The sequence below is a fragment of the Papaver somniferum genome, unplaced genomic scaffold (assembly GCF_003573695.1).
Source record: "Papaver somniferum cultivar HN1 unplaced genomic scaffold, ASM357369v1 unplaced-scaffold_21, whole genome shotgun sequence".
In the NCBI taxonomy this organism is placed as follows: Eukaryota; Viridiplantae; Streptophyta; class Magnoliopsida; order Ranunculales; family Papaveraceae; genus Papaver; species Papaver somniferum.
The window spans coordinates 11,502,804-11,574,892 of NW_020631041.1; the positions used below are offsets into that span (position 1 = coordinate 11,502,804).

The window sequence follows — 72,089 nt, forward strand, 5'->3', positions numbered from 1 at the left end:
GCAGGTATTTTACAATGCACATTATGATTTATATTAAGTCTTTTGCCTTATTTTTATTTTTATCATCAGTAAGTTGCTCCTTCACTTCTATCCCTTTTTTCTAACTGGGCTTAACAACAATTCCATGGAAGGAATTGTTCAAGTTACTAAACCCTTAGGTCGCCATACGTGCTTTGGTAATGTTGATTGTTTATGAGATATTCATTGTGGTTGTTTTGCAGGTTTATAGCTTTTGGATGCATTTTTGTGCTTGAACCCATTTGCCGAAAGTACTCTAAAATATGAACTTCGGAATTCATGGACTCATTCACGATCTACACTAGCTGGTCATTGTAGGCAGCAACACCATCAAGGAAAATACGGAAGAAAGTACGACCTGTCCTTGAAATTTTGTGCGACAGCCGAAACAGGTGTTGTACAGGTGTCTTCCTGCAGAGTTTAACCCATTTTCTAAAAATCTTTCGAAATATATATCCTATAGATTATGCACTTGAAACTAAATACTATCTCGGAGAAATAAAAAAGGTAAAAACACTTTGTTTTAGCAAGGTCACTCAAAAAATCCTTTATATAAATTGGCCAAAATAAACTACATGTTTTATGCAGCTCTGCACAAAAAACCAGGAACTCCAAAAACAAACAATTCTGGATGAAGATAAAAAAAATCCAAGACTTGAACACTTTGATTGTGGTTGATGGAGTAGCTAAAGGAGGGGAATCAGAAAAGGAGTGGTATCATAATAAATTTTCATTTATCAATATTCATTTTAAGTAGTGTTTGATGTTTCGTAAACATCTTAATTTAACATTTAACATTTACTTTAAATGTGTTACTTTAGCATTCAACATTGGGTATTCTGAAATATTTAGTATTTTTTTTCAATACTCATGTTCATTTAGTAGTTGATACCCATGCTGCCGGATAATTGTTCAGTATCCTCCGAAATTCATCTTACACTGTATGAGTCAGTCTGTATTGTGAGTGAGACGGGCACGATTATTCTGTTGATGGAAACTGTTTTTTGAGTTTGGATTACCAAATCAAAAATCCTAAGCAAAGGGGCGAGGCGAAGCCAAGCCACACCAAATCAAAATAATGTATCGGGGAGAGGCAAAGCCGAACCACACCAAATCAGAAATCCTAAACGACGAAGCGAGCGAAGCCTTGCGACACCAAATAAGAATACAAGACGGGGCGAGACGAAGCCACATCACATCAAACCAAAAATATGGTTAGAGTAAAAAAATTATGGTAAATGGTTTTCGGGTCCGACCGGTGCGTAGCACGAACAAAAAATCTACTTGCTTTTGGTTTTAATAACTTTCGTCAAAAGGACTACTCATATATGATCAGTCATGGATAGGTGCACGAGAAAGTAGATTCATATTTTATTTTATATTTTAATTTTGTGGCATATACTCTTGTAGGTACACAAAATAGACTCACCACGTGTCAACACGAGAAGGCCTCTCGGTCAAAGATCCCAGTTAGTGACTTGTCAAATCAAGTCAGAGAAAGTCAGAATTAATGAACCAGCGAAGATACGTGCACGAGATAATAGTGCAAACCGCGAGAAAGCTGTGGGAGTATTCGGAAAGGTATCACACGAGACAAGTATACAGGCGAAGGAAGATTGCTTGGACCAAAGGTCATTCGGCGAAGATAATACTTATTGAGCAAGAAATATGACAACTGTCCCGACAGGATCACATGGGTATCAGCGAAAGAAGGGGAAAAACTTTATGAAAATGGGTCGGGCGAAGGATAAAGCAATACCACGAAGATCCCACGAAGAAGAATGAGCTGTCCAACACTAAGGTTGATATGCCTATAAATAGAGGTCCTTGAGAAACGAATGAAGGATGGAATTTTTGGCAGGGTATGAACCTTAGCTTAGAGAGTTAGATTAGGGTTTTCCTTTGTGTGTAATCTTGAAATTGAGAGTTCTCATTCTATAAATCAATAAAAGTTCTTTAATCAATTGGTATCTGATGTCTTAGATCTCGTTTACTTACTATTTGGGTGTACTACTGATTTTCGGTAGTTACATTTTGGCGCTAGAAACATGGAACTTAGATTGGGGATTTATCCTCATCTAAGAGTTAGAAAAGGAAAGAAGTTGTCTTAGAGATTGTAGAGATTATAGATCTAGCGAGTTTTTTGTAGTTAGGGTTGTAGATCTAGAGTTTTTACATTCGTAGACAAGGTTAGGAACATAGAATAGGAAGAGATATTGGAATTTCGCGTGGAGAGCAGAGAAAGATCGTGAAAGTTGAAGATTGTTAGATGGCCATGGCACCAGATCGAGAAAGGAATGTGATATCAACAAGAACAAGCAAACGTATATAGGCAAGGAGAGGAAGAATGGAAAAGGAAGGAACGTCAGCTGTAGGGGAAAGGCAAGGTGCAAACCGGCGACAGAATGATCCGGACGGAGAGGAAAATTACAGAGAAGGTTCGGTACATACCTCCGACACGGAGACTGCTGCAGAGGAGGAGATGACTCATGAAGGGTTAGAGGATAACATTGAAGAAGAATATATGATATTGGAGCAGTTAAGAGAGACGCTTCGTCTTGAGAAAGAACGAGACATGAACTTAGATGACCAACATGCTAGGCTGACGAGACAAAACGCTAGGCTAATGATGCAAAACGACAGGCTCAACGAAGAGTTAGCGGAAAACGATGTGGACTCGGGAGAAAACGAAATAATATCAGAAGATGAAGAGCCACGACGGGGAAGATTTACTCGCGAAGATGATGGAGGAGAACGACGAAGAAGACGACAACGGGAAGATAGCGAAGAAAGAGATTTGAGAAGAACGCTAGAGGAAACAAGATGTGAAGATCAAAGACAGAGATATGAGGAAGAAAGGAGAAGGGCGGATGAATTGAGGCGATAGGAAGAGGCCCGACTTGAAGAAATGGAGAGACATCATGGGGCAATCAGGCAAGGTGAGGGAAGACTTAGTTTGCTGAGGAGTGGTCATAACGAAGGAAATGGGGGGAACCCAAATCAGGAGATCATGAACGAGCTGCGAGAGATGAGATACTTGATCATCAACTCGAAGAAAGGACGAAGAGCTCAATTGACAGAAGCAATAGAAGAGGCGGGAAAGTCTCCGTTCACCTATGATATAATGTATGCGGATATTCTATAAAAGTGTGTGTTACCCACGTTTACAAGCATATTCAGCGGAACGGAAAGTGTTATACAGCACTTGAGACAATATACTATGTCATTAATGCAATGGGGAAGAAATGAGGCTGTACTATGCAAGTACTTCCCGGCAAGCCTGACCGGCGAAGCATTGGCATGGTTTGACGGATTACCAGAAAGGTCGATTTCCTTTCAAGGAACTGCAAAGGATATTCTTAACAACGTATATCAGCAACAACATGCTGAGGCCAGGAATTGAAACCTTGTTCAACTTAAGGAGAAGACCAGGAGAGAGCTTGCGAGCATTAGTGACGAGATGAAGAACGATGTGCAGCGAGCTAGCAGGAAGGGTGGACGAGAGGAATTTTATCTTAGCCTTCGTCAACGCCTTGTTCCTGACCGATTTACTCTGCACTCAAATATTCATAATCCGGAACTCTATGACGATGAATGAATTAAGGGAGTATCAGGAGGAATATATACCGTTGGAAGAAAAGCGAAGGCAAGATGGAGAAGTAACGCTCGTTAATATGAAGGAGGGAAATTCGAGGTTGTTGCCAATGACGATACATGCGGTAGAAGACGATAAAAGCTGTGAGAAGAGGGAGCCATCAGCCCCTATCCCAGCGAAGCTCGTAGCTGTGTCAAGTGGAGATCAGGAGTGGATTGATCAACAAAGACACGAGGAGTCGAGGCGAAGGATCTATGAACCACGAATTTATAATCCATGATATCAGCAGAGGAATAACCAGGCGCCTAGATTCGGAGAATGGAGAGCGAATGCACCACCCTTTGAGGATGTAAAGCTCCCACGGCTCAATACCACTGTTGAGAAGATATGGGAAGCGATAATGCTGACGGAAGAAATACCACCTCCACCAAACGTGGGAAAAGAGCCTCCTCCGGGCGTGAGGAGAAACGAATTTTGCAGATACCACAGGTTCCATGGGCACCATACAAATGACTGCAGAAACATTAGAAAGATCATACTTCGTTTGCTGGATCAAGGAAAGCTCGCTCATTTTCTGGAAGGATATGTTCAACCATTACAGCCACCACCACGAGAAAACCAGCCTGTGTACCGAATTGAAATAGATCGAGGAGCCAACAAACTAAATTGCAATTCGATAATACACTCAGCGAAAAGCATTCAAAACTTCCATGACAAAGTTCTCAAAAGAGTATAGAAGAGGGACTTCGGAGGAAATGAAATATTCAGCGTAGCGAAAAAGGAGCTGTTAGAAGAATGACAAAAAAGAGAAATAACATTCTCGGCGAAGGATGCACCTGAAGGAGGAGCTTCACACGCCGAACCACTGGTCATAACTTTGAACTTCGGGAAATATTCAAGATGGGAAAGTGATGAAGGGCAGAAGGAAAAAATCTGGGCGATAGATAGAATCTTGGTTGATATTGGAAGTTCAGTCGACATATTATTTTATCATGCATTCAGAACTATGGGTTACAAAGATCCGACCTTGTGCCCTCTACATATAATATATATGGGTTCAACGGCTTTGCATCAAGACCACAAGGAGAGTTAACCGTGTATATCTTCGCAGGAGAGTTGGAAACAAAAGTTACCGTTTGTGTAATAGACATAGATTCTCCCTATAATTCTCTTATTGGCAGACCCTGGATACACGGGATAAAAGGAATTGCGTCGACGTATCATCAAGTAATACGGTTCTCAATGCCCAGCGGAATAGGCGAAATTAAAGGGGATATAAAGGATGTGCGAGATTGTATTGAAAAAGACGTCAACAAATATGAAAAAAAGCTGAGAAAAAGGATAAAGCAAGACCACGAAGCTCCCACGATGAAAAATAAGTTGTGCAGCACTAAGGGTGATATGCCTATAAATAGAGGTCATTGGGAAACGAATGAAGGATGGAATTTTTGGTAGGGTAGGAACCTTAGCTTAGATAGTAAGATTAGGGTTTTCTTTTGTGTGTAATCTTGAAATCGAGAGTTCTCATTTTATAAATCAATAAAAATTCTGTAATCAAATTGGTATATGATGTCTTAGATCTCGATTACTTACTATTTGGGTGTACTACTGATTTACATTTTACATTTTATAAATCAATAAGAGTTCTTTAATCAAATTGGTATCCTTCTTAAAAAAGGATAAAGCGAAAGAAGGAGGCATGTGAATCCAAAAGAGCTGAACGGATGATGGTGTTTGCAATTGTAATAAGTGAAGTGCAGGCCAAAATACAGACAAGTACAGAAGATACAGACAAGGCAAGAGGCGACAATGAGGTCCGTTACGAAATGACTCCAGAATCCGAAATCCAAATGGAGGTAAAGCAAAGCGAAAAGATAAAGAAAACAAAGGGAAGCATAGGGAGCGAAAAGGAAGCTCCCATAGTCAAGGAGAAACTAACTCCACGCGGAGGAGCCAAAAAGAGCACTTCTAAACAGAAGAAGGCATTCACACAAGAAATAGATGAAAGTCAAGAACCAAGTGAGCCTATTCAGAAGGGAAACGAAGTATGTGATGAAGAAAAAGAAATGGAGCAATTAAAAGAGCAATTATATCGAGAACGGCGAAAGAAAGTGGAATTGGTAAGAGAAAGGATCAGGCTTGAAAGACAAAACGAGAATCTATTAATCAAGAACAACCACCTAAAACGAAAGCAAGCAGAATATGGGGTACAAAAAGGAGAAATGACACCTGGGAAAAGGGTAATGGAGGAAGATAATCAGGACCCACTGCGAGGTACAAAGGGGCAAGGAGAGCAAAGCGAGCGGGAAAATTTGGGGAAAGCCATAGAAGCAAGCAGAAGAGAATCAAAGGAAAAATAGTATCTGTCGCAACAACCAAGAATAGCGGAAAGAAGAAGAACAACTAGCAATAGCCGGTCGGCGAGAAGGGAACCCGATGCACGAGGAAGGCAAGAAATGACAAACAAGTGCACGAGAAGTGAGCTATGCAAGCCCAAAATATCAACTTTATTTTCATTGAAGCAAGGAGAAAACGAGAGCTTGCGAAGCATTGTGGAAAGGTGGGACACGATTTGTAAATGACTACAAGGGAAACTATCGGAGGAAGACATGGTGCGGTCCTTTATCGACGTCCTGTCAACAAAGCTCCCATTGTTCTCGGCTATTTAAGGTCAGGATCGAAGTAAAGATGAATGACTTGAAGCGGTATCAATCTGAGCACATTCATCTAGAAGAAGGGCATTGATTTTGAGAGGGAATCACAAGGAAAAATGTACTGATTTGGCGTTGTACCAAAATTTAAGAAATAATAACAATGATATTTTGAAATAAGAAAAAGATCTTCATAAGAAAGTATAAAGAAATTTCAATAAGGCCTCAAGAATAGGAGGAAGATAAAACCCACGAAATAAACGGTTTCTAGGGAAACTTAAAACCTTCGCCTAGGAAGGCTAGGAATCCATGACATGCACCTTAGTTCGGACGAAAGTGTAAGAGGAAAATCCTAACACATGTAGTGAACAACTTCCCGACAGAAAGTTAGGGGCAATGATAAGACCTATCCGCTGAGGGTCCCTTTTATGATGGCCTTCGGTAAGGGATGTGGAGTAAGACCAAGGCGCCGACGTATTCGGTTGAGTTGCGGCTTCCTAGGGCGTCTGGAGCGTTCCCGGACATGACCGTATGTCAAGTATTGGATGCAAAACATTCGGTCCCAAAGAAACCTCACTTAGGGTGTGACTTCGTAACTAATAGCCACATCGGCCAAAGGGATGAGAAGTCATGAAAACAACTGGTGTCGTAATAACCGGATGGGAAGAGCTCAACATGCATGTTAGGGATAACTTCCTTGAAGGGGCATTCATGAGGAATATAAAGGGATGACACCCTCCAGAATTAGGGAGCTGAGTGACCAAAAAAGACGAGGATGTAACGGGGCTAACATTCACGGGAATGGATAGGCCTATTACATCTTCGCGAGAAAGGAATCCAATAAAATGATAAGGCGAGGTAGATGGATTGCTACTTGAAAGAGTAGTAAGCGCCTGATACTTCGTCGAATTAAGATCCTTCATAAAGGATGAGGCAAAATAAGACCTTAATTAGGAGGCATACTAAGACCTTGTAAAGAAACCAGGCACACAATCAAACAAATTACAAATAGTATCATGTAAGCACACGGATAAATGACACCTAGACGACGAAACAAAGGCAACATAAAACGACGAAAATAAGCCAAAGGCGAAGCAAGAGACAAAGAAAAGGATACTATGAAAATAAGCGAGATGACAGCCGATGTTGCAACCTTGGAAACACTCAAAAGAACAAGAGGCAAGTATATACTTTTAAAGGTTATTATTCTTTTGAGTATTCCCGCGGTAAGTATATACTTGATAGAGATGCATCAAAGAAGGAGTAGCACTTCGCAAAGGGAACTATATAGTAAATAAAAGAATCACCAAAAATATTGAGTAAATATTTTTCCCCCCAAGCTTGGGAGCTCCCAGATGAAAAGAAAATGTACAAAACATCCAAAGTTAGAAATTGGAGCACAACCAGAATTTAACGACTAGGATTCAAGATGAAATCCATTATTTAAGGGGAGCACCATCAGTACCAGTACTAGCATCGCCAGAGGCACCGCCATGAGGTTTACCCTCCTCATCTAGATAATCTTCTTCCTATCGAGACTGCTCTTCGTCGTCAGAAAGCACATCTAAATGAAGAGAAGGTTAAGGAATACCGCGCTCATCACAGTAGCCGTTGAAGAGAGGGACTAAATAATCCTGGGTATTCTTACGAGCTAGCTTCGCCACCTTTTTGGAAGATTTGATCATATCCTGAATATCATCGTTGAGCCCCTTGACTTCTCCTTGAAGGTCGGAAACCTCTTTGCGAGACTCATCTCTCTCGCGGGAGAGATGGATGACATGATTCTTGTAACGGCACTCGGACTCTGCAAAACAAAATAGAGCATTGTCAAGATCATGAAATATGGCTTAGTTAATGATGTTTCTCGCTTAAAGCTACCTTCCGCCTGATGAAGGGTAATATCTAAAGTTTTTTGGACGTCATTGTACAAATGGTCCAGCTTGGAAATCTTAAGATCTGACACCTCCAATCGAACGCATAGCTCGTGATAGGCATTGTCCCAACATTCACCATGAGGAGATTTTGAGATAACTTGGTTGGATTGGACAACGAGAGCGCCTTTGTCTTCGTGAAGAGTAACGGACTTAACTCGTGAGGAAGATCTGGTGGAACAGGGAGGCTTATTTGGTTGAGCTTCTAGGAATTCCACTTTCCTCTTCAGACAATCCTATTCTTCGTTCAGTCCAGCCGCTTTATTGCGAGACTTGCGAAGATCGACCATAAGTTGGTCTTTCTTCTTTACCACCCATTTATAATCCTCCTCCAGCCGGTTGTAAGCTGACATCGCCGAAGCATGAAGGCCCCTTGATGTGGTAAGGGAGTTACTGAGACACTTCAAGTGAAGCTTGAGGCTTTCATTATCTTCGTGAAGATGAAGGTTTAGCTCCTCATTACGAGCAAAATTAGCATATGAATTTTCCAGTTGGAGATGAAGAGTTTCGATCTTCTCGTTCAGGATCAGATTTTCAGAAATATAACTATCATTTTGAGTCAAGAGGTTCAAGTTCTCGGCACGGATATCCTCAAGATATGAAGACGCTTCAGAGGCATCCATGTGACGTTTCATGCACCGCACTTGATGAAGCACATAAAAAGAAAATAAAGGACTGCAGAAGAAAGTCAGAAAAGGAATTTATCAGAAAAACAACTTACGCGAAAGTTTCTCCACCTTCTTCTCTTATTTATTAGAGTGTTCCTTCTCTTCTTTGATCTCCTTTGCCAACGATGCGACCTTCTCTCGCAACAATTTAGTTTCAATCAAACTGGCCATATGGCGGTTGACTTCCTGAGAATCGACGAAGACGAAGTAAGAAGCCAACCACGAAGAAAATACGAAATAGTACATGAAGGGATGGCGTGAGAATCTCACCAACATCATTAAGGAAGAATACTGTTGAAGAGATAGGACCATGGATGCATCCAAAAGGACGGAGGTATCCAGATAAAGAAAATCATCATCACTAAAAGTATCCAAAGACTAAAGTGCGACAGACTGTAAAGCTGAGCCATCGTTGGCTTTTTGATAAATATCGTGAAGAAACTTCATGTCAGGGTTGGGGTTTCTCTTGGTGTATCGTCTAGGAAGATGTTCGCTTTCCTTTATCACCAACAGAAGTCTTGGCTTGGGGTTTCTCGACACGAGGAGAAGGAACATGATGATCATTGGTTTTCACAGGAGTGGTTGCAGGAATCTGAGAGGATGGGGTATGAGAAGAAGAAGGAGGAACGGAAGTAACCGTAGTAACCTTAACAACAGCTAAGATTTCCAGATCTAAAACCCTGCGGCGCCTTTTGGGCTCGCCAAAAGAAGGAGCAGCAAGAAAATCAGCCTGCAAAGTAAGTAGATTCCAAACGGTCAATGTAAGATAAATATACATGATATAATAAGGAAACTCGAAGAAATACCTTAGGAAGAGGGTGATCTCGTTTCTTCGACCCCTTGGATGAATCGGAGGGGGAATGTTGTGTGGATTCGATAGCACTCTGCGAAAGATAAAGGTAAGAAAAGGAAGGCAGTCAAACACGATTCACGAGTTAAGTAGATAAGATACTTGTTTAGGGTTGGGAAACACAATAGTAAGCCCTGTCTCCTTGTGATCTCTGAGTAGACCGACAGCTGGTAGCTCATATTGCACAAGAAATAATTGAGATGTGAGAACCATTACGTCCAAAGGCAAGACAAGGGGATAAGGAAGAGAGGATACCTCATCAGGAACAGACCAGTACAACTTCCAAGGATTACAGTTTAGAAGATGGCGGTGCTGAGGAAGAGGGCCCTCTCTGGAAACCCTATTCTCGTCGATTCCCGAAATAAAAGGACCTCTCACCACGAGAGGAAACAATGCCCAGTCATCATCCTTCTCAAGCTTGAGAGGACCCACACTTGGAGGGAGATTCTTCGACGAAGAAGATTTGTGAACAAGCTCGATACCCCACTCTTGGTATCTCTTAGTGCTAGTGAATCTCGCAGAATAGCTAGCTGCGAAGGAGTCATCAGTGTAGTCGCGAGGATTGAATTCGCTCGCCGGGAAAGGTATTTGCGAAGCACCCTCGCCGGAGCGAGTAACAAACTCGCCAGAGATACGAAGAACGTTACCAGTAAGTTGGAAATCCCCACATTGAAGCTTACTCAGAATCTCAAGAAAGATGGGGTTGGAAGGGTTGTAAAGAGGGAAAGTGAGCCCCGCCCTCAGTTGACCTAATGAAACTATCATCTTGTCTGAGGACCAAGCATCGGAAAGAACCCACCAGGAGTTCAACTCCATCTCCGGAGTAGCGTGAACAGAAGGAGTCACTGAGGAATCAGCAGCAGGGAGAAGAGACAAACCCTTCTTTTGGAAGTCTGCCTAAAACTCTTCGTAATAAATAATCAAAGAAGGGGGTAATACTTTCTGAGAAGCCATGATAATAAAGAAAGATGAAGGAAGAGTAAGGAGGTCGAAGAAAGTTGAGGCAAAGAGGAGAGCTGTAAGGGTTTGTGCAGAAGGGAAGAGAAAATAAAAACTTGAATAGAAGATGGGAAGAGATATTTAAAATAAAAGAGAATGACCGGAAGAACTGGTTGGGCGGCACGATCGAAGTAGCATGACCGGTAATAGTCGGTTACTAAAATTAAAACATAGGAGAGTAAAACCCGGAGAGTGGAGAACGTGGCGGTTGAAGAATTTCTAGACGGTTCTTATTCCGTTCTCGCGAAATTCGAACGAAATAAGAAAAGGCAAAATGTAGGTACAGAAAATAGACTCACCACGTGTCAACACGAGAAGGCCTCTCGGTCAAAGATCTCAGTCAGTGACTTGTCAAATCAAGTCAGAGAAAGTCATAATTAATGAACCGGCGAAGATACGTGCACGAGATAATAGTGCAAACCACGAGAAAGCTTTGGGAGTATTCGACAAGGTATCACACGAAACAAGTATACAGGCGAAGGAAGATTGTTTGGCCCAAAAGTCATTCGGTGAAGATAATACTTATTGAGCAAGAAATAGGACAGCTGTCCCGACAGGATCACATGGGTATCAGCGAAAGAAGGGGAAAAACTTTATGAAAAATGGGTCGGGCGAAGGATAAAGCAAGACCACGAAACTCCCACGAAGAAAAATGAGCTTTCCAACACTAAGGGTGATATGCGTATAAATAGAGGTCCTTGGGCAACGAATGAAGGATAGAATTTTTGGTAGGGTAGGAAACTTAGCTTAGAGAGTAAGATTAGGGTTTTTCTTTGTGTGTAATCTTGAAATCGAGAGTTCTCATTATATAAATCAATAAAAATTCTTTAATCAAATTGGTATCTAATGTCTTAGATCTCGTTTACTTACTATTTGGGTGTACTACTGATTTTCGGTAGTTACAACTCTTTTAAGTATTAGAGTGCCGCCGGTGTCGGTGCTTTAGTTACCATTTCATGTAAAAAATTATATGTGTAGTGTTCACCAGTGCAATCTAGCCAAGCTAGGCCGTTTGCAGTTTGGAATATCAATTGCAGTCAGGCGCAGTCATGGTTGAGAGCGAGAATGGTCTATAAATCTTCATAGCAAGTTGTACTAAAACGGATTCTATACATTGCAGTGTGTCATCTCATTTGCAGTTTTATGTTTAGAATTTCATCATTCAAATATATAGCTAACCTTGAACAAGTATGGAAAAAGCTCTCATGTTTGATTATTGACAAAAATGGCAACCACGTCAACAAGGGAAAATTTAGTACTAAGAAAATGACATTATAACGAAAAGATAAGAGGCTGCTGTAGGCGCTAGGTCTACTTTAATTTCATGGATCTAATACTGTTAGCTCCAAACATCAATTTGAGGTGGAAGGTTCGGTGCACATGGAGACGCGGAATACATCTCAATTAGCAAAAGAAGAGAAAAATAGATGTTTACATCTCAAGTAGCAAAAGAGAGAAAAACAGATGTTTCTAAACCATTTTTCGCATATTTATCAGAGACAAACTAAACACTTTTTTCACATAATAATCAGAAACAACTGTTGGTTTCTAAAACATTTTCCACATATTAATCAGAGACAACAGTCGGTTCTAATCCGTTATCCACATATTAATCAGAGACAATGCATTAAGTTCCTATACTGATACAAGTTTATCTCATTGTTAACGAAACCAGGTATAGTTCCTCTATACCAACACAAGTGACAAACCAACAGGTACGTCACAGTTGTAGCATCATCGTGAGTTAATATGTGTTAGAAGTTGTCTAGATTTAGCATATTCTAGAAGTCTTATTTATGGGTAGCTACCTGTTTTAGTATGGATTCTTTATTGAGGATGTATTATCTAATTAGGTTAGACATTCCTAGTGGAGGATGGTTTCCCAATTCAGATTAGGAAACAGATTACTTGGAGAACAAGAGGTGTCTACTATAAATAGGTGATCTTAGGAGAGTCTAAGACACAGTTGTGAAGAGTTCTTAAGAGTGGGATAACTAAAGCTAGTTTTCGGTCTCTTTGTAAATTTCTTGTTCTGCGAATAAGGTGAGAGCTGTGAGAGAAGGTGAGAGTCTTCTTTGTAATCATCCGTGTGGTTAATTGAATAGATTGTATTCTTGTCCGTGATTTTTACCCGATTTGGATTTTCCACGTAAATCTGTATCTTGTGTGATTGATTAAGTGTTTTTCATATCTATTGGTGTATTAGTTATTCTTTGTTTACCAGATGAGAAGAGTTAAGGCGTAATTTTATATATAATTTGAGTGGAAATTGCTGGCCTCACATTGAAAGTTAGACCAAAAGCTCGAATTCTAGAGCTCCTGAGCCACGACCAATAAGAATCAAGGATTGACGTAGCAAATTATAATGGATAGGTAAATGAGCGTCGAATCATGCTCTTGGCCCCCGACCAATAAGAATCAAGGATTGACGTAGCACAGTAGAATGGGTGGGTAAATGAGCGTCGAATCATGCTCTTCATGGGCCACGACCAATAAGAATCAAGGATTGACATAGCAAAATAGAATGGATAGGTAAATGAGCGCCGAATCATGCTATTGGCTCCGACCAATAAGAATCAAAGATTGATGTAGCACAATAGAACGAGTGGGTAAATGAGCGTCGAATCATGCTCTTGGCCCCCGACCAATAAGAATCGAGGGATTGACGTAGCAAAAGCTCGTATTCTAGAGCTCCTGGGCCACGACCAATAAGAATCAAGGATTGACGTAGCAAATTATAATGGATAGGTAAATGAGCGCCGAATCATGCTCTTCCTGGGCCACGACCAATAAGAATCAAGGATTGACGTAGCAAAATAGAATGGATAGGTAAATGAGCGCCGAATCATGCTCTTGGCCCCCGACCAATAAGAATCAAGGATTGACGTAGCACAGTAGAATGGGTGGGTAAATGAGCGTCGAATCATGCTCTTCATGGGCCACTACCAATAAGAATCAAGGATTGACATAGCAAAATAGAATGGATAGGTAAATGAGCGCCGAATCATGCTCTTGGCCCCCGACCAATAAGAATCAAAGATTGACGTAGCACAATAGAACGGGTGGGCAAATGAGCGTCGAATCATGCTCTTGGCCCCCGACCAATAAGAATCGAGGGATTGACGTAGCAAAATAGAATGAGTAGGTAAATGAGCGCCGAATCACTTTCAATATACATAACCTATACACTTACATGGATTAATTACCTTTGGGACAACCAATTTGAACCCGTGCAACAGACGGGCGCACATCTATTTACCATTGTATTCGGCGATTTTCCTTTCACGCTACATATAAGGTGATGATTACTCCCACGGATTGTGAGTGCCATTAACAGATACCTAACTGCATAAGGTGATGATTACTCCATAAACCATAAACCATAAACATATACCTAAATTGTAATTTACTTGGAGCTGTTGACCATTCATGCTAATGAATCTGGGAAGCTTTACATAAATATAGTGCTCGATGTGATTAGTGTTTTTTAGTTGATCTGTATAACGGTTACACTCTCGATTTACCCATTGCAGAACAAAAAATATATGTGATGCAGGGAAAGACACCTGTTGGCAGTCACATGGGAGAGGATCAAAAGAGCAACGAAGAAATGCTAACATTTTTCGACATAAGTTAAAACGAAGACGAGGGAGAGGAGACTGATGACAAAACGCCACCGCTGGTTGAAGATAGTGATGGCGAAATTCCGATATTTATCGACCATAGCAATGGTAAAAACGAAGGTGATGAGAGTGATGACGATTTAACTATTTTATAATTTTTATGATAGCAACTTTTAATTTGTTACTGTTGCATTTTTTCCTTGGATTAGAACTCGATAGAAACATTAATTAGATTCCAAACTGATAATCTCTCCAAACCAAGTTGAATCTGTAAAAAAAAGTAATAATTTTCTTTTTTTTATTACGAAAATCTAATCATATCTTGATGAAACTGATAGAAGAGAAAATATTTGTCAATTGGTAACTGAAGATGATTAGTACAATTTCAGAACTGGGAAAAAATTACAAAATTTAAGCAAAATCCCCTAATATAAAAACATTGAATCACTTAATTTATGCATTTATATCATAGTAACAAATTCGGTATGACAGATTTAAACCCGTACAACGCATGGGCTCAACACTAGTTCCTAACAATATGGTGGTCTAGTTAAGTCGTTTTGCATAGTAAAGATGTAAGTTGTTACCTAACAGAACACATGGGGGGCTGCTACATTGACTGTACCTGATTTTCTGCAACTACTTCAGCTGCACGTATATGTAATACGTACAGTGCAGATGTCAGTGTAATAATTCATCATTTTCCAAAGAGAATTTATTAATGATTGGACAAACCTCGGTAGTTGAATGTTCAACAGTACTTCTACCCTAGTACTTGACTCAAATAATCTGTTGCACATTATCTATGACACCAGTCTGTCAGTACTTCTCCGGTGAATGATAAAGTTGTGGATTCAAGGTGAGTAAAAGTTGTCGGTGTCGGTAAAACTAGAAAGATTTGTTTTCTTATTGTTTCGCTTTTACTTTTACTTTTCCTTTTTGCTAGATCTCTTAATTAAAGTCTTTTTCATGGCAGCCCTCGTTTTTCCTTTGCACCATTCACCACTTGGTAATATTTTTTTACAGTACTCTAATGTGATCATTACTATTGAATGTTTGTGTTATTAATAATTCTTGGCTCCACTGTAAATAATCTGTTTGAAAAGTCTTGAAAACGAAAAGCCAACTCTCATCCATTCATCCCTTAATAAAACCCCCTGTATCCCCCTCTTCATCTCCACACAACTCCTTCACTTCTTTATCTCTAGAAGAAGAAGAAAGAAAATGGCAACCATGAAGGAAACCTTTATGGGAATGCCAGCAATGGAAAACAAGGTGCTCTTCCTCATCATCCTCTCCTCATTGCTAACAATAGAAACTGTAACCATTGTCATTGCCGGTGAATCCATGATCACAAACTCAAACACCAGTGTGTACTTATCAACTTCTCATGCTGTTCTTAAATCCTCATGCAGCTCCACTTTATACCCTGAATTATGCTACTCTTCTATTGCAAGCATTTCGGGCGGTGTTGCCGAAAGTTTACAATCAAAAAAAGATGTAATAGAGTTATCTATTAATCTTACATGTGAAGTAGTTTCTCAGAATTATTTCACCATTACCAAGTTGATCAAATATAGAAAAGATCTGTCGCATCGTGAGAAAGAAGCTCTTCATGATTGTTTAGAAATGGTGGACGAAACACTCGACGAACTTCACGAAGCAAGAGATGATCTTAAAGTATACCCAAGCAAGAAAACCCTACAACAACAAGCAAGTGATCTCAAAACACTCGTTAGTGCAGCCATTACTAACCAAGATACTTGCCTCGATGGGTTTTCTTATAACAAAGCTGATAAAATTGTACGTCAGGATTTAATAAAAGGTCAACAACATGTACACAGAATGTGTAGTAATGTTCTAGCTATGATCAAAAACTTAACCGACACCGATATGGAGAACGAGCGGTATGCATCCGGCAGAAAATTGGGAGAAACGGCAGTTGACAAAGCTAGTTTTGAAAGCCAAAGCACAGACGGTTTTCCCGAATGGTTATCAGCAGGTGACCGTCGACTTTTACAGTCCACAACAGTGCTAGCTGATGTTACGGTTGCAGCTGACGGAAGTGGTGATTTTACAACGGTATCGGCCGCGGTTGCAGCTGCACCATTGAAGAGTACTAAGAGGTATATAATTAGGATTAAAGCTGGTGTGTATAGAGAGAATGTCGAAGTTCCAAAAAAGAAGACAAACTTGATGTTCTTAGGAGATGGAAGAAAGAACACTATCATCACCGGAAATAAGAACGTCGTGGATGGAAGCACTACTTTCAAATCTGCTACCGTTGGTAAGTATTCTTAATGCTGATTAAAATTGACCAATTAATAACATAAATTACGTGCAAAAATGTTGTTTCTAGATTAAAAAGAACGCTATTATGAAAAGAAAATAATAATAACATAAATTATGAAGAAAAAAAAATATGCGGTGAGCGTAGATAGAACACGCGACCTTCAAATCTTCAGTCTGACGCTCTGCCAACTGAGATATCCCCGCTTACTTTTAAGATCCATGACATTATTCAGCCTCTTCATTGCGATTGTGGAGAAATTAAGCTAAAAGTTAATTATTAATGATTGTAGCTAATAGCTAGTTGTTGTTGAATAGTAGTTAGGTCGCATCCACTACATGCATATATGGCCTATTTTATCACTATCAACTGTACCCTCGATCAATAGGTGTATCCTGTCCTGTCCTGCGTCTTTCTTTTTATCTATATCTGTCTCCCTGGCTAGCTAGATCTTTATAAATCACAAATTTAAAGGGTAAAGTCCATAAACCAAATTCCCTTTAAGTAGAATTATACAGGCCACTCCTTTATTATATGACTGTCTGGAGCTTTCTAAACCTGGCTTGGTTGGGGTATACCCAAATTAATTGGGGTATACCCAATAAAATAAAATATGGTTATTGTGAAGTAAAACCAAGCCACCCCTTAACCTTGTATTTTCTAAATGGCTAATATGTCCTTGTTTAATTAACACTAAAAATTCTGATTAGGTTAATTAATTGAGTTTAGATTGATTGAATAGATTAAAACTTAGGAATTGAAGTTATGAAATTTTGTTTTTGATTGAACTTTTGTGGGATGATTTTTTATGAGATTTTTTTTTTTTTTTGAGAATATCTCTTGCAACGAAAATGAAGTACACAACCGAAACACTTCTAAATGGTGATTGAAAATCTGTTGTATGAAATCATACACAAAATCAAAGAAAAAATCCACACTTTCAGTTCTGAAAGTATGAAAAGTCGGCAGGGTCGACTAATGAAGATCATGCCGACCATAGTAGGCCGGCAAGGTCGACGATTGAAGAAAGTGCCGACTTAGTGCGGCCGGCAAGGTATACGAATGAAGAAGATTCCGGCTGTAATATTTTTGACACACAGGAGACTGTTATAAATGCGTAGGTAGTCGGCATGGTATTGATTTATTACCCTGCCGGCTTTATGTGGTCGGCACTTATTAACTTTCTTACCCTGTCGGCTAGAATTTAGCCAGCACTGTAGTAATCTTATAACCTTGCCGATTTTGGTTATCCCCAAAAAAAAACTGAATTCTAATAGATGCAATTCACTTTATTCATGCAATTTTGGTCACTACATTGATTGAAACATAAAATACAACTCCTTGTTGACGGAAAAACATCATCATCATGCCCATGAGTCTTTGTATCCAAAAAGAACATTTTCACCATCTCTTGGGGTCCCCCTTGGAAGCTCACCTTTTTTCAGTGTATTCATCAAGTGAGGGGGAGGCATGTGGGAATTAGCTGGTTTAGTGATCACCCTCTTCTTCTTTCCGGTTTCAGTTGAAGTTGAAGCTTCGGTTTGTTGAACAATAGCTAGAGTTTCTTCTTCTTCTTCCACTGCTTCTTCAATAATTTCTTCTTCGATTTCCTTATCTTTATCTCCATTACCATCATCATCATCATCATCCTCATCACCTCCTCCAACATTAGGCATTTCTTGATCACCATTATCATCATCATCATTGTTACCTCCTCCAGCAGCCGGAGTGCTTTCATCAAGATCATCATCATCACCTCTTCTACCAGATGGAATTGATTGGTCTTCATATGGAGTATCGTCTGAATCACTGGGTTCAGATGGTGGTTCAGAATCATTCGGTACACGGGCTTAAGCGTTCCCGGCACAACGTATGCCCCTCAATGTGTTGAAGTCAAGAGTTTTTCACCAACATGAGGAGGTCTTGAAGGAGAGCTAAGAGCTTTCAGAGCTTTTGCAACCTGAACAAGAACGATAAAGAAAACAATACATAAGTCGGCAGGGTCGACAAATATAACCCTGTCGGCTACACAAAAGTCGGAAGGGTCGACTAAATAATGCATGTCGGCTGAAAAGAGGCCGTCAGGGTATTATTCACATAACATGCCGGCTAATAAAAAATATGAGCACAGTAGATACAAGGATTTTCCACAAAACCAGTCGGCAAGGTCCATTAACCATACATTGCCGGCTTACGAACAACCGGCGTGGTTTTATACAAATAACATTCCGACTTTTAAAATTCAAGGCATCAGGAGACACAAAAAAAAAAAAAGCCGGCAAGGTAAAAATATATAACCAACCCGGCTTAAAAGAAAAAACTGACGCCGGCAGGGTCATAGGTTGAATATCTTGCAGACCCTGCTAGTAGCTAGTAGCAGTTACAGATATTAAACAGCCGGCAAGTTCTTTAACCTAATAGCTTGCCGACTAGCACTAAATATGAAATGTCGGCATGATCGATAACATAATACCCTGCCATCCAAATAACTGCAAATTCACAAATTTGATTTTTCTGACCTAATTTGACATGCGAACATGAAATTGAAGTACTAGAGTGAGTTTAAGTAGGCCCTTACTTTCTTAATCGCACCATTTCTTCCGTTTGAGCGGCTTCGATTTCTTCTTCTTCAACCGTTTTTTCTTCACTTTCTTTTGAACCAAACTTGCAATTTTAGGGTTATACTCATTGGGTTTTCGATTAGCTTCTTGTATACGAGTTCCCTTCCGCCGTGGTGGATCCATTGATGAAGATTAATCGGAGTTTTCGAATCGACGATTTTAACGAATTAATCGACGAGTTTCGATGATGGGGGATGGAGGAGCCGGTAATGTGATTGAGGAGGAGAAGAAGAAGAGAAGAAGATAAAATGAAGAGAATGAAAACTAATTTAGGGTAATTAGGATTATAATGCAAAAGGGTAGTTTTGTAACTTATTCATTAGGAGTCCCCCTAAAACCCTTAAAAAGAATCCCTTTAAAATTGGGTATACCCCAATTAATCTGGTTATACCCCGATCAAACCAGGTTTCTAAATGGCTTTTAAAGATTATTTATGCATATGCTTACCCAAATCACTCTATGACCATGATACACTCACAGTCACAGTAGTGCACGTAGAAGTTCTTAAGAGTCAGTGTGTGATCAATATGTATTTCCCTGGATTGACGTTGAAATATGCTGATTTTATTGAAAACTTTTTGCGCACTTTCGAAGAAGAGTGCTAAAAATATTTTGGGTCTCGTACTCTCGTGAACATTTTGTACAAGTACATAAATGTATTTTTCTCTGATGGTGCGTACTTTAACTACATATACCGTTAACAAAGAAGAGACATAAGGTATAAAGGTGCTTGGGACCTTATATTTCGGAATCTTGTGACTGCTAATTGATGCATATGGTTATGTGCTATACTGTCTGCTTAATTGGGAGATGCATTATGATAGTGGAAGAAAAGAGCAATTCCACGATTCATTTATCATGCAGCTAGCTAGAATCTATCTATTCTACCTACCTGTCTGTCTGTACCTATCTATCTATCTATCTATCAATAATTTGTTTAGGCTCGACAAGTTGACACTACCGATCGGGCGTAAATTGCAGATATAGAATTGCTAACTCTAATGATGCTAAACTATTTACCTTTACTACTGCAGCTGTTGTAGGAAATGGGTTTTTGGCCAGGGGCATTACATTTGAAAACACCGCTGGACCAAGTAAACATCAAGCTGTGGCGCTCCGAGTTGGTTCAGATTTATCAGCATTCTACGAATGTGACATGTTAGCGTACCAAGATACACTCTACGTGCATTCTCTTCGTCAGTTCTACATCAACTGTTTAGTAGCCGGGACAGTCGACTTTATATTTGGAAATGGGGCAGTTGTACTCCAAGATTGTGATATCCATGCACGCCGCCCTAATTCAGGACAGAAAAACATGGTTACAGCTCAGGGAAGAACAGATCCGAACCAGAATACCGGAATAGTAATTCAAAAATCAAGAATTGGTGCTACTTCTGATTTACTACCAGTTCAGAGTAGTTTTCCTACTTTCCTTGGTAGACCATGGAAGCAATATTCGAGAACGGTGGTAATGCAAACGACCATATCAAATGTCATTGTTCCTTCTGGGTGGAGTGAATGGGCGGGTACATTTGCTCTAGACACATTGTTCTACGCGGAGTATTTGAATACCGGTCCTGGTGCAGGAACGTCCGGAAGGGTTTCGTGGAAAGGATATAGAACACTTACGAGTGCAAGTGAAGCTACACCATTCACGGTTGCCAACTTTGTTGCCGGAAGTAGTTGGTTGCGTGCAACTGGATTTCCTTTCTCTGTTGATCTCTAAATTGATTGTGCATGAGCGCATGATATGTATGTACGTATGTATATCAATCTCTAAATTGATGGAAGTGAATAAATTATTCAGTTCATTATGTCGTTTTTTATTTGATACAAGTACGATGATCATGTTCTTGTACCAAAATTGACGACTTTATCTTGTTCTTGATTATATTGTCTGCAACGTTTCCTATTTCATCCATCAATCAATAAAAAAAAAAAAAAAAAAAAAACTTGCATTTTTGTAAATATTAGAAGCAGATAAGAAGATTGAAAGAGGAAAATCAAAAATGAAAAGTTAAGAAAAATACGTTCACACCCGGTGGGACTCGAACCCACAATCGCCTGATTAGAAGTCAGACGCCTTATCCATTAGGCCACGGGTGCTTGTTTGTTTAGACTAAATGAAATTCTAATTTTAAAGTGTTTACTTAAGGGTGCATTTTTTTAATCCATTTTTACATAGAAATGACAAAAAGAAAAACACTGGTAAGCATGACAAATATAAGCAAAACAATAATAATCAAATTCCATGATGTAATTACAGCCAAACAAATATAAATCGGCACTGAGTAATGTTTGTTTAAGTCTGCATCACATTCTTTATTGTTCAAGGATACACCAGAATTAAAATGCAACAACGCGCAAACATTAAGGCAATAGTACTGCAATTTCATGAAATTGCAGTTTTATTACCTTATTCCATAGTTCTCGGCTCTTCCTCTCTTAATGCTTTTAGTGAGATTAAGGTGTTCCTCACAGGAATGTCGCTTGGCAAATACATTGAGGAAAAATTCAAAAACATTCTGAAACAAAAAGGGTTTGAGTTAGTAGGACTATAACATAAAACTGCACCACTGTTCGTCAATGCAAGTGGTTTCATACCTACTAGACCGAACTCTTGACTCCAACCAAGTTAATGACTGGTATTCCTTCTGCTTCTCCATGTTCTGATTTTCATTTTTCCTTAATAACCAAATGTCAGTCTTTCTTGTGCACTTATTAAGCCAAGGACTGAACACCACAAAATTATCAACTACAGAAAGTATTTCACTTCTCATGGGGGATAGCTCATAACATACTACCCAGTAAGAGCCATCTTATCTCACAATATTACTTCTGTTCCTGTCACCTGCCCACTGTGGCAGCAGCAACAAGAAACAGCTAGTCATACCTTATTATCTTGCCCATATATATGCAAGGGCCATTTGGTTGGCCGCAGCACCTCATATCTTACTCACTTTTCAAAATCCCAAAAATCCAATACCAAAAACTCATTTGATCAGATATATATTTCAATATTATACTGCTGCATTCACTAATAATCGCACTCCTAAAATTGCAGGTGTTAACACTGATTCAAACTGAACTAAAACACCAATGAATAGGAATATAAAGTAATCTAGACGCCTGTTATAAGTGAAAAAAAAACTAATCTTGCTGCACTTGGCCTAATAATGAGAAATGATGCATGAACATTCTGGGCAGCTCAAGGACACCTAAATGGGGCGAAAAATTTCCAATATAACAAAGAAACCCACATTTGCTCAAACTGCATAAATCTGAATTCCACAGCACTTTTCTCAAATTTCTTCCAAAATTTCGACCAAATTCCAGTATTTGCGAAGGCAAAACATAACGCTTATCTCACCCAACAAACACAAAACCCTAAAATGTTCAAATTTCACTGAACAAAAGAAACCTCATTATCAACCAAAGCTCATAAAGGTCTTTGCTTTTTAAACTATAACAAGCTTCGACAGAATATACATTGCTTCTCATGGAAGATACCTCACATACTACCTTTGAAGTGCCATTTTATCTCAGAAAATACTTCTATTCCTGCCACTTGCTGGCAGCAACAAGAAAAACTACTAACATCTTATTATTTTGCTCATACACAATAAAATATTCAAGACTGGTTATTCAGCTGGGCACAACTACAAGTCTCTGACATCAAACTTCAAGCAGGAAACTAACCTCCAGTTAACAAGTGTGATCATGTATATGAACAGATTCTTAAGGCTATGTCTATCAAAAGAAAGAGCTAAGCAAGGCATCTAACAACTATCACATTCACGAAATTCAAATTCTTGGGCGAGGAGAGTTTAGCACAGTGTATAAAGGAACCTTATCAAATGGTAAAGTAGTTGCAATTAAGAAAACGAAAATAGTAGAAACGAAACAAAATAAGCAATTCATAAATGAAATTGTTGTTCTAGAGAGCAACGTTCCTGTGCTAGTTTATGTATTTGTTACTAATGGGACCTTTTTATAAAGGTTCTTTATGATTTGCCTAAAATAAGTAACCTGCGATATGTCAAATGGCTTTTTCGTAAGCAATTTTTCCTTCATTTTCCTTTTTTGAACAGGTTTTTTCCGTTCAGCTACTTCTCTTTGACGTTTCTTTGAAACTTCTGCATGTATTATTGGTTGAGCAAGTTGTTTTGAGGATCTACCTGGTTGAAGCCTTCGCGATGTAGAACCCTTGGTTTTTCTGGCAGGATTTGTTGCTTTCTCTTCCTTACTGTTGTCTGCAACAACATCACTATCGCAATCTTCATATTTGCTTGAGTTACCTAGTTCAACATCTTCTTTGTCAGATATTATTTCTCTATCTGTCTTCAGGTTCTCGGCATTTCCTTCGCCTGCGTCGTTAGACCCTCTGAATATGTGTACCTGTACAAATACAATTATCAATATATATATCACTATAAGGGACAACGAGGCAGTAGACTGAAAATGGGATCAAAACAAACTACTAGCAAGAAAGGAAAAAGAAAAAGAGTTCAGTAATTCTACCTTAAATCTTATTTTATCAATGAGTTGAAACACAAGGGCATCACCATCGTGCAACTTATGAGCCAAGGCAAACGTTCCCCAGCCTCCGCTGAGACCGTAGCTTGTACCAATGAAATTCGTTTCATACTCTTTACCTTCTGCGTTCTCCAACCAAATATTGAATGTTTTCTTGTCTAAGTATTTGTTGCAGAATTCGGATGGAACATTCTACGTAAAGAAAATTGTAATTTAACATATATAAGAAAAATAAAAAACGAATTATCAATCATTTTTACTTCCACACAAAAATGGACATATTCACGTTATGAGCTTACCAGCCAAAATCCTTGGTAGACATGAGATCGCCTCATCGACTTAATAAAACAATGGTGTCCAGCTGACTCCAAACAACGTTGTAAACTCATGGCCTGCTTCAATGTTTCGGCACGTTCTTCATTGGTAGCAACTTTCTGGTACAGTTGCCTGGGTCTTATTATAGCTTAGTGTATTAGCACATAATATATTAAGGGGAACCAGGAAAACTAAACAGATGACATAGACATCTAGCAGGTAGATAGAAATTTTACCTTTTAGACGATGTTGCTGATTTCAAAAAAAAATTCTGAGGACGGTCGTTAACAAACTGAAACATTACATGAAATGCTCAGATTTAAACTTGACTACACTAGAATTAACCATCTTAAACAGCACTACATTGTTTACGCAGAAAACACACAAAATACCATTGCACTAATTTTGGTACAAAATAATAGTTTATCAAATCCCTGCAAACAAACCCGATAGATCGATGACTTGCAATTTGACAAACAAAAAACTTACCACCACAGCAGAATTCTTTTTAGCAATCAGACTCCGACTCCGAGCCTTCTTTGCAACACCCCAAGCCTACATCATAACACATCATTAATGTGCCGGCGATAGAAGTTATTGACATCTGCACCTTAATTGATATATGCAGCTAAAAAAAGATAAACAACAGTCATTTATTGAAATAACTAACCTTAAATCGTCTCTCGTTTTCCTCAAAATGCTTTTCGCGCTCTTTTTCGTAAGAGTGGTTGATGGTATTATCACCAGTTGCCATTGGAAACCACTGATCTGAGTTTTTTTTTCCCGCTTCAGAAAAAAAAACTGATCGCAAACAGAAATTTTAAGTGAAAACCTAAAAAATGACAATGCAGCCTTTCTTTAGAAACGGGGAGAATATCTCCAAGTGATATTATTTTGCCCGTTGTGCCCAATAAATCAGGAAATTGGGATTTTGGCCGTTGTGGCCAATATATCAGGAAAGTGGGATATATAATGCAAAGTGGCTCCGGATCGTGTTGCCGAACTCCTTATGTTCATCTGGTCCACCGAATCATCAGTCGACATGTGCGCAGTATTTTTAACTACCATAATTTAGAGTTGTTTCACTAAAATTTGAATGATTTTTCATGGAGCAAAAAAAAAAAAATCTTTTATTCTTTCCTTAATTGTCCTTTTACATCTTGTGAGTCTTGTCCAAGTCCATACGGTCATTTTGGTCGTCCCTTCTGTACGGTCAGTAAGGGGGGTTAAAAATGAATTTTTTGCCAACAGTTTCTTTTAATTGTATAATGTTCGATGTAAATTCAACAACACCACTAAATTGTTATGCTTTGATTTTAATATACGTGAGTATGCGTATTTTTGTATCATGCAGGTCTCATTCCCTTGATTTGGAGAAAGGGATTTTTATTTTTTATTTTGATTCAAAATAATTTCATTGCTTATCAAATAGATAGTACATGAGTATCATGGGTAATCCAATCTTGAATGTCAAGAGGATATGTATCCCAGAAAACAAAATCAGACTTTGCAATTTTTGCCTTCTTGGCAATCTTGTCTGCTACGCTATTTGACTCTCTTTTAACTGAAATACGTTTCCAGTTACTAATCTTATTCAACATAAATTTAATATCTAAAATTAGACTTTGGTTCATCCAATGCACACAGAAATCTAATCCATTGATGGATATAACTAGCACTTCACTATCAGACTCAAAAGTAACATTATTGAAATTTCTTGAGATTGCCAGAGAGACATCTTTCTTCATAGCTTAGCATTCCATCTCCTCCACTTCTATTCCTTGCTTCATTCCTCCATCAATATATTCCCCTTGCACACCAAGGAATCTCTTATAATCAGTCCAATCCCCCCTTGTAAAGTTTCTTTAACAAAAGAAGAAGCATCAAGATTAATTTTCAGATGACGAAAATCTGGTGGCTTCCAATTTTGTGGCTGCATTGGGCCATTAACAAACACATAATTGTTAACATTCAAATAAACAAGCTTATTGATATTATCCACGGACAACAGTCTATTTGGATTATGATTCTGAAACACTTTGGAACACCTATTTTTCCAGATAGTCCATGCTGCAACCATTATAAGCTTATTAATATCTTGCTTATTTGTACCTGCACCAAAGATAATGTTACTACTTGCAGAAAACCAAGAGATTACCCAATTTCTGAAAGAGCCATGCTGAGCTAAAATATTTCCAACATTGATATTCAAAGCTAACCACACTGATCTAGCATAGGGACAACTGATGAATAAGTGGTCACTGGTTTCACTAGGGTGATTACATAGACTGCAATGTAATTCTATTCCATTCTTGTACCTAGAAAGCTTATCCCTAGTTGGAAAAATATTTTTTATACATTTCCACACAAAAAGTTTGACCTTGTGAGGCAATTTAACCTTCCAAAGAGATTTCCAGACTTGAGGGGGAACAGAAACAACACCTGCATTTAAATTAGTCTGTCCAGATAAGACATTATAGACACTTTTAACTGAAAATAAGCCTTTTCTATCTGGTAACCAGATAAGAGTATCAGTTCCTATTGCAGGCACTTCCATTTAAAGAACTTTATTTGCTGAAACAGGTTCAAATAAGTAATGAATAAGGGGCACAATCCAGTTCCTAGTACCTTCATAGAAAATATCAGACACATAAGTATAAGCATTAGTATTCACTAGTCCTTCAGCATGAATAGAAGGATGATCCAACCCTATAACCCAATTGTGTAGCCAAATATTTATCTTGGTGCCACTTCTCACAGCCGAAAAACTTTTTTTCTTAATTGTATCAATACACCTATATATACCCCTTCAAATCCAAGAGCAATTCTCATTCAGTTTTTGCAGATGAAGTATACTGCACTGATTAAAGTACCTAGCACTCAAAATCTGAACCTACAAAATATCTTGTTCAGTTATGATTTTCCAAACCAACTTACAGATAAGTGCTTCATTAAAAATCTCTAGATTTCTAAATCCTAGACCCCCCCCCCCCCCCCTTCTTTAGAAATATTAATACTATCCCAGGAGATAAATTTAATTCCTTTACCAAATTTATGACTCCACCAAAAATTCCTCTGCAAAGAATCAAGTTGACTGATTAAAGTAGATGAAATTTTCAAACAACCCATTTGGTAAGTAGGCAAAGAATTTAAGACAGACTTAATCAAAATAGACCTACCAGCTTGATTTAAAGTGGTACCAATATAAATTTTTGAGCCTAGCTTCAAAATATTGTGCTATCGGTTCAAAAGATTTCACCTTAGAATGGCCAAGGAGTAAAGGATCTCCAATGTATTTTTCTGAGTCAGTGACTAAAGACATTTTGAGTGCACTTGCAAGTTCAACACAAGAAACAGGATTAACATTCTTACTAAAATAAACACAGGATTTATCAAACTTAAGCATTTGCCTGACAGCTTACCAAAATCTTGGAGAATCTGCAAAATATTATCAATGTGCTTCATATTAGCTTGACCAAAAATCAGAATATCATCAGCAAACAGTAAATGGGTTATGGTGGGAGCTTTCCTAGAAACTTTGATACCAGTTATCTCTTTGTTCATTTCAGCAGCAAGTTAAGACCTAGAAATATATTCCATGGACAGAATAAAGAGATAAGGGGATAGAGGCTCCCCTTGTCTAATTCCTCTTGTAGGTACAAATTGTTCACAGGGTGAACCATTAAGAAGAACATTTATACTAGTAGTAGTAACACATTGCATGATCAAATTGAAAAAATCTTTGCTAAAACCAAAACTCTCAAGAACCTTATTGAGAAAGGACCATTCTAATTTGTCAAAAGCTTTTGACAGATCAAGTTTGATTGCCATTGTATCATTAACACCTTCTTTGTGTTTCATAGAGTGGATCATCTCATGGGAAATTATAATATTGTCATGGATAGCTCTACCTGGTACAAAGGCAACTTGGTAAGGAGAAATTAATCTCTTAAGAAGTGGCTTAATTCTATTAGCTAATATCTTAGACTCTATCTTATAAGAGGCATTGCAATGGCCAATTGGCCTGAACTCAGATGGTAATTTAGGATTCTTGCATTTAGGAATTAGAGAAATGTATGTCCTATTAAGACTTTTACGCATGTGACCACAATGGAAAAATCTCTGGACCACATTAATAACATCCTTACCTACAATAGACCATTGTGATTGGTAAAAACCTGCTTGGAATCTATCTGGGTCTGGAGCACTCCAAGCAGGCATATTTTTAGCAACATTTTCAATCTCAACTTCACTAGGTATAACAAAAAGAGTAACATTATCGGCATCTGTAACAATTCTGTGAACAATATCAAAACAATGATCAGGCAATTCAGGATTTGAAGTACAAGAAACAGAACTGAAATGATTAGTAAGAAGCATGCTAATATCATTCCTATCCCTAAGCCAATTTCCATTTTGATCACAAAGAGCACTAATATTATTAGTATGCAATCTTTTGTTTACCATGGTATGAAAATACCTAGTGTTATTGTCCATATCAAACATAGACTTATCTTTAGATTTCTCCTTGTAAAAATCAGATTCTATTTTATACCAATTTTCCAGATCACTAGTAATAGCTTTTACTCTATCATGTTAATCAGTGGAACTAGTATCATTTTGAGCATCACATAACATTTTTTGTAAATTTTTTATGTTTAACTTAATGTCACCAAATTCCATCCTATTCCACTGAGATAAAGCATTCTAGCATTATGTTGTTTCTGGTTCAATTTATAAGCAGGACTGCCCTGAACATCAACATTCCAGGAATTTTCAAGGTTTAGCTTAAAAGTACCATGATCAATCCAAGTCCTAAAGAATTTAAAAGGTCTCCACAAATGTTTGGGTATATGACCAGTTATAAGCAGAACAGGGCAGTGATCAGAAGCAATGAAGTTTAAATGTAAAAGTTTAGATGATGTAAAATTTAAAGACCAATTAGCATTATAGAGGGCCATATCTAGTCTATCTTTTCTAGTACCTGTTCCGTAAGAGTTACTAGTGCAGGTGTAATCCTTTCCCTCAAAACCAATGTCTATTAATCCAGCATCATTAACTCTACTTTGAACCCATTTATCTGAAGTATTATTATTACTATCTAAATGAAAATTCAAATCACCAAGTACTACCCAAGGTTGTTGCACATCTTTGCTAAACTCATCTAAGAAATCCCATTGAGTTTTTTTAGGTTCAGAATAAGTTGAACCATACATAAAAGATATTAGCACTTGAGGTTTACTAGGATCTAACTGGATTAAAGCATGAATAATGTTATTCTCACAACCAATAACTTCAACATCAATACCATCCTTCCACATTAGCACAAGACCACCATCTTTTTCCTACTCTATCAGTGCAAACATGATTTAGATAATGGATAGATAGGGCAACTAACATCATTCTTTGTTCATCAATTTTAGTTTCACAAAGAAAAATAAAGTTAGGAATTTGGGCTTTAACTAGATTTTGAAAATGATGTTTAGTGAAATTATTTGCAATACCTTGAACATTCCAAGAAATAATTTTCATTTTGAGAAAAAGATAATTTAAATCAGAAGTAATATAAGTTTTGAGAATAAATACCCTAGCGTCCTTAGTGCTGCAATTTTTGGAACCCCTTTCTGTGACCATGAGTGTTGCATGTGTGCTCATCAGTTTGCATTACTACTATCTCCATGTTCCAAAACATGATAAACTGGAAAATCATTTCTCTGCCTCTTACCCAATCTTTCCCCTTCAACATTATCATCTTGCATACTATCACCAGCAGTACTTGAGATAATAGAATAACCATCCTTAGGAGGAACAAAAGCATTACCTTTGTTGTCTTCCCTCTTTATGAAAATGGGAACTTGGTCTCCACCCCTAGCTATCACAATCTGCTTCCTTTCTCCCTTTCTAGCTTCACCAAAGAAATGTGGTTTAACATGAGCCTTAGCTAGGTAGTTAGCAGTAGCCTTACAAGCACCATTAGGATGGTTAATGATATAACATTTTGGACAAATTTTGTGAGGCTGTTTCTCATAGAAGAACTTGATCCATCTAGTTGAATTTGCATTAGTAATTCCCATTAATCCTCTTCTCAATGGATAGTTAATATCCACTTGAACACACACCTTGATCGGGTCGCTTCCAGATTGTACACCATCTTCAGGTTCAATTGCTAGGACTGAACCCATGATATTACCAATCTTAGTAATAGCTTTGACATTCATATGTTCTGGTAGAATCTTCTTAACTTGAATCAAGAAACATTGCTTACTCCAATCCAGGTCTTGATAAATAATTTCAGAGTTGTAATAACGAAGATTAACTAGAAACCCATTGATACTCCATGGTTGAGAATCAAGTACCTTCTTGCGAGTATCTTCATCCTTAAAACGAAACTCCATAATGTTTGTATCCAACTCAAAAACTTTAATATCCCCAGTTGGAATAAAATCCCATATGGAACCAAGAACCTTTTCTACTGATTTCAAACCCATTTTTCCTTCAACATAGATTTTGCCGACTAAACTGAATTCAACTTCAGTTTCTTCTTTGTCTTCATTATCTTCAGATTGGTGAGAGATAACTTCTTGAACATCTCCCAGCTCCAATGCAGCTTGCATAAATTCGGCAGCAAGATCAGTTACTGAATTGGTGTTATCTTCTGCCATTTGGTTTGGAGAAATCTGTAAAACTATTAATGTATTGTTGAATTGAAACGGATTCTGCAAATACCCATACTTATATAGCTGTAACCCTAGTGATTTTGGGAGAGCATTGATATTTCAGTTGATATTATTCCTAATATCACGTAATTAAGAAGATATTCTTAATTGGTTATTTCCAATCGAGATATTCGGAGTTTCCATGAAAGGTAAGTGATAGTTGTAGATGATACCAATAATAACCAGAGTAAATAGCGGAGCTGTTTTGTAGCGGAATTTTTGAAACTTGAAATTCACCCAAACACATCCTTGTGCGACCCACTGAGCTGCTAGAATGAATCGGCCGAGATGATTTTCCAGTTGAACAAACATGAAGAACACAATGGCTTCAAAAAGCTTCAGAACAACTTTTGCAAACGCTTGAATCACAGATATATACTTGGTAAACACCATATGGGATAACAATAACTGCAGACACATATTGGAGATAAAGATTATTAGTTATCCAAAAAATCCTTACAGATCGAAATAAAAGATTTTTAACTTTAAATGGAAGAATATGTTTTCAATCATAAAACATGTGGAAAGATCTTAAGAAACAATCATGTAGAGTCAGAACATATATAAAATTTAAGAAAAATCCAAGAAAGTTAAGAAATTTTGTGAAAAGAAATACTGAGTTGACTCAGTTTTTCGCCGATTCTCAGAACTCCCTCCGTAACCTCGCAAAAAATATTCTTTTTTTTTTGAAAAAAAAAAAAATTGGAGAAGAGGAACTTGCCCCTCCCAAAGATAGAGTTTTTAAGTTTTTCATGCCCGCATGCAATTGCTGTTATTTCTGCAAACGGCTAAAGATACATGGGTTATGTCCGCTCTTTCTTTAAAGTTGCTGATTTTCGCGAACTATACTCAATCTCCGTCAAACCCATTTCTAATTACGATGGATTTGAAGAGTATACCGAAGAAGACACCATTTTCCGCCTAGTGGGAGGCCTAAACCAAAAAGATCAAGTGGGAACTACCATATATGATAAATAATAACTATCATATGTATTGGATATTTACAATGTCACATCATAATAGAACTAGAATTTTTGCTTCTAATTATCTAGAAGTTAACACGGTACAGGCAATCTATATTGATAGCTAAGTTCTACATAACTTGAGAGAGGAATTAACAAAAAAAAAAATGGACCTTTTAGCTTTATCGGTTTGTGTAATTGATTATAATTACGGTAATGCTATTCTCCTCACTAATTGCAGCTCTACTCATAACTCAAGCTGATGTGTCACTAAAACAAGCAGAAACGTGGGAGAGATAAAATGGGCACTGTACGACGTGTCGAGGTGTGTTGTACACCACGTTAATTTTACTCTCATGACTTTTTCTCTTTCTAACTTTTCTTTCCGAAAAACACTTTCTCTTTGCTCTGTAACATTTTCTCTTCCTTCATAAGTTTTATGAAATTATTTTTCTTTATTTAAGATCCTTCATATATCTTCTTAAGGAATCTGTTGTATTTTTAAGAAGTGAAAGTGAGAAGAGTAGTTTTTGATTTTTATTTTTTTTGGCAGTAATTAGATCGTTCTTCATCCATCTTTTTTTACTTTTTTTTGAAGTTTTCTTCTTTGAAGAATTTTTCTTCTTTCTCTTAAGGAAGTGATTGTATGAGATTTAATTTCGATATTATTTTTTTTTTTGTGAAGTATCCCAGTCAATAGCTAATGGTGGTGGTGATGATGAAGCATTTTAGGATTATTCTTCTTCTTCATAAAAAAGAAGTTCTTTCGAGTCGGTGGTGGTATTGGAAGTGGCGGCAGTTGGTATTTTGTTGTGTTACTTTGGTTTAATAATTAGGTTTGAGCTTTTTTTTCTGAATTTGTCATTATTCTTATGTTAATCAAATAGTAATTAGGGTATTTGATTACTGGAATTGGGTAATGAAAACTGTTCAGGTTTTGCAAATCTTGGAAATGTAAATCGGTTCAAGATTTTCAAGTATGGAATTTTTTAATTGGTATTTAGATGTAAATGGATGGTGGTGATGGGTTTAAGGAGTGGGTGTGGGTTCAGAGGTTCTTGTTTACTGAACCTAAAGAAGTATCAATCCATAAACCGTGAGAATTAAGAAGAATTTGATTTATTAAGTTTCTTGTGATATGGGATTGAATGACAGAAGAAGAAGAAAGTGGTGGTGGTGGGCGGTTGTATATTTTGGCTGAGTGTATGCTGCTACTGGGAAACAGAAGAAAGAAAAGAAAAAGCTAACCAAATAGGTAAAGGGCAGTGTTTGGATTCAAGAGAGGTTGTTGATGTTGCAACCAAATTGGATTCAAGAGAGGTTGTTGATTAGAAGTCAGACGCCTTATCCATTAGGCCACGGGTGCTTGTTGGTTTGTTTTATTTTGGAAAGTTTACCATTCTAGTTGGTATGTCAGGGTGCTTGTTTTTTCTTCCAGTGACCAGATAGAAATGACAAAACTAGTAATCTAAAAACAATAATAAGCAACAGCAATAGAAATCCCATGATGTAATTACAGCTAAAACAAATATAAATCCGCAAGAGTTATGTTTGTTCAAGTGTGCATCACATTCTTTATTGTTCAAGGATAGACCACAATTAAAATGCAACAACACATAAACAAGAAGAATCCACATACAATTGTCATTGACAGTGCCATTTCAATGAGCTTCAATTATAAGGAAATGCTTAAAGTTTCAACAAGATGTACCAGTTTCTAATTATGCATATACGTACGGGATGGACCTTCCTGCTTGTTGCTGTTTCGTCTGCTAACACTTGTTCTTCGCTTCTCAGTTCTGACATGATCATATTGCACTTTCGCTTTATTCCATAGTTTTCGTCTCTTCTTCTCCTAATGTTTTTAGTGAGATTAAGGTGTTCATATGAGGAATTAAGGTGTTCCTAAGAGGAATTGTCGCTTGGCAAATACATCGAGGAAAATTCACGAGCTTTTTGAAACAAGAAGAGTTCATGTCATAAGAATAGAGATCAGTAGGACTATAACATAGAACAGCACCACTCTTCGCCAATGCAAGTGGTTTCATACCGACTAGACCGAACTCTTGACACCAAGTCAATGACCGGTAATCATCCTGCTCCTCCATGTTCTGATTCCCATTTTTCCTTAATAACCAAATATCAGTCTTTCTTGTGCACTCATCAAGGATTGAACACCACAAAATCCCACCCAAAATCCCAATTTCAAAGTTAAGATCCACATTATCAGCTAGTGATAGACAGGGAAGTGGTGGAAGTTCACAAAAGTTTTCATCGGCCAGATTGAAGGCCACTATCTTTCCATCCAATGTAATCCAATGAAGGGTTTCGTTTGCAAACACACCATAATCATTAACAAAAGTAAACACAGATAAATCAATTCCGTATTCCCCTGCTACGTTTCTCCACCCATTTCCATTCCCAAGAGTGTATACCTCGACGCCCTCAAAATTGGGTCTTCGATCGAGTCTAACAACCTTATACTCATTACTCGACCGAAGATAACCGAATCCACTATAAACATCATGGAAATTCTGACGTAGATTGACATCACCTCCACCCATTTCTCTGTTCAACTTCGGAACTATAACATACTCCTTCGTGACAGGATTACAGATATAAGCAGGTTGATAATCAAATAATGTATGGTCATTACAAGCATTGAGACAAATGAGACCATTGACAGAACCAATAATACCATAACCTCCACTGTTCTCATCAAATGGAGGTTTGATGTTGATTTTTCTTATTCTATGTGTCTCATACTCATGATCATACTCAAAGTAGTGAATTTGTTGATGTTCTGTGTATCGATAAGGTTTTAATAAAAGAAAAGTGAGATTACCTGCAGGATCATCACTGAGATGAGTTAATTGCATCCGGGAAAAGGATGGATGGCGTACCTGATTCCTCCACGATTTGCAAACTAGTTTACACTCCGATACCGATTCTGTTTGTAATCTACTTAAAATGTCTAGTATGATATCTGGTGGGAGATTATCAAAATTCCCCATTAATATTATTAGAAATGATATAAGAGAGTGACGAATTCAGGATAGGATTCTGAAGAACTAGAAGAAGATGGTGATCTAATTAGCTAGAGATTTGGAATTGGCTACAGAGATTTAAGTTTTCAGACAACTGAAAGAGTAAAGTGAAGTCAAAAGACCCAAAACCAACCTTTACTGTATAAAGCAAAACAAGAAATGAGTGTGTTTACAGATGAAAATTGAAAAAATAAATAAATACATATAATTTGTGTACGGCCAGGCATTCATTGGGCCAATTGCATAGGCCTTAGCCCTTTTTTTTTTTTTTTTAGATAAAAGCCTTCAACAAGTCTAATGATCCCTCTCAACTGTTGGCAGAAGCCAAACAGGAGGCACAGACTAGTACATAGGTATTGTTTGTTTTTGCCCATTGAGCAAGCTCATGAGCTACAGAATTACAAGTACGTGGTTGGAAACTAAAAACACAAGCTGCTAACTTAGAAGAGAAAAACTTAATGTCTTTAAAAATTGCATCCGTACGCGAGTCTCCATCGAACTGGCCAACTGAAAATTGGTCGATAAGAGTCTTAGCATCAATTTCAACAATGACATGAGTTAACTGTTGCTCCAATGCTTTCTTCAGAACATCCCAAATGGCTCTAGCTTCAGCTTCTTCAGCAGATTTCACTTCAAACACCAAGGAGGCACAAAGGGTAGCTTTCTTTGAAAAGTCTCTCATCACAAATCCTGCACCATTAGTTCCATAAATGTCATCATAGGCACCATCAATGTTACATTTAATCCATCCAACAGAGGGTCGGGGGCATCCATGTGTCACATATGTTAACAGGGGTAGTGGTTGAGATAGTGAGACTGGATTTTCTAGTTAAAAGCATGGGTCTAGCCCTAACAAGAACTTTGGTATGATTTTCCTGAGTGTTTTGAAATATAAAGTTATTCCTACTGGTCCACAAAGACCACAAAATGGCCACAAAAAGACATTGAGCTTCATCAGGAAGCTTAGACAGAGGATCAATCAACCAAAACAATAACCAATAAATGAAATATTTATTTAGAAAGAACTGAGAGTTAATGCAGAACTCAGAAAGAAACCAAACACGACTAGCAAAGGGGCAGAGAACCAAGGCATGCAAAATGGACTCTTGAGGATCATTACACCTGAAACATTCAAACATTATGCATAGGCATTCTGGTTTGCAAGATAGTTCTGGCAGGGAGAGCATTTCTAGCAGCTCTCCATAAAAAACTTGGATTTTGTAAGGAACTCTGATTTTCCAAATGTGCATCCAAAGGTTTTTACATGGGGAGGGTCTAAGACCTCTGAGACCCATGTAGGCAGATTTTGAAGAAAATTTTCCATTCTCTGAAATATCACAATCCCTCCTGTCAGGAGTGCAAAGCTGGCTTAAGGAAATGGTGACAATATTCTTAACAGGAGCATTATCAAAATTTGTGTTACGCCTGGACAAATTCCAGGTTCTAGTATGAGAATCAATAAAATAAGAAACTTTAATGCTAGGATCACGAGGGACTAGAGGGTTGGGTATGGAAGATCCCATGGAAGGGATCCATTTGTCACACCATGGGTCAATAAATTGACCATCCCCTACAATCCAGGAAATAAAAGGCTTGATAAGTTCTTTTATGGCATGCAAACACTTCCAAGTCCAAGACCATTTACCAGTACACTTAGCATTCAAGAAATCAGTTTTTGGAAAATACTTAGCTTTGAGAACAGTGGCTAGTATACAAGTAGGATTTTCTAGGATTCTCCAGCCACTCCTAGCTAACATATCCAGGTTGTTAAACTCAGACTTTCTAAAACCTAGACCACCTTCAGCCTTTGGGGAACAAAGAATGTCCCATCCTAGAAGATGCAGTTTCCTGTCTTTAGGATCTAAGGTTTCCCCCTACCAGAATTTGCAAAGGTGGGAATCCATCTGTTTACACAGATGTTTAGGAATAAGGAAGGCTCCCATTTGAAAAAGGGGATAGCCTGGCCAATATGCTTAATCAAAGTAGTTCTAGCAGCTTGACACAGAAGCTTGTGGAGCCAGATAGTGATTCTGGCATCCACGGATTGGAGAATACCCATATGGGTTTGAATTTTAGAAGCTTGAAACACAGTAGGAGTGCCAAGATACTTTTCTCCCAAGTCACTGTTATTAATCTGTAAAATATTAGCCAACATGGCTTTCCTATGTTCAGGAATTTTCCTACTGAAGAAGATACCAGATTTTTCAAAATTTATTTCTTACCCAGAAGCTAAACAATATTTTTGGAGATAATCGTTGATAATTTGAAAATTTTGGGCAGTAGCTTTAGAAAATAAAAGAGAATCATCAGAAAACAACAAATGTGTCATATCAAGAGCATCTTTACAGACCTTGATGCCTTCTGAGATCCCTTTCTTTTTTGAAGGCTATCAATGTATGAGGAAAGAGCTTCAGAGCAGATGATATAGAGATAGGGGGAAAGCGGATCCCCCTGTCTGAAGCCTCTTTCAGGTTGAAAATAACCTGTAGGGCTACCATTGAGAAGAACGGAATATGAGACTGTAGAAACACACTGGTTAATGAGCTTGATCCAGTGGTTTGAGAGACCCATTCTAGTCAGGACACTTTCAAGAAAAGACCATTCTAGCTTATCATAAGCTTTGGACATGTCAAGTTTAATGACAGCAATGCCTTCAATTTTGTCACAGTGATTGACAACAAATATAGCCTCATTAGCCAGCAGACTATTATCAGAAATACTCCTCTTGGGAATAAAAGCACTTTGGTTTTGAGAAATCATATTATTCATAAAAGGTTTTAGTTTATTAGCCAAAGTTTTGGAAATAATTTAATAGATGAAATTACAAAGCCCTATTGGCCTGTACTGGGAAACAAGTTCAGCAAGAGGGACTTTGGGAATGAGAGATATATTAGTATAATTAAAAACTTTAGCAATGTGACCAGTCCTAAAGAAAGTTTGAGTCATATAAATAACAGACTCACCAACAATATCCCAATTCTTTAGATAAAATAAACCAGTAAAACCATCAGGGCCTGGAGCCTTTATTTCCCCCATTTTAAAGACTACATTTTTTATTTCCTCTGCAGTTAGAGGTAAACTCAGTAAGGAGTTGTCTTCATGAGAGAATTTAATGGGGAGATCAACAAGGATTTCATCTTGAAATTGTTGAGAATGAGAAGAATACGGGTTTGTGAAATAATTCATACAAGAAGTTCCAATACCATCTCTATCAGTTAGAATAATATTAGTAGAATCTTTTATTCATCTAACATCATTTATTTTTCTCCTAAAGAGAGTAACTCTATGAAAATAGGGGGAGTTTTTGTCACCTTCCATGAGCCAAACCTCCCTGGATTTATCCTTCCAATATAGTTCCTCTAGGTTGTAGAGGTATTCTAATCTAGATTTGAGTTTAGAGATAGTACTAGTATCAGTAGGATTAGAGACTTGGACCTTAGCCAAATCCTTTATAATGGTAGATATATTGTTTTGAGTATTACCAAAAGAAGATTTATTCCAATCCCTAAGACCTGTTTTAGGCAAGAGAGCCTATAACATTCACAACCAAGAATTAACAATGATATCTATGCAAGTAGGATCTTCAATCCACATAGCCATAAAATCAAAAGGTCTAGGCATGTAAACTTCCTCATAATTGAAACCAATATACATAGGACAGTGATCAGAAGAGTCTCTAGGTAAATTATTAACACACAATTTGGGACAAAGGTCTTCAGCAATTTGGTTTAAGAAACATCTATCAAGTCTTTCAAGAATTAAATCAGGACCTTGTTTCATATTTGACCAAGTAAATCTAGGACTAGAAAAACCAGGATCATGCAACTTAAAAACAGAACAAAAATTTCTAAGAAATCAGAATCATCAACCTCTAGCCCACCATTTTTATCTTCAGTCCCTAAGAGAGCACTAAAGTCACCTATAAAGAAAACTGGTTCATCTAAGGAAGCATTAGATTGCTGGCATTGTTGTTCCAAGAAAGCTTGTCTCAAACAACTATTGGGTTCACCATACAAAAAATGGATATGACTGGTTTTAGAATGAATGATGTAAGGAGATGTGACATAGATGCCCCTCAAACTGGATGAAATGATGTTGAGTTGTATTTCCTTTTTCCAAGCCAGAACAAGACCACCACTTCTACCAACACTAAAAACGTTAAAAGTACAAGGGAATCCCATATTTTTTAGCTTCATAGCCGCAATTACTGTCACTAAGAGAAAGATGATATCAGGGTTAACATTCCTACATAGTAATCTAAACTCCTTATTAGCAGATTTTTTTCCCAAGGCCTCTAACGTTCCAGGCAATAAGATTGATGTTATTAACAGGGAATTGGTTTCTTATCAATTAGGGGGGGGGATGAATTTACCTGAGTGGTTGAGTCAGATCCACCACCACTTTGAGAAGAATTTTGGGTGGAATCGAGACTAGAAGTAGCAGCATATATTGAGATGAGAATTATTGCGGACACCATTGTTGCTTGGAGAAGTATCAGCATGGACATTATAGCTTCCATAAGAATCAATCAAAGGTTGGGTATTGAGAGAACAGTTGGAAAGGTTGATAGCAAGTAGTTCCCCCAATTTGGTGATTGGAGGAAAAAGTTTGGCATAATCAAGTTCGGAGTTAGCCTGTTCTTCTGGATCATTACTAGGATAACTAAGCTGGAGTTTACTCTAGTTCGTTTTCTCAAATAAGCTCTATGGTTAATTTTCCTCTTGAGGTTGGATAGAGCATCTTGGTCAGCTGAAATAAGAGTTCCTTTGGTGATAATTGGTGTTGTACTGGGGACATCAACAGTTTTGAATCTACTTGAGGAGTTAGATGTTCGAATCGGCCCACTCGTAGTCGGTTCAGAACCAGTGATAGAAGCTTCAATAGTGACATTCTGGATAGTAACCTGCTTATAGATAATTGGTAAACCGTTGTTTTGCTGAGTCAAGTTTTGTTGAATCGGTCCAACATCAAATATCTACAAAGTTCTGCTAACATGCTTATAGATAATTAGTAAACCGTTGTTCTGCTGAGTCAAGTTTTGTTGAATCGGTCCAACATCAAATATCTACAAAGCTGTGGATCGATTGGCGAAAGGTCCCATTTGAAACATGTTTGATAAACCCTTTTGGTTGATCTTATCCATCTTCTGATTACTCTCCTCAACCTTTCCTTTATTGCATACAGGAGTAGCAGTAGACTCTACTCGAGTATCTGGCACAATCTCAGTTTGTTGCATGACAATATCCAAATAGCAGTGGAGGTGGTTGCATCTTGTTTATTTTCTGGTATTGATGGCATCATGAGTCTTGAGACAGCAGGAAGGACATAATTACTACTATAAGAAGCAACTTCTTTGATTTTTTTCTGCTTTAATGTCCAAGCCGAACAGTTTTTATCTTTATGATCAAGCCCACGACAGGAAGTACTGAAGTATCTTGTAACCTTGATGTATCTGCATTCAATCAGGAATGGTTGAGTTCTTCCACTGGTGAAAAGAGGTATACCAACTGGTAAGGCTTTCTGGACTGGGATTCTAACACCCACTTTAACGTTCTTCTTTAGAGGATGGTTACCATAATGATCTAGAGCTTCAATAAGTTTTCCGATCTTGAAAGTAAGCCTCTGAAGGTCTTCAAACTCGGTGCATTCATTAGGAATATTACATAGATTAAACCACATTAGTTCTTCAGTAAAGTAGAGATGATGATTTGCTGGCCAGCCCTCTGTTGGAACAACTTTTAATACCATTAGGCAACCACAAACGAACCAAGGTCTCTGAGAGTTAATTCTATTAAAATCATCTTCAGCTAAGGAACAAATAAGGACTTTGTTGTGCAATCCACTAAATGTAGAAACAATTGGAGATTGAATTGGCAACTAGCACTTATGGCGTTTCAAGATTCAAATTGTTTGTACTAATTGTTTTTGTGCAGTTGGGCGTAATGATTTAGCACATATGACGGAACTGTTTTGTCATCAACAAATGTATTAATCTGATGGATCAAATTTTTGCGCCTAACGGTTTTGTATAAACATGAAATTTCTCTATGCTAATTAGCTAGTCGCGGAAAATTTAGTTCAACTTTATATTTAACAACTTGCTTGCTGCGCAGCTTAAATCAGCGAAAAAAGAAAACGGTTTTCCAACTTGAATCTTGAAGCTGAAGAATTGTAAGACTTAGCCTAATTGTCGGAATTCACTAATACATTTGATTTTTAACGTCATTTTCATCCTTTCGTTTATTAACTATGAAATCATAAATTATATTTATAGTTTGCCCCTAGAAAATGATCATGATCTTAAAAATGAAAATTGTATTGTTTTAGTACCCCATGGCTCTAATTTTGGACAAAAAACAACAATTTATGTGGTAAAAACTGTATTATATTGTTGTTTGTGCCGAGAAATATTTCCAGACACATAACACGATTGATTTCATGGTTATGGTGTGAATTAGGGTTAATAACAGACAAAAATAACAGAGACACGAATTTAACGTGGTTCAACAAGTTTTTCCCACATTCACGGACGAATCCCCGTAGAGAGATATTTTATTGATGTATGGATGAAAACGGTATTTCTGATACATTTTCGAGTTTGCTGGTGTATTCTCATATATCAGGGTGTCTCTCTTTTAGGGTTGAGATATCTGTATATACGGTTGAATATATGGATTAAACCATAATTTCTAGATAAACTTCATATAAAACAACTTGACCAGCAAGTCATCCGGAATATTCCAGAACTTATCTCCAATAACTTAGTCACCAAGTCATCCAGAAACTTCCAGAATCTTCTTCTAGGATTTTTGTGGATCTGTGGAAACAAGCCAAATTGACATGGGCTAGCGGGTTTGACCAACGACCTTGACTTTGTCTGGCAGGTTTGACTTATGCTGTTGACTGAGACTGTTGATCTTTGACTGGCAAACTGCCTTGACAGGAAACATGGATGGCTAGCAACTTCGACAGAGGCCGGCTAACAGCACGACTGGCAACATGGATGAAAACTGGGTGACAGTGCGGTTGGCAACATCGCTTCGACCATTGACTGATTGTTGACTGACCGGTTACTTTGACCATTGACCATTCATTGACTTTGTTGATCGGTAATTGACTTCATGGCAGATTGGGGAATCTGGTAGGTTGTGTCGGTTGGATGGATGACAGCTGAATAATGGTCTTAACAGTATTCTGGCCCCATATATGGCAATTTTATCATGGTACAAACAATCGTATTATTTGTCACTAGATTATCGCTTCCACGGTGGGTGACGAGGATAAAACTTGAACACATTTAGTCCTAACCGATTTTAGCTAAATTTTTTTTTTTATTTCATAATGTTTTATGTTCCTGTTGACTCGTTCCTAAATGATCCTGTTTTACATCAAGATTTTTTAATTTTATTACACCAGGGTGTTTTAGTTTTGTTTTAATTTAAAGCAGTTGAAGCCGAAAGATAAGGTTAAAGGAGTTTAACAATAATTGGGACTACTAATCTTTGGTTACCGAATTTATGAAAAAAGATGAAGAGTATCGATCCGATTTTATCGAATTGGATGTAAATGATTTTTAATTTTAAGAAAAAATAACTGCAGCCGAAAATGTGAGTTACATTAAATACTCTAATGACCCTACAAAAGACCTTCCTTCAGGAGGCTAATAACGAGATTTGGAACTCAAATCCTGATCTAAATACTATCTAATAAAACAAATTAGAAAAATTAAAAAATAACGAATGGTGATTTTTATCCTGCTTTATCTATATATGCCAAAAACACCTTGATTAATTTTGAGGAAGTTAAGAAGTAAGATCTAAATTTTCATATTGATTTTGTTATTTGAATAATAAAAAGACTAGTATTTGTTTATTTTCTTTAGTTTTTTTCAACAACGATAACGAAAAACAAAATAGTTATAGATAAAAATCTTTTAGAACAATGAAAGGTTCATTTAAGAATGAAATGAACGGATTTGTTGAAAACTAGGTCGAACCTGATTCAATTAGTTTTCTTTTTGTAAAACCAACTGAATTAGTTAAGCTAATTTTTTTTTTGAAAACAGAACTTCATTAGATATTAAGATTTTGTACATAACTTAAGGCTGCAGAGATATCCGCAGGGATGTTATACAAAATACGAAACCAAGCTCTAGTTTTTCTAGCTCTGTTAATGTAGTTGCGGGAAATCCTACACTACACCCCTCATAAGATTTCATTAACATTCAACTCATTTTAGATTAACAATCTTAATTTTATTGATAAACATTTGAACAATCTTACAAGAAAAGATAAAGGAATCAAGAATAACCACTGCTCTAGATTTTCTCTCTCCTATTTACTTGCTTCTCACTCAGAAAAGATCTCTCTCCTTTCCTTTACAACGGAACGGCTATTTATAGGGAATTACATAGTGGATGACATCTAATCTGTCCTTTATTTTCGGATATGACTTGCGACATTCTCGCATCCTTACAAATGTTAATCGCAAACTCTCTAATTTTTGCAGGAACATCACATTTTTCTCATGATTTTAGTTGACGTCGTTTATTATGTCATTTCTGAAATTGTTCTGCGACGTTGTTGTGTTGTGTTGCTGATAATTTCGCTAAGGCATTATTGTTGCGAGATTATGATCCTACATCTTTCCTCTTCTCATATCTTCTCTGCGAAGTAGAGAACGATGTGAGAAATGCCGCAGCTGTCCATCTCTTCATATTCTGTATTTATCACACGTATCTTTTATTCCATCTATTTCTTAAAACGTCTTCTGTAACCGCTGCTTTTCAACCGCTCATGTCTTTTCGTATTAATGGTGTTTATTTCTTCTCTATATATTCTTCTTATTATTCTTTCCATTTTCTTTTTACTTTCTCTTCTCTTTTTATTCTCTCATCTCTGCAACTCTATTGTTCTTCCATACATTCTTCCGTTGCAACTTTTTCTTCTTTCTTCTTCTTTTAATCTTTTTAATTTCTTCTTCATCTCCATACTGTTCCCTCTGCAGATCTTCACTGTTCGTAACTTTCTTCCTTTTTAATTTTTACGAATTAATCTTCCTGCTGGTGTTTTCCATGGATTCATCGAGGTTAGTTTTCTTTTTCTTTCTTATGGGTTTTGCTGAAATTAATCTTGCTTACTTCTTTATTTGATGATGTTGCTTATGTGATTCCCATACTGTTTTTATTTCAGAAAAAACGCCTCTAACACCAAATTTACGGTTCATAACCCTAATATTCCCAAATCGCAGCATAAGATTGTTGTAAACAAAAGAAAGTCTGCGAATCAGAAGGTAGTAAGAAACATTATTCATTTCTAATAACAATATTGTTGCCTCTGTTTCTTATCTGGATTGTGATTCACAGGGTGATAAGGATGCCAACAAACCTCTCAAGAAATCTCGCCACCTTAAAACCGTTGAAACCTCTGTTCCATTCCACTTACTTATCTCTTCTAAATCTCCCGCGACATCTTCGCAAGTTAAACCATTATCTCCAATTCGCGAAAAGGCTGCCTCAGATTTCATTTCTTCAACTGACCTTTCAATTATTGAAACCATCCTTATTAATCCTTCTGTGAATGAAACTTCTTCTCTTCCTATTGATAATGTTTCTCAACCTTCTATCATTGTCAGTTCTCTACCTGAGCCTCTTCCTTTTTCGAAAGAAACCGTGGAAGGAATAGATATTGCTTTCAAAGTTTTTCTGAGGTCCTGGATGATGGCAAGAAGTCTCTCATTGATCCTGTCAAGTCTGGTATTTGCGAAATTCTGAGTAAGTATTTTGGCTCTGACAGAGCTGCTTCGCAAACAACTTTGGCAAAAGAGTGTAATGCTCTTTGTCTCGAAAATCAAAATCTCCAGAATGTTTTGCTGGATCGCGACAATCTTCGAAAGAAGAATGATGAACTGAGAGGTATGATTTCCTTATCTGTGTCTTCAATTTGCCTTTCTAATGATTTTATCCTTCCCATATTTAATTATCCTTGAAATCCCTCTTTCGCATGTTAAGCCTTAAACCAGAAACGAATAATGGAGAGATATGAATTTGAATCTGCTGTTGAAGAAGCCCGTGTTGATAAAGAGATTTTTATGGATCAATATAACCAATTAGATAACCTCTATTCATACTCTGTTGATCATATAAATAACCTTACCAATGAAAATACCCAATTAGTTCGGAGGCAAGATTTATTAAGTAGTGAAATATCTCGCCTTTCTTATTCTTTAACTAAAGCTAATCTAGGGATGGAATCTTTATCAGATGAGAATAAAACTCTACCCCAAGATAAGCGAATTTGTTTAAATAAGATGACGATATCTTCGCAACAACTTAGCATCCTTCAGAAAGTATGTGATGACCAAGAACAATCTCTTCGCTCTTTGAGAAATGAACTTAAAGAAGTAACAGAGTCATCTATCGCTGAAAGATATACACTCATTCAAGGTAGAATAGTTTTAAGTGTAAAGGCAAATCAACTTAAAGAACAGTATTCCAAATTAGAAGCATCTTATTCTTCTCTTGCGAAGAAAAATGCCTTTCTCATTTCTAAAGAGAAAAATCTTCAGTCTCGACTTAAAGGTTTAGTTGGAGATAAATTTGATGATGCAATGGACCGTTGGGAGAATAGTTGTCTGACCTTGATTCAACACCTTATTTCCCAAAAGGAAGATGGTCATAATAGTTTGACTGCCTTAACTATCTTTTCTTTATCATATCTTTTTGACTTCTTCATCTTACTGAACTTTTGTATTCTACTTTTCGCAGAATCTGAGAAAAATATTCATTCCTCCATTTCTGTTTTGGAGGCTAAATATGCCAAAATTCGCAAAGAAAATGCATTACTCGTCTCTGTCCTTACTGGTTCTCGCGACCGAGCAGAAAGAAGACTTGATTATCTTTCTTACTTTAAGGATATTCAAGATAGGAATCATCAGAGATCACTTCCTCGTCAAGTTCATCTCCAGGATGAAGTCCATGTAAATGAAATTTTATTGTCCAAATCTCTTCCTCCTACACCAATCGAACCTTTGGAAGTAGATGATGATGAAATTCGTCGTCCTGCTGACAGTGATTATGATTATGAAAGTGGTGGAGAGAATAGTCTTCTGGAATATGGAGAAGAGATCCCTTCTAAGGAAGCAACTGCTGGAGCTAATCAGGATGAAAACGAAAAAGTAATCTCTTCTAAAGAAGTAATTGGTGGCGATAATCAAGGTGGCAGCGAAAAAGAAGTCCCTTTCAAAGGAATTATTGTTGGTGAAGATCAGAATCGAAATGAAGAAGAGTTGGCGATAATGAGAACATTGGCGAAGAGCGTCGTCCATTATCTCCTTCTACTGGAATTAATACTGAAGCATGAGCTTCTTATCTAGTTCTATCTTCTTGAATTGTTTCATCTTTATTATTTCTTGCGAATAATATTCTTCAACCAACTTTGGAATTAATTTTCTCTTTTAGTATTTTGCTGGCGAGAAAGATAATGCCTCTTGTTTACTGATTCCCATACTTGCCTCTCATTATCTTTCTTGCGAGAAATGATCTGTTATGAATACTTAAATATTTTGTTTTGTCATGTGGTCTTATTTTTCCTTCCTAATTAAAGGTCTTATTATGCCACCTCTTGTCATTGCGACAAAATCGCAGGACGTCCTTGCACTTTCATGCAAAAACCCATTGATCTTGCCTTAACTTTTTTTTGTATTATTGCCTCTTCAGGAATGTTGCGACAATATGATAGGCCTAAATATTCTTGCGAAAATAAAGCCCCATTACATTGCCGTCTTGCGACGAAATCGCAGGACGTCTTCGCACTTTCATGCGAAAACCCATTGATCTCGTCTTATCTTTTCTCTAGTATTATTGCCTCTTCAGGATTGTTGCAAAATATGACAAGCCTTAATACCCTTGCGAGTAAAAAGCCTCATGACATTTGCGTCTTAAGACACTTATCAGCTCCCTAATGGAGGGTGCCGCCCTTATCCCCCCTGGTTGCCCCTTCAAGGAGGCGTACTTCTACCATACAAGGTTAGCTCCTCCCATCCAGTCTTAACAACAACCAGTTGTTTTCGCAGCCTCTTATCCCTTTTACCTATAGGGTTTATGGTTACGAGACTGCACCCTAAGTGGGGTTTTCTTCGCGAGTGCAGTATAAGCCAAGACTTGTCAAGAATGGCAAGGTACGCTCCAGACGCCCCTGGCACTCTTGACTCAACCGTGTACCTCGGCGCCTTGATCAGATTCTGCACTCCTTGGGAGAGTCCTTATTACCTTAGTCGCCCAACCTAAGTCATATGCTTAAGCTGAGAATCCAAGGTGCCTCTCCCGGATGGGCTTTATTGACCCCAAATCTCCATGACTCAGGTTCCGGTGGCGGTGTAGCCTTTCCCTGAGCCATGCAACAGGTACCCCCTTATATGACGTACTTTAGGTCTTACATTTGCCTCTTGCGAAATTTTATTCGCGAACTAGGGTGTACGCCATAAAGGTTCGCCCCTTTCTTTTATGTCATTGTTCTATGATTATCTCTGCGAAAGTTTCGCACATCATGATCTTGTTTTGATATGAATAATCTCGCAACTATTCTTTCAGAATCCATAACTTCTCAAAGCTTCTTACGGATAATATCTTTTTAAGTACAATCTGTTCCATGGTCTGTCAAGTCTATGACCAACATCTCTACCTTCTGGATCCATTAATTTATAAGCTCCTGTTCCAACTATCTCCTTAATGATGTAAGGTCCATCCCATTTTTTCGCTAACTTTCCACCATTTTCTCGTGATATATTGGTGTCTCTCGCAGAACTAAATCTCCTGGTTGGAATTCGCGTACTTTGACACGTTTATTATATTCTCGGGCTAATCTTCGCTGATAATTCTCCATATGTTGTAAAGCTCTTTCTCTTTTTTCTTCTAATTCATCAAGTTTGCTTAAGATCAAACCCGCACTAAGATTTTTCTCCCAAGCTTCTCTCTTGTTGTCGGAATAACAACTTCTGTTGGTAACACCGCTTCAACTCCGTATGTTAAACAAAAAGGTGACATTCCAGTAGCTTCTCTTCTAGTTGTATTATAAGCCCATACTGCATTATGTACTTGTTCGCACCATGCTCTATGATGTCCTTCTAATTTCTTCTTTAATATATCTGCAATTGTTTTGTTTGTTGCCTCTACCTGCCCATTAGCTTGTGGATACAAAGGAGTAGACTTTCCACATTTTATCTTAAATGCATTAAGTAACATTTCTATGTTCTGTCCTTCAAACTGTTTCCCATTATCAGATACCAACTGCGCAGGAATTCCGAATCTGCAAATGATATTTTCGAATATGAATGTAAAGATATCTTTGTCGCGAATATGCTGTACTGCCTTCACTGTCCATTTTGTGAAATAATCTGTTGCGACTATTAAGTATCTTCTTTGTCCAGATCCTGGTAAAAATGGCCCCACAATATCTAAGCCCCACTTTCCAAAAGGCCACACACTGGTTGAAGATGACAATGGTGCTCCAGGTGCATGTATTTTCTTTCCATGCCGCTGACAATCTTCGCAACGTCTTGATATTTGTTTTGCATCTTCGTGCATGTATGGCCAGTAATAGCCTTGCATTTTTGCTCTATGTGCCAAAGATCTTCCCCCACTATGATTGCCAGCATCCCCACTATGTAACATTTTTAGCACCTTTTCTCCTTCTTCTCGTGTCAAACATCTGAGTGATGGTCCATTAAAGGATTTTCGGTATACAGCCCATCTCTTAATTCATAATTTTTGCGCGGCTTTTTAACTTGTGTGCTTCCAATCTATTTCTTGGTGTTTCTCCTTTCGCCAAATATGCATGAAGTTCTGTTCTCCAATCTGCGATATTGTTCGTTTGTTCTTCTTCTCCACCGTCTATTATCATCACGTCCTTCTTCTTCTTCTTTATTGATTGATGGTGACAGAAGTGTCTGTATTTTTATGCATCTCGCAGTTGGATCTGTCATCATGCTTGAGATGAAAGCAAAAGCGTCTGCGAGTCTGTTATCCTTCCTTGAAATGTGCCTCCATTTTATTTTTGGGATTTTCGCTGACAATTCTTCAACGAGCTTCTTGTATTTCTTCAAGGATGGTTCATTTGTAGTGTACTCTCCCTTTATTTGGCGAATAACTAGCTGCGAATCACTAGTGATCCTGGCATTTTCTAGTTTCATTTCTATTGCGAACTTTAAGGCATGTATCACAGCTTCATATTCCGTTTCGTTATTAGTGGATGCGAATTCCAATCTGAATGAAAAAGCCATCTTCGCTCCTTCTGGCGAAATTAAAACAATTCCAACTCCATTGCCTTCTCCATTTGATGATCCATCTACCAATATCTCCCATCTATTTGGTTCTGTTAATAAGTCTTTTGGATCTCCGTGTTCTTCTTCTATATCCATCTTCTTCTACCGCTTCATCTTCTTCTAAAGGAAATTCTGCCAAGAAATCTGCAACAACTTGTGATTTTGGTGAAGAAAAATTTCATATTTAATATCAAAGTGGCCTACTTGTGCATTCCATCTCTCCACTCTTCCTGATTTTTGAATTCTTCATCACTGATTCAATTGGTACTTTTGTTAATACCTTTATTTTGTGCGCTTGCTTGAAAATATATGCGGAGCTTAAATGATGCATAAACTAATGCTAAGATTAGCTTCTCAATCTTTGAGTAATTCTTCTCGGCAGTATTAAAAGTTTTGCTAATGTAATAGATGGGTTTCTCCACTCCTGCGTCTATTCGCAATAACACGACACTTAATGCATGCGACGTCGTCGCAAGATAGATTAATAACTCTTCTCCTGATTCTGCTTTTTGTAAAATAGATGTATTCATAAGATGTTCTTTGATCCCTTGAAAAGCTTTTTCGCATTCATCAGTCCATTTGAATTTCGCACCCTTCTTGAGTATATCGAAAAAATACTTGCATTTGTCTGATGATCGCGAAATGAATCTCCCTAGCGAAGCTAAAAGTCCATTCAACTTCTGTACATCTTTTATTGTTGCTGGTGTTGGCATGTCACGAATTGCTTGCACTTTTTCTGGATCAACCTGTATTCCTTCCTTTGATACAATGTAGCCTAAAAATTTCCCGATGCAACTCCAATGGTACACTTCTCAGGATTCAGTTTAATGTCATACTGCCGCATTTGTTCAAAAATCTCCCTCAGGTCCTGTACATGGTCTTTGGCTTCTTTACTCTTTACTAACATGTCGTCCACATATACTTCTAATGTTTTGTGTATCCATTTCGCGAACACCTTCTCTACCATTCTTTGGTATGTTGCTCCCGCATTTCGCAAACCAAATGGCATTTTCGTGTAACAATATAAACCTCTAGGGGCGAAAAAAGCAGTATGCTCTTGATCTTCTTCAGCGAGAGGGATTTGGTTATATCCTTTGTACCCATCTAAAGACGATACCCTATCATTTCCCGCTGCTGATTCCACCATTTGAGGAATATCTGGTAACGGAAAGCTATCTTTAGGGCAGGCTTTGTTTAAATCAGTGAAATCTATGCAAATCCTTATTCCTTTATTTTTCTTTGGAACAATGACCATGTTCGCTATCCACTCTGGGTATTTAGCTTCTCTTATAATTCCTGCATCAAGCATTTTCTGTAGTCTTCTTCTATTTGGGAATGGTAGGCTGTTGCGATTTTTATTCTTTTGTTTAAATGGTCTCACATTCTTGTTAATCTCCAGCTTGTGACATGCAATTGATGGATCTATTCCCGGTATCTCATCCATGCTCCCTGCGAAAATGTCTTTATATTCTCGCAAAAGGTTAACAGTTCTTTTCTTCTTCTACATCCATCTTGGTTCCAATTCTCAATATTAGAGGTTCTTCTATAGTCCCAACGTTTACTTCTTTTGTTGGTTCTGCGGCAGTGTAACTGGACTTGGGTTCTCCCATTGGTGTTGGTTCTTTTATTGTTTTCACAGGTCCTTCTCCTTCTTCCGAAATTTCGCTGGGTATTCCCCTGCCTTCTTTTGCCCTTATCGTGTACACTCTAAATTCTTCTTCTTTCTTTGCCTCCTTTGCCAACTTTCTGCGAAATTGTTTTTTTTGCTCGTCCTTCATAATGCTTTACTTCAATTTGATGACATAATTTCGCATTGTCAACATCTTCTGATTTCACCTATTCCATTTGGTGTGGGGAATTTAATACATTGATGCAACGTTGATACTACAGCTTTTATCGCATGTATCCATGGTCTTCCTAGCAACATATTATATGGCGATTCCATATCCACCACGCATAGTGTCACGTGTGTTTCGATCTCTCCTAGTGGAATTCGTACCACTATTTCTCCTTTAGGTTTTGTTGTGGATTTTCCAAAGCCATGAACAAGATATGTTGAACTGGACATTTCTTCATCTTTAAATCCCATTCCCCTGAACGCATGATAAAATATTATATCCACTGAACTTCCTGTATCGACTAAAGTTCTGTTCAATGTCCATTCTTCCGTGGATTTTGTTGTTGTCCCCTTCTCTTTTCGCGTAATAGGCACTGTAATAACCAATGGAGATGTGTGGTTCAAATTTTCTTTTGGTATTTCTGCCGCCATGAATGTGATTTTTTGCTTTTCCCAATCTTTCAAGGGTGATGTCTTTTCTACCGCCATAACCTTCCTTCCTTCAAAATCTCGTTTATGTATCCTTCCTTTGATGTTTTCATGGAATCCATTAACCATTGTTTTTGTTATCATATTACACTCCAATCTTTTGTCATCTTCATTGACTCTAATCATTTTTCTTTTAACTGGTTCACTGATTTGTTTAATCACTTTCTTGATTTGAACAATCTCAACAACAATCTTTAATTTTCAATCTTCAACGCCATTATGTAGTTGCAGGAAATCCTACACAACACCCCTCATATGATTTCATTAACATTCAACTCATTTTAGATTAACAATCTTAATTTTATTGATAAATCTTTGAACAATCTTACAAGAAAAGATAAAGGAATCAAGAATAACCACTGCTCTAGATTTTCTCTCTCCTATTTACTTGCTTCTCACTCAAAAAAGATCTCTCTCCTTTCCTTTACAACGGAACGACTATTTATAGGGAATTACATAGTGGATGACAGCTAATCTGTCCTTTTTTTTCGGATATGACTTACGACATTCTCGCATCCTTACAAATGTTAATCTCGCAAACTCTCTAATTTTCGCAGGAACATCACATTTTTCTCATGATTTTAGCTGACGTCGTTTATTATGTCATTTCTGAAATTGTTCTGTGACGCTGTTGTGTTGTGTTGCTGATAATTTCGCTAAGGAATTATTGCTGCGAGATTCTGATCCTACAGTTAGCTATTGTATGGACAACGTTTATTAGCTGTTCTACTGATATATCTAACCGTAGTTACTTTAGTAGTTGCTAGTAGATGCTTTATTTCATTTACAATTCCCTGGTTTTGCCAAAATACATGAGGGATAGCATCATTGATAGAGTTCACCAAGTTTAAACAGTCTCCTTCCAGAATTATGTTATCAGCTGATATAGTGCTTGCCCAGATAAGTGCTTCCTTTATGGCCATATATTCCGCCTGCTTAGGGTCTAGTCCTCCATTGAAGTAGCATCCTCTAATATCTCTGCTTGTACCTGAATGATCGCTCAGAATTATCCCAATACCATAAGACTTTGATAACCCATCAAAAAATGCATCAACATTTATTTTAAGATGGCCTAGAATTGGAGGAATCCAATATTCCTGTTTTTTTTTAATATTTTCCTCATATGAGGAATTAGTTAAGCTAATTGTGATGTTCGACTAGTTTATAATCTTTAAAAAGAAAAACTAACCCGAGTCGAAAGATATTTTTCCATATACGGCTGAATCTAAAGTTCATACAACTTAATCCAAAATTCTATATGAATCATGTTTTTGAACAAGTCAGAAACCGCTCACTCACAAGTGGGTCCCAAAAACTAGCACCCCTGTAAATCTCCAAAGAACGAGCCCCAATTTGTGTGATTGTGCGATTTGTAATTTTAATTTTAGGAACTCTTTAGCTACGATTAAAAGAGTATTGATACACACAACGTGATTTAAGCGCCGTGTGTCCACTGAGAGGGATCTGACGGTCTCAGATCCCGCGTTCTCAGCATCAGGAGGGGGTGGGCAGGCTGGGCCCCACCCGCCTCTCACACGGTGCTCACCATGGTGCAGACATCACGGTGCGTCTATCATTTTCGCGATTAAAATTGATAGTTTCTTTTTGTTGTTGATATATCATGGATTAGATAGTTATCATTATTAACCAGATGATCTACAATATGATAACATTATCCATGTTGGTGGAGGGCTTTCACAAAATCCTTGTGAAGGATGAATTGAGTGATCAAATTATGAATGTATATCCTCATCCATCAATCCCAATTTTCCCAGCTGGAAATGTTTCTCAATTTAAGGATATGGTGGTGCTGCTGATTTGAATATGACCTAAGCAAGAGGACCACAACAGTGAATTTAGGATTAGCCTGCTGGATCCTGCGTCAGAGAGATAGTGAACTAGAGAGGTATTAAATCCTTCTGTCATCTTTGTAATGCCAATGCCATAAATATATGGGTAACCACCGGAAACCGTTATATTTTAAAACGACTCTTAATGCGATAAAAATAAATAGCCTATGGCATGGGAAAATTTTGAATCAATTTCCTTTTTAACACAAAGAACGTGTACTTTAAGCCGCTCACATCCATTTTATGTACATTTCTGCAAAACATAAATCAGAGGGCTTAAAGATGCATTTTCATGGTGCCCTCATGTGTGATGTCTTCTTTTTTTGCTTTGATGGAATGACTAAGAGTACCTAAATAATAACTCTGGCCAGCCTTGTTTTGAATGCAGTTATTACTTAGACAAATCGGTTGGGGAAGATACCAATAATTTGTTGGACCAAAGTCAAATTTGAAGAGACAGAGTGTTCCTTGACTTTTAAGATTTCCTACAATATTTATGAATTATGAGACCACTCTTTGGCATGGTAGGTACATGGGGTTGTCATCCTTCTTTCATATTTCAAGGTCATCCAAACAAGTGTTGCAGATCAACACGGTTTTGCAGATTTAAGGGAACAACTAAGAGAGTTAAATGCAATGATACTGATGTATCCTTCCTTACCAAAATATACGAATACTGCGAACATGCATATGTTTGTTGGAGATGCCCTGAAATTCACTTCATTAGTTAGCCCCAATAGTACCAAATAGTGCAGGGCCTTACCCGGAAAAGATACACAACCAAATGTTTTTCTATTGTGTCCCGAAAAAACAAGATCAATAACCATAGAACTAGTAGTGACTTTATGTTTCACTTTCTACCTTCAGTCCCGGGTCTTTCACGAAACAAATTGAAAATGGTGTTTTACCTTTGGTTCCGAACGAATTTTAAGTAGTGTTTTATTTTCGGTCCTAGCTTCGCCATAAAACAAATACTCCCTCCATTTTAAAAAGATTTCATGTGTAATTTGTACATGAAGCAATCCTATCCTCTTGAAACGGAAAGAGTACAAAAAAAAAAAAAAAAAAAAATTCGACCACATTGCCTGTCCTGCAAGAAAATTTAATCAAAATGACTCACCCTGACTAGCTCGGGTTCATTTCCCGGAAAACAGTTTACCAGTATATAACCTCTCTAGGGCTCTATCTTCGATCCTACCTGCCGACACCTCATCTTCATTTCTCTCAACTGCCCAATGCACTTCAATACATTCCTTAACTACACTACTGTATTTCATGACCCACCACCACCACCCTTCCAAACATAGATGCTTATCATATATTTAACCCTTTCATCACTACTAACTCATCCCACACCTAAATATCCCTCCTAATGGCAGCTTCTTCCAGTAATATCTCATCCCTCTCCATGGGGCTCATAATTCTCATCATCTCACTGTTATCATGTTCAACACCTGTTTATGTTCATTCCTTGTCTTCTTCTTTTGATGCCAATGATTTGTCGACGTCCGGATCATGTTCGGGAAATCCGTCCTCAAATGAACTTTTAGCATCACTTACCTCATCAATTGAACAGATCAAAACTGTTACTTCTCTTGTTGCCGGGTTCATTAACCAATTCGACGATTTCCGTCTAACCAATGCAGTTAACGATTGCATCGACTTACTCGATTTCTCTGCTGATGAGTTAAGCTGGTCTGCTTCTGCAACACAGAATCCCCATGGTAATGCTCTATATTTAGTACTTGCGCATTGCGATCATATTTCATTACATACATGTTCTTGCATGCCAGCATGTGAACAGTATAATTAATTAATTAGTTAATTAGTGACAGTAATTGTGGATAAACCGTGGTTATTACTTGCTTATAAGCCATGATTTCAAGTCTTCTGAAATGTCATTTTGCAATTTTGCAACCATTATTGCTACTTTTAGAGCTAGATTAAGAGATTTTTCAGATGCCAATACTTGATCATCATAATGCTTATTCGCCAACCACCGCTTTTAATAATAAGATTCGCAGTGTTGCATGTGCAGCCTGGCCACATGACCTACGAGTTGACGATCAACATTTAATTTACTCCACTCCTTTTTCTTTCTGGGTCCTCTTAAGTCGTATACCCGTATACATGTTAAGGTGCATTAAATTAATACTTTTTTGTATTGGAAATAAGATTTGTTTGTTTTATTGCAATGAAAACAACAATTCTTTGCATTATAAATATGATTTGTTGTTTTTAATGCAAGAATTACCAATTTTTAATAAAATAAAACAAAAAAAAACACAATTTCTAATATTATTAAACAATTATTTATTAAACCTTAACATGTATACGGACATACAAGTTAACATAACCCTTTTGCCTCGTGAATGCTTTTTTTTAGTGGAATCCAATTCGATGCTGATTTGAATGTTGTCAGACTTATGTCACATTAATGTCCCTATCCTGACATTTTGGTTAGGCATTTTTTTATAAACTGTCACTAAACAAAGTGTCATGTATAATTAAAGTGTCTTAAATAAATGTCCCTAAGAGTGTTTTTGGAAATGGAATTGTAATTTGCAGGCAAGGATGACAGCACTGGGAACAGAAAATCTGATCTACAATCGTGGCTAAGTGCTGCGTTAGGAAATCAAGAGACATGTAGAGACGGTTTTGAAGGTACCAACAGTTTTATAGCAAACATTATCGGAACAAATCTGATACAAGTGTCATCTTTAGTTAGGAATGTACTCGGTATGGTCTGTAATGGAATTCCCTCGGACGGGTCATCTTCGTTGCCGTCAAGAACAACCAAGCCGGCGCCCTTATCAAAAACAACCAAGCCGCCGTCGAAATTGCCACCACCAGGTACTCACCCTAATAGGAAGCTAATGAGAGTTGACGATGGGACAATCAAATTTCCGTCGTGGATGAAACGTGCTGACCGAAGGCTTTTACAAGCTTCGCCAAATGGGATAACAGCTAATGCTGTTGTTGCTGCGGATGGATCTGGTACGCATGCCACGATTATGGATGCGGTGTTAGCTGCTCCTGATAGCAGTGCGAGTAGATACGTGATACATGTGAAGCAAGGTGTCTATAAAGAGAATGTCGAAATCAAGAAGAAAAAATGGCATATCATGATTATTGGAGATGGAATGAACTCTACAATTATTACTGGTAACCGGAACTTCATTGATGGTTGGACGACGTTCCGGTCAGCAACATTTGGTAAGTTTCGGAGAATATTAACATTCAGCAGCTTAAGAAAATTTCTGCCAACAACCGAAAAATGACGCTAACACTATTTCAATTTGTTTTGCAGCTGTAGCGGGCAGAGGATTCATAGCCAGAGATATCACATTTGAAAACACAGCCGGACCGGAGAAGCACCAAGCAGTAGCACTACGGTCAGACTCTGATCTATCTGCGTTTTATCGATGTGGTATGCTTGGGTACCAAGACACGCTATACGCACATTCGCTTCGCCAATTTTACCGTGAATGCAAAATTACTGGTACGGTCGATTTCATATTTGGCAACGGTGCTGCTATATTTCAAAACTGCCAAATTCTTGCAAGAAAAGGTCTTCCAAACCAGAAGAACACTGTCACCGCCCACGGCCGTAAAGATCCAAACCAAAATACAGGTTTCTCAATCCAATTCTCAAACATTTCCGCTGATTCGGATCTCCTTGCATCGGGTAACACGACTCAGACCTACTTGGGTCGCCCATGGAAGCAGTTTTCAAGAACTGTTTTCATGAAATCTTACATGAGTAATGCTATCAGACCAGAAGGTTGGTTAGCATGGGATGGAGATTTTGCTTTGGATACACTGTATTATGGTGAGTACATGAACTATGGACCAGGAGCCGGTTTAGATAACCGCGTCAAGTGGCCGGGTTACCATCCGCTTTATAACTCAACTCAAGCTAGTTTCTTCACTGTTGGCAATTTTTTGGATGGTAATTTATGGTTGCCATCAACTGGGGTTTCATTCACAGCAGGCTTGGGGGAATAATCCAAAGGATTCATGTAGCGGGATTCATCTATCGTATGTATACTTAAACCAAATTCATATGGTTATACATAAAATTTCATTTGTATCTGAGCGATTTATTGAATTCCAAAAGAAACTCGTTGAATGTTTTTGTATATATATAATGTAATATTGACCTTCCCTGTCATATTTAGTCAAGTTTCTCTACGCGTTGTATGATTTTTGGCGAGGACGATCAATATCTTCAATGGAACGAAATAATGCTCTTATATTTTTTTTGCGTTCATTACAACTTACGCAACGAATCTGCTTTTATTTTCACAAAATTGGTTAAAAAGACCAAAATCAACAATTTCTGGGTGAAACGGACATGTAAAATTTGATACTGTTTAAATGGACGAAAATGTAAATATAGTCAGGATGTAAACAGTTTTATCTTACCAATTTTCAAATATTTTTTCTTATTTTTAATTTATATCAGGATGCATCCAGTTTCATCCTCCATCTTTTTTAAGTTTAAGTCAGGATGAATTCAGTTTTATTCTTCTTATTTTTTTGTGTCCATTTCACCCATACTAATTTTTATTTGTCCATTTGAATCATGTTTTAAAAATATTTGGACAAATGATCTATTTTGCGTTTTCTTTTCGTGTACCCGAAAATGGAAGTAATCTGCAATGAGTTTAAAAAAAAAAAGTGTTGCATATTCCAAACTAATTTACAAGCAAAACGATCGAAATCAAATGTACTATGTAGTAATGGACATATAGAGGTAGCTCAACCGAGAATTATCGATCCAGATAGCGAAAGATGTTACCCTTAACTCAACATGTGAAGGTTATGCGGATTTAGCAGTGGTCCATTCCCAACCACATGAAAAGGTCAGCTTCGTCTACCTATTGCTTGCAACATGACAATTCATATTAGCAGTACTGGTCCACGTCCATCCCTTATATCCCCAACTCAGCTGTAACCGAAAAAAATCCTACCAGAACCACATCAACAGCGATGGCACAAGCCACGCACGTTCTCTTCCGTTCATAATTTGGATTACCCCAAACATAAAATCTCCATCAATTGTATGTTACTTCAAGTTTATCGATACACATAGATGAGGGTTGTATTACGCACGCATGTACAAGAAAATTTTTGATGGGTGCAAATTTCTAAGGGGTCATAGGGACCAATAAAAAACACATTTGCCCTTTATTTTGTGACCGTTTTTAACAAGTTTGAGTTAAACCAAGCAAATCTCGTTAGCTATGTAAAAATAGTAACTAGCCTAAATCAAGGTTAACTAATGGGATCGGATCCACTGTACCCAAACAAAGGTGTACCCTTTGTGCCCGCCAACTAAAATTTGACGTATGTTAATTGAATAGGTTGATGTGCTAGCCTACCAGCGAGTTTCATGGGTAACCTAGTCAAAGGATTCCAAGCGGATGGGGGCTGAGAGCAAGCTAACTCTACCTTTCATGTTAATTCCTGCAGTATAATGCTATTGGGGACTCGAACTTAGGACCTCCTGAAACGTATGAAACTTTAGGAAACGGGGATGACCAGCTGAACTAGGTGCCCGTTCTATCGACAAAGAAAAATTTTATTGATAAAAAACGAGGGTATAAGAGGCTTATACCACCCGAAAGAAACAACAAGAAGGGTGGCTTAGAACAAGACCATCCAAAGAAAACAAAAACAACAACTGAGATTCCCTAACTCAAACCAACAAAACAACGATTCTGAGTTAAGGAGGGTGAAAATATGTTCTCGGCCAGTTCTGAATAACATCAGCAAAAGAAACATTTTCAAACTCCCTGAAGACTAAACACCAAGTATAAATCTCATACTGAGCTTTGTTGATGACTGTAATTGCCGAGCTCACCTTGCCATTAAAAACTCTCGAGTTTCGCTCCTTCCATATGCTCCAAAGAATACATGCAGGAACGATGTTCCATATCTTTGACTGCACTTTGCTCAAATGAGGAAGGTTCCAAGATGAAAGCAGGGAAGTAACATCCGGTGTCATAGTGAAGTACCATTTTAATTTCTCTATGAAGTGAACCCAAATCTTCTTAGCGAAATCACAGTGAAGAAAGACGTGATCCAAATTTCAATTTCGCTACAAAAAAGACAAGATGTAGGAACATCCACACCTCTTCTTCCTAACATTTCTCTAGTAGGCAGTCTTGAATAAGTAATAGTCCAAAGGAAAAAACCAATTTTGGGAGGCACCTTCAACCTCCATATGAGCTTGAAAATGGTATGCGCTGAAATCTCCATATCTGAATTAGCTAAATTATCATATGTTGATTTTATAGAGAATTTTTTTTTTGCTAGTAAGAGACCATTCCAAAACATCTTCCTCCTCCTGATTTAAGACAACACCATTTAGTTCCGTTTGTAACCACTCGAATTCTGTTCTGACATTTGCATTCAATCTTCTATGAAAACCCAAGGACCATTTGGAGCCAGTAGATGCTGCATCATAACATTCAGTCACAAGACAATTTTTCTTTCTGGAGAGTTGGTATAAGTTTGGAAATACCTGACATAAAGGAGTAGATAATAACCAATTATCCAGCCAAAATCTCACCTTTGTACCCTTGTTAGCCTTAAATTTGACGTTTTTAATGAAAATCTGCTTGCATTTCATGATTCCTTTCCAAACAGCTCTACCAAAAGTTCCATTTGGTGATTTTGATAACCAATCTACACCATCATTCCCATATTTTTCAGCAATTAGATTTCTCCACAAAACAACATCTTCTTTCGCATATCTTCAGAGCCATTTTGTTAGCAACGCCTGATTCATCTTCTTTAAACATTTAATCCCCAAACCTCCGTAATTCTTTCTTCTATACAGCACATACAATTTAACCAAATGCATTTTTTTTCTTCCTTTATCATCCCATAAGAAGTCCCTCACTAATTTTTCAAGTCTCTTGGCAACAGAAACGGGCATTTCAAAGAGAGACATATAATATATTGGAAGGCTAGCTAAAACACTGTTAATAAGAGTTATTTTACCAGCTCTGTTTAAAAGACGTTTTTTCCAACCGGCTAGATATAAAATGAATTTATTAATAACCTTGTCCCATTTTGTTATTCCTTTGTACTTGTCAGCAAGTGGAAGACCCAAATAAGTAGTGGGAAGACAACCAGTATAGCAACCCAACAAATTTGAAAACTGATTCAAATCACCATCGAATCCTACTCCATAAATTTGGTTTTTAGCGAAGTTTATTTTAATACCTGTGAGCATCTCAAAAGAGAGGAGAATCAGTCGGAGTTGCTTTATCTGTTCAACGTCTGCATCCAGGAAAATAAGGGGGTCATCTACAAATTTGCAAGTGACTAAACATTTTACCACCTTCAACAACTTGAAATCCAGAAATGAGTCCTTGTTCTTGAGCTTGTTTTATCATATATGATAATGCTTCACCTACAAGAAGAAACAGAAAGGGTGACAAAGGATCACCCTGCCTAATCCCTTTTTTGCTTTTGAAATATCCAGCTGCGGACCCATTTATTAACACAGAGAATCTCACATATTCCACACAACAACGGACCCATTTTCTCCATTGCTCTCAAAACCCGATTTTACCAAGAATTTCATCTAAAATGTCCCAATTTACATGGTCAAAAGTCTTCTCAAAATCAACTTTAACCAATAAACCAGGTTTGCCACTTCTCATTATAGAATCAATAAGCTCATTAGCCACTAAAACACCATCCAAAATCTGCCTTTTTTTTTATAAAGGCAGTTTGCTCAGAAGAAATAACAAAAGGAAGAGCTTTCTTAAATCTCTTTGCTAACACCTTTGATATAATTTTATAAAACCCATGAACCAGACTAGTGGGTCTCAAGTCTTTTCTTCAATTGTATCTTTGTTAGGGATTAGAGCAATGAATGTGTTCTTCATTCTCCAATCAACAAAGTTTCTATGCTGCAATTATTGAAAAATCTTCATAATCTCAGCCTTGAGCACTTCCCAACAAAAAAGATAGAAGCTGATTGCAAAACCATCCGGGCCTGGTTCCTTATTCTGACCCGGAAGTCTAATTGCAGCCAATTCTGACTCCTCGACATCTAACTCTAACCAATCCCTCATGTCTTCAGAAATACTATTGAAATGCATTAGTTCAAGTGAAACTGTTCTGGTTGCTTGATATTGAAAGATATTTTGAAAAAAGTCCACAATACCTTTTGTAATTTCTTCATCTTCATAAGTCATCACCCCATCAACCTTTATAGCACCTATAAAATTCCTTCTTCTTCTATCAGATGCAAGCCTATGAAAATATTTTGTGTTCTTCTCATTCAAAGCAATGTGTGTTGGCGCAATGCGGAAATGTGATGGGTTTATGGAAATGAATTTAGGAAGAGAGGTTGGTTAATTGAAAGGTGAGGCTTATATTAATATGAAAATGAAAATATTACAAGAGGCTTGTGTAGCAACTTTGGCTTACACTAGTTGTTTACAAAGAGGCACTTTGGCTCTTACTCTAAACTCTAGCTCTCACTCTTACTACTTACTCACTCACTTGAGTTGTGGATTACCACAAAGGCCAACATTTGCTTCTATTTATACTACTTCATGACCAACTACTAAGAATACTCTAGACTTGGAAATCTCTAGAGCTAATTAACCTAGATCATTCTAGAGAAAGAATTCTCTAGATACACATGATGGAAAATGTCTTAGAAGACTCTAGAATGGGCTTGCACTCTTTTTATCTTAGAAGAGTCTAGATATCTCTAGACTGGGCCTATGCATGAGATAAGCCCATGGGAGTTATAGTTAGCTATCTAGATAATTCTAGATTTACCCATCACAATTATCAAATGTTTTTAACACCCCTCTTAATTGTGATGTTGAGCTTATCTCTAAAATGATTGAATTTATCCACCGTGACTGCTTTTGTGAAAATGTCCGCATTTTGTTCTTGCGTCGGACAGAATTGGAGCTCGATTTCCTTGTTCTCTACTAACTCTCTGATGAAGTGATGTCGTAGCTCTATATGCTTCGTCGTCCGTGGAACACTGGATTTTTTGTCATTGCAATTGTAGACATATTGTCACAGTAGATAGTTGTTGGTTCTTTTTGCTTTTGTTGTAGGTCGGTCATTATTCTTCTTAACCATACCGCTTCACATGCTGCACTTGTTGATGCTATGTACTCTGCTTCGGCTGACGATAATGCCACCGTGCTTTGCTTTTTAGAACTCCAAGAGATAACTTTTGTTCCCATACAGAAAACATAGCCTGATGTGCTCTTTCGGTCTTCAATAGAACCTGCCCAATCGCTATCTGTGAAGCCAATTAAATCATTATCTTTTTCTCTTGTATACTTGATGCCAAAATCCTTCGTTCCCTTGATATACCGAAGAATTCTCTTTGCGGCTGCATAGTGTAACTTGCTTGGCTCGCTCATAAACCGAGAAACAATACTAGTTGCATTGACGATGTCTGGTCTTGTATTTGTTAAGTAGATCAGTGAGCCGACTAGACTTCTGAATAAGGTTGGATCAACTTTTGTCGCTCCATCATTTTTTACCAATTTCTCATTGGTACCCATTGGAGTTGCAATTGGTTTGCAATCCATCATGTTGAACCTTTTCAGTAAGTCTTCCGCATATTTTTCTTGAGAAATGAATATTTCTTCTGGAGATTGTTTTACTTGAATCCCAAGAAAATATCGCATAAGTCCTAAGTCTGTCATCTCATATTCTTTCATCATCTCCTTCTTAAATTTTTCTGCCATGTCTTGTTTTGTGCTGGCGTAAATTAAATCATCAACATAGAGACAGACGATTAGGAAATCCGTACCTTGTTTTCTTATGTAGAGGGATGGCTCACTTGGACCTTTTCAAATCCATTATCTCGGAAATACTTGTCGATTTTGTTGTTCCATGCACGCGGTGCTTGCTTGAGGCCATATGCTTTGCGGAGACGATAAACCATTTTTCTTTTCCTTTTCGGACATATCCTTGAGGTTGTTCAACGTACACCTCTTCTTCAAGTTCTCCGTTTAGAACGCCGACTTTACGTCCAATTGGTAGACCTTCATTTTTAGTTGAGCTGCCAAAGCTAACACCATCCGGATTGTTTCCATGCGAGCGACTGGGGCGAATGTTTCGTTGTAGTCGATTCCTGGTTGCTGTGAATATCCTTTTGCAACTAGCCTTGCCTTGTGCTTCTGAATCGAACCATCTTCGTTGTATTTTGTCTTGTAGACCCATTTCAGACCAATTATTTCTTTGTCATTTGGCTGATTAACAAGCTCCCATGTCTTATTTTTATCGATTACTCGCATTTCTTCATCCATAGCATATCTCCATTTTTCTTCCTTCGCCGCTTCCTCATATTTTTGAGGCTCTAGTGCTATAAATGCACAATTAGATATCATATATATCTCTTAGGGAACGCACCTTTCTTGGTGGGGCACTTGCACTTGATTCTGATGAACTTGGACTTTGTCGTGTTGGACTAGGAGATCTCGGGCTTGCTGGTGGAGTACTTTTCTTGTGGCTTATCTGGCTCATCTTCAATGAGTAGTGGTAACTCGTGGTTGTCTGGTTCATCATTCCAATCCCAAGCTTTGAATTCATCGAAGATAACATCTCTTGAAATCACTAGTTCCTTTGTTTCTGGCTTTAAAGTCTATAGGCTTTAGACTCTTCGCTGTATCCGATGAATATTAACTTTTCTCCTTTTTCATCGAATTTTTCTCTATGTTGGGATGGAATATGTGAGTATGCTACGCAACCAAAAATTCTGAAAGAAGTTACCTCGGGCTTTTTCTTATGCCACGCCTCGTATGGAGTTTTGTTGTGAACCGCTTTTGTTGGAGAGCGATTAAGGATGTAGACTGCTGTGTTGACTGCTTCCGCCCAGTAGGTGTTGGGTAGCTTCCTTGCTTTTAGCATACTGCGAGCCATTTCCACGATCGTACGATTTTTCCTTTCCGCGACACCGTTTTGTTGTGGAGTGTATCGGACAGTGAGCTCCTTTTTAATTCCATTTTCTTTGCAGTAGTTGATAAACTCTTTTGAAGTAAATTCTCCACCACGGTCTGTACGGAAGACTTTTTGATGGCCACTTTGCTTCTCTGCCAGCGCCTTGAATTCTAGGAATTTAGTGAATGCCTCGGACTTTTGCTCGAGAATGTACACCCACATCATTCTGGTATAATCGTCCACGAATAAGAGAAAATATCTTCTGTTGTTGAGTGAAGTTGTTCTTGTCGGACCGCAGATATCAGCGTGCACCAATTCGAGGGGCCTTCTTGCTCTCCACGATGTCTTGGTAAATGGAAGTCTGTGAAACTTCCCAAGAATACAACCTTCACATACTTTATCTCCACCGTCGATATTGGGAAGACCAATTACCATGCCTTCCTTTTGATTTCAGAACCTTTAAGGATCTGTAGTTGAGATGCCCGTATCTCAAATGCCATAGCTTTCCTTCGTCAATATGGTTGGTACTCATTGCACAATTTTCAATTGATGGCATAGATAAGGGAAAGACAAAATTTCCTGACATTTTTACTTTTGCCACCAATTGCTTGTTAATTTTATCATAAATTGTGCATTCTCCGTCTTCGAAATGTAGTGAGTACCCCTTTCTTATAAGTTGTCCAACACTTAATAAATTTTGAGCTAGGCCAGGAACATAAAGAACATCAGATATGTATCGAGTTTTACCTGACCTTGTACGTACGGATATGACTCCTCTTCCTTCAACATTCTGGAACTTTCCATCTCCGAGCTTGACCGGTGGAATCTCTTGCTCCTCCAATTTTACGAAATATTCTTTGTTTCCTGTCATATGGCTGCTGCATCCGCTGTCGACATACCATATACCTTGCGCTTCTTGTTGCGAGGTGAGGCAGGAATAAAATACTTGATTTTGAGAATCATTTTTCTCGGAATAGTTGGCTTCATTATTTTTAAGCCAACAATCTTTTTCCATGTGATTTAAGTTATCACATTTGGTGCACTTGTACTTGCAATTTTCAGTTGCATGGCCAAACTTTTTGCAAACACTGCATCGGAGATTTGAGGAGTAATTTTTTCCGTACCTTTGGTTGTTGTTTCTATAACCTCCTTTTCCTCTTCCTCGTCCGCGGTAGAAATTTCTGGGTCCTTGAGTTGACGTCGACCCTTTCTCGTACTGCGAGTTGGATGACGATCCCCCTCTGGAGCTTTCTTTTCTGGCTTCTGTATTTTTCTTCTCACTGAAATTTATTTTTGATTGAAATGCCTGCTCCAATGGTTGCTCCGCGAACCTATTTATCCTTTTCTCGTCTCGTGCGCCTCGAGTGAACCCATTAATTCGTGTACCGAGAGAGTCGATAAATTTTTGGACTCTTCAATGGCAGCGACGATGTGATCGAATTTGAACGGTAAGCTCCTTAAAATCTTTTCTACAACTCTTTTATTTTCTATGGTATCTCCATAACTACTAATTTGATTTACTATACCAGTAACTCTTGAAAAGAAATTCTGGATAGTTTCATTTTCTTTCATAAGTAGATTATCAAAATCTCGCCATAAGTTTTGTAGTTTAATGAAGATTACCTTTTCTGATCCTTGGAATGCTACTTTGAGAATATTCCAGGCCTCCTTCGAAGTTTTCGCCACCGAAATTCGAGGAAAAATAGTTTTGCTTACCCCTTGTTGTAGAAATAGTAGTGCTTTAGCATCCTTCTTCTTGTTTTCCTTGTACTCCTTTTTCTCTGCATCCGTCCATGACGATAGAGCTTCTGCCGACTCGGGTACCTTATAACCATCTTCTACAAAATCCCATAAGTCTTGTGAAATGAATAATGTTTTCATTTGTAAACTCCAATAATCATAACTCTCACCATCAAAAATTGGAATTAGACTTTGGGCATAATTGAAACCTTGAATACTTTGGTTAATTGCCATGGGTAGAGTTTTAGGATTACTGGGTTAGGTTTGCTCTGATACCAAATTTGTTGGCGCAATGCGGAAATGTGATGGGTTTATGGAAATGAATTTAGGAAGAGAGGTTGGTTAATTGAAAGGTGAGGCTTATATTAATATGAAAATGAAAATATTACAAGAGGCTTGTGTAGCAACTTTGGCTTACACTAGTTGTTTACAAAGAGGCACTTTGGCTCTTACTCTAAACTCTAGCTCTCACTCTTACTACTTACTCACTCACTTGAGTTGTGGATTACCACAAAGGCCAACATTTGCTTCTATTTATACTACTTCATGACCAACTACTAAGAATACTCTAGACTTGGAAATCTCTAGAGCTAATTGACCTAGATCATTCTAGAGAAAGAATTCTCTAGATACACATGATGGAAAATGTCTTAGAAGACTCTAGAATGGGCTTGCACTCTTTTTATCTTAGAAGAGTCTAGATATCTCTAGACTGGGCCTATGCATTGAGATAAGCCCATGGGAGTTATAGTTAGCTATCTAGATAATTCTAGATTTACCCATCACAATTATCAAATGTTTTTAACAATGTGATTAACTCTAGAGCGATTTCTCCATTTTTCAGCCTTTGCAATAGCTAAGCTGCAATAATCCTGTCGTGTGTTTAGTCCTTCATTCCACTGATCTTCATTGAGCCCATCATGAATATCTTCCTCTGCATCTAGCTTGACAAAAATGTCTTCTAGTTCTTCTAACCTCCTCTCCATGTCTCCAAACTCCTGCTTAGCCCATAGCTTAAGCAACGACTTTGATAATTGAAGCTTTTTGCACATCACAAAGCCTGCATTACCTGCCACAGTGAAAGAAGACCAAGTATTTTGAATGAATGCGAAAAAATCAGGATGTGCATACCAGAAAGATTCACAACGAAAAGGGCCTGGACCTCCTTTGACATCATCGCAAATAAGAGAAAGGGGACTATGATCTGAGCATGGCCTGGCAAGAGCTTGTTGAGTTACCTTTGGAAATTGACACTCCCAATCAGCAGAAAGTAAAATTCTATCAATTATACTACGAACACATTGAACTTAATTATTTGTCCAAGTGTAAGTAGTCCCTATCATTGGAAGATCAATGAGTTCATGTCTTGAGATGAATCTGTTGAAATTCCGCATTGCATTGTTCTTTCCGTATTTTACCAATGTAAATAAGGATGGAGAATGAAAACCAGTTAATCCCAATTTATTTGTAATAGAGGCAAGTTTGATCAGTTATACGTGATCAACATACAATCAAACGGAAATTAGTTTAAATTTTGTCTTTATTGGCGGAAATTTGTGGTTTGTTTTAGATTTATTTATGAGAACTCAGAAGATTAGCCTGGATTCATTTCTTAGCTTGGGGAACTTCTTCTTGATTAATAAGGACCTTATCAAGGACAATTGATAAAGAGTGATACCATTGGAGGCATACTTAATCTTTTGAATAAGAATATACTAGATTTGTGCCCGTTGCAAAAAAAAATTCTTTGTGTGCCCATTTCTCTTTTTCTTTTTAACTTTGATCCGTGATGATGTATTTTTGATTTGGTGTGTGCGGGGCTTCTCCCCGCCTCGTAGGGATGATTTAGTGTGGCAGAGAAAATACATCATCCTCCAATGGCTTTTTCCTTTTGGTTTAGGGTTCGAAGAGCAAAAGAAAAAAATTGACACGGTTTTTAGGTATTTTCAATCAGGAGTGATTATGATCAGCCCAGGGGCGGAACTACATAGTGACTTGCGATGGCTTAAGCCAGCCCAAAGTCTAGGAAAACTTATATTTTATAGTGCAATTGGGTTTGGATTAAAAAGATCAAGCCTAAACAATAGGTTTAAGCCAGCCCAAATTAAGCCAATTTGTTTTCAAGCCACCCAACATTCATTTTCTAGCTCCGCTACTAATCGACTTAGCATAGTGAAAGCATCACATGAAGGCTCCCGATACAGAAGTATTTTATGTTCCAGAATCATTAGTTTAAAGAGCGACACATATAAGTAGAGAGCATATCTAATACCCATACCCAATTGTGGCAGTTTTCATTCAAGTATACAATCATTGATTTTGGTATACAGATGGTTAAAACTAACTTATTCATAGATGGAGTCTTCAAGGAGACACAATGGTGAGTATTTGAGAAAGAAGATGATCTTTCATATCTCCCCACTTAATGCACATTAACAAACAATAGGCATTAAAAAGAAAAACCGGCTGAAAGTTAACAATAGGTATATTAAAGAATCCTGGTTACGTCAGTGTTGTTCGTGAATCGTGGTTAAACCATCTAACAAAAAAAGAAAAAAAAACATATAGCGTACGTTAATTGAATGTGAAGATAAACTGTCTGATTACTGGAATGTTTCATTGACAACAAACATCTCTACTATAGTTTTCAATCACGTAAGTTATATTGCTACTCCGTACAGAAACGTAAAAAAGAAATCATGAGGAAGAAGAGACAGAGAAGGAGAAGAGAGGAGGAAGTAACAAAAAGGAAAACATGATATCAATTAGGTAAAACATAAAACCCTAAATAAGTTGGATAAATCGAGAAAATTTCTTTACTAACACGGTTTTTAACAATGCTGCTTAGGTTTTGATTTTGAAGTAAGTTATTGATTACATGTGACGACGTTAATGACGTTCATTTAAGTATTTGGTGTAAACGAAGTATAACCAAATTAGTTAGTGTAAACTTTGCCAGAAGTATTGTCTACCCACCGTTAAGCGGACGGTTTTCCTAACGACTGGTTAAATATGGAATGTAAACAAAGTGTAACCTAATTTTTAATATTTTGACCAATAGAGCTTCGTCAAGTGTCATCGCCATAATTTCTGCATTAGAAAAGGCCTATTTCAGCCTATAGGAAGTGAGGGTTTCATCACCATTGAACCCGAGAGCTTTTTTAGTCAAGACCTTTAAGGAGGAAGATTTTGATTTAATTAGAAGATCAGATGAAAGGTCAATATACATATACATATAGATACAGCCTTGTCTATTAAAATTGTACAAGAAAATGGTTTGATACTGATTTCCTTCAAACAAATGTGGAAATTATTTTTTAATCTCAATATAACTCATAAAATTAAAGGATCCGTGATGAATTCAGACCAAACAGAACTTATAGCTAGTCGCCCTATTCTTGTTTTAAGATCGTAAATACGAAGTTTCATTCTCGTGGTTTCTTATAATAGAACGGAAAAAAGAAGATCGGAGAATGAACATTAGCGTAAGAAAAAATATAGAGTACCATTTCTTTTTCCAACCTAGCGAAGGGAGTGGTTTTCATTTTATATTTCCTTATTTGATATGGGTGAAATATGGAACGGATATAGTCTAGTAGAGAATCTTAATAAGGTAAGACATATGTCAAATTTCAATTGACGGGTACAGAGGGTACACCATTTTTTAGCACGGAGGATCCGAGTAGAGGTGTAAAAGTATGGGCGCGGCAGAACCCCGTCCACGAATTCACATGCTTAGCGTGCTACGTGTTGTGCTGGGATGTGCCAAAGATTCAGACGTGATGTCCTGTGCCGTGCTAAATAACGTGATGTGTTGTACTGTGCCAGAAAAATAATTGTGATGTGCTATGCTGTGCTAGCCCATTTATTTTATGTTTTCTAAACTAAGTATATTTCAGATATTTTAGTTAGTATATTCATTATTATAGAAATTAATTAGCATGACGAAAATAAAATGTCAAAAACTAGCTAAAATAAAGACTTTTTTTTTTGAAATATACATGAAATGTGATGTATTGCGTTGTATTTTATGCATGATTTGGCGTGCTTTCTTCGCATGACGTGATGTGCTGTGTCGCGTGCTTACACGTGCCACGTATTGTGCCGTGCTGATGTGCGTATTTGTCTGGCATAACACTGCACATTAAGCTAGCGTGTTGTCCCCGTGATGCGCCAAGTCACGTGCCGTGCTCGAATTTTAACATGTTGTGTTGTGCCTAAACGTGCTGGCACGGCCCAATCTACACCTCTAGATCCAAGCCCTTAATTAATTGTCTAAGGATAATAACTAACCTAATTAACGTCAATTAATTATCTAAGAATAATAACTAACCTAAAATTAGCGTCAGAACAAACTGATTGTAAAAGGGAAGAAAACAGATTAATGGTTGGTTTGCCTCTTCTGTTAAGTAAGAACCCCATTGCTTTGCTAGAGAATGTACTAATGCATGTATTGAATTTAGTTTCATGCTTACGATCAGAATCCTGGATCACGGTTATATAAAACAAAGGGATTGGTATGGTTTCTGAGTGGTTGGGTTAATGTTAGTGATACAAACGAATGTCTGTGGTGCTTCCATGATAGGATCAGTATTGAAGGTCAAAGTTAGGCTAGAGCCAATTGTACATAGTTGGTTTATCTTAATGATACATGTGTATCCATACTCCTCTTATGAACTTAGTGAACCTCAATCTGAGTTGATGAAATATCTTATATTAGGAAAGAATCTTATTTGGGAATAATTCCTAGTTAGGAAAGAGTTTTATTTTAGAAAACACTTTTAGTTTAGGAAATAGATTCCTTATAGAAGACCTTGTAGGATGAGTACGATAAAAGGCTATAAATTGGGAGGTTTGGTTGATAATTAAACACAGACACCTAGAGAAAGCTTATAGACAAATACATGTGTTATCGTCAAAGACAAGCTTATAAACAGGTTTCGGGTTACCTACTGTTTAGAGAGATTGTGAGCGTAACAAAGACATAATTGTAATTGTTTTCTTGTTCATAATCTAGAGAAGATATATTTTTTCAAATTATCTCTTTGTGTTTTGTTTTCTAAGTTTCTATCTATTATTATTCGGAATTTCGCCTCTATAATAATAGTCACCAAGGTATAGAGATTATACGTACCATTTAAGGCTAGGTCAAAAACCATTAATGAAATATTAGATTCATTAACAAGTCCTACCAAAATTTTCTCTAAGATAATTGATTGACGTGAATTTAGGGTATTTTTACATAACCAACAAGATTTGTTTGGTTTAGATTGACGTGAATTTAGGGTATTTTTACATAACCAACAAGATTTGTTTGGTTTAAATGAAGGATAATTTGGGAGTATAAAATCCAAAGCTTAATTTGTTAAAGACCGTCATAAAATGAAGCACAAGTGTCAATTTTTTATTGGTCCCCCATGCCCCTTAAAAATTTGTCCTGTGTACGTACTATACCAAAATATGTACACTGCTACCATCTAAGTTGCCAACAGGGACGTAGCCAGAGAGGGCAAATGGGATCATTTACTTGATTTTTTTTTCTTTGGCCCACAGCTTCCTAGAATCCAGCTCCACCAACACTAGCTTCCAGGAAAATGAGTCAAGTGTCAAATAAACACCATGTCTGATGAACTGTTAGAAAGTAGTAGAGAACCATAACTCATAATAATATCTTGCAAGAAAATGACATTCAAACAAGTTGGTACTACGTCTCAATATTATTGCGCATAGCTAAATACAAAATTCCAAAGACTTATGAGTCTGTGAGTCTCTATTATCCCTCCCCAAAAAGGCAAAGGAGATGGGCAATTAAGAAAGATTGGATTCTTCTTTCATTACATAGATATTATTGGAACATGGATCTGAATGAAAAGACCATACCATATCCACCCACTTACACACGTTTTTCACTGCAGCTAGCTGGATCTGGTTTCTCATTTTCCTTATCTCATTTGGGTCCCCATCACATGCATGACATATCCACCGCAATTTTGTCTGTTAAGTCTATTAATACAAATACAAGCAAGGGTTACCAGCAATGCTAATGCTACTAATTGACAAAGAAAATGCACACTTAATTGAAAAG

General features: G+C 37.6%; 5 protein-coding genes and 1 non-coding gene across 6 annotated transcripts; 2 read left to right on the forward strand and 4 right to left on the reverse strand.

The window, feature by feature from the left end:
* Nucleotides 1–15,497: 15,497 nt before the first annotated feature.
* LOC113340358 (pectinesterase-like) lies at nucleotides 15,498–21,134 on the forward strand. Its single transcript, XM_026585566.1, has 2 exons — nucleotides 15,498–16,622; nucleotides 20,281–21,134. The coding sequence occupies exons 1-2, from the start codon at nucleotides 15,560–15,562 to the stop codon at nucleotides 20,970–20,972; spliced, it is 1,755 nt and encodes a 584-aa protein (XP_026441351.1). The 5' UTR covers nucleotides 15,498–15,559; the 3' UTR covers nucleotides 20,973–21,134.
* A 145-nt stretch (nucleotides 21,135–21,279) lies between these two features.
* TRNAR-UCU lies at nucleotides 21,280–21,352 on the reverse strand. The gene has a single exon. It is a non-coding gene; the product is annotated as a tRNA-Arg (tRNA).
* A 1,857-nt stretch (nucleotides 21,353–23,209) lies between these two features.
* LOC113339594 (B3 domain-containing protein At5g42700-like) lies at nucleotides 23,210–24,870 on the reverse strand. Its single transcript, XM_026584834.1, has 6 exons — nucleotides 24,768–24,870; nucleotides 24,587–24,652; nucleotides 24,334–24,389; nucleotides 24,082–24,235; nucleotides 23,768–23,974; nucleotides 23,210–23,644 (listed from the first exon to the last, which is right to left on the reverse strand). Exons 1-6 carry the CDS (start codon nucleotides 24,849–24,851, stop codon nucleotides 23,210–23,212), a joined length of 1,002 nt encoding a protein of 333 aa, XP_026440619.1. The 5' UTR covers nucleotides 24,852–24,870.
* Nucleotides 24,871–33,601: 8,731 nt separating this feature from the next.
* Nucleotides 33,602–34,789, reverse strand: LOC113339595 (F-box protein At3g07870-like). Its single transcript, XM_026584836.1, has one exon. It carries the CDS (start codon nucleotides 34,787–34,789, stop codon nucleotides 33,602–33,604), a length of 1,188 nt encoding a protein of 395 aa, XP_026440621.1.
* A 340-nt stretch (nucleotides 34,790–35,129) lies between these two features.
* Nucleotides 35,130–37,582, reverse strand: LOC113339596. The gene is made up of 5 exons (XM_026584837.1): nucleotides 37,173–37,582; nucleotides 36,783–37,002; nucleotides 36,468–36,696; nucleotides 36,105–36,392; nucleotides 35,130–35,512 (listed from the first exon to the last, which is right to left on the reverse strand). Exons 1-5 carry the CDS (start codon nucleotides 37,580–37,582, stop codon nucleotides 35,130–35,132), a joined length of 1,530 nt encoding a protein of 509 aa, XP_026440622.1.
* A 16,946-nt stretch (nucleotides 37,583–54,528) lies between these two features.
* Nucleotides 54,529–57,575, forward strand: LOC113339931 (pectinesterase/pectinesterase inhibitor PPE8B-like). The gene is made up of 3 exons (XM_026585156.1): nucleotides 54,529–55,041; nucleotides 55,886–56,533; nucleotides 56,628–57,575. Exons 1-3 carry the CDS (start codon nucleotides 54,690–54,692, stop codon nucleotides 57,323–57,325), a joined length of 1,698 nt encoding a protein of 565 aa, XP_026440941.1. The 5' UTR covers nucleotides 54,529–54,689; the 3' UTR covers nucleotides 57,326–57,575.
* The last annotated feature ends 14,514 nt before the right edge of the window (nucleotides 57,576–72,089 follow it).

Bases quoted from the DNA above. Each gene is read 5' to 3' on its own strand.
- LOC113340358 (XM_026585566.1), top strand. From the start codon at position 15,560: ATGGCAACCATGAAGGAAACCTTTATGGGAATGCCAGCAATGGAAAAC. The intron at 16,623-20,280 runs GTAAGTATTCTT...TTACTACTGCAG, and splicing joins TTTCAAATCTGCTACCGTTG to CTGTTGTAGGAAATGGGTTT.
- LOC113339596 (XM_026584837.1), bottom strand. From the start codon at position 37,582: ATGATTTCTCAAAACCAAAGTGCTTTTATTCCCAAGAGGAGTATTTCT. The intron at 37,003-37,172 runs GTCTGTAAAGAT...CTTCTTCAGTAG, and splicing joins GGATCTCAGAAGGCATCAAG to GAAAATTCCTGAACATAGGA. The intron at 36,393-36,467 runs GTAAATGGTCTT...CCTGGATTGTAG, and splicing joins CTTGAATGCTAAGTGTACTG to GGGATGGTCAATTTATTGAC.
- LOC113339931 (XM_026585156.1), top strand. From the start codon at position 54,690: ATGGCAGCTTCTTCCAGTAATATCTCATCCCTCTCCATGGGGCTCATA. The intron at 55,042-55,885 runs GTAATGCTCTAT...TGTAATTTGCAG, and splicing joins TGCAACACAGAATCCCCATG to GCAAGGATGACAGCACTGGG. The intron at 56,534-56,627 runs GTAAGTTTCGGA...TTTGTTTTGCAG, and splicing joins GTTCCGGTCAGCAACATTTG to CTGTAGCGGGCAGAGGATTC.
- LOC113339595 (XM_026584836.1), bottom strand. From the start codon at position 34,789: ATGGGGAATTTTGATAATCTCCCACCAGATATCATACTAGACATTTTA.
- LOC113339594 (XM_026584834.1), bottom strand. From the start codon at position 24,851: ATGGCAACTGGTGATAATACCATCAACCACTCTTACGAAAAAGAGCGC. The intron at 24,236-24,333 runs GTAAAATTTCTA...AGCTATAATAAG, and splicing joins TCAGCAACATCGTCTAAAAG to ACCCAGGCAACTGTACCAGA. The intron at 23,975-24,081 runs GTAAGCTCATAA...TTCTTTACGTAG, and splicing joins TCTACCAAGGATTTTGGCTG to AATGTTCCATCCGAATTCTG.